General features: G+C 44.6%; 4 protein-coding genes across 17 annotated transcripts in view; 2 read left to right on the plus strand and 2 right to left on the minus strand.

The window, feature by feature from the left end:
- Positions 1-1904: 1904 nt before the first annotated feature.
- On the minus strand, positions 1905-11207 carry LOC116626819 (zinc finger protein 300-like). Of its 4 annotated transcripts, none has more exons than XM_032396348.1 (5): positions 10936-11207; positions 8652-8858; positions 5384-5510; positions 5019-5111; positions 1905-3735 (listed from the first exon to the last, which is right to left on the minus strand). In XM_032396348.1, the coding sequence occupies exons 2-5, from the start codon at positions 8664-8666 to the stop codon at positions 2672-2674; spliced, it is 1299 nt and encodes a 432-aa protein (XP_032252239.1). In that variant the 5' UTR covers positions 8667-8858; positions 10936-11207; the 3' UTR covers positions 1905-2671. The 4 variants fall into 4 exon arrangements, with proteins under 4 accessions (XP_032252239.1, XP_032252238.1, XP_032252241.1 ...); XM_032396347.1 differs by lacking the exon at positions 10936-11207 and adding an exon at positions 10744-10795; XM_032396350.1 differs by lacking the exon at positions 10936-11207 and adding an exon at positions 10744-10795 and having other exon boundaries at positions 5384-5535.
- A 2622-nt stretch (positions 11208-13829) lies between these two features.
- On the minus strand, positions 13830-35318 carry LOC116626817 (zinc finger protein 605). 10 transcript variants are annotated; one of them, XM_032396345.1, is made up of 6 exons: positions 35263-35318; positions 32359-32481; positions 30066-30242; positions 23808-23928; positions 23480-23572; positions 13830-18953 (listed from the first exon to the last, which is right to left on the minus strand). In XM_032396345.1, the coding sequence occupies exons 3-6, from the start codon at positions 30078-30080 to the stop codon at positions 17161-17163; spliced, it is 2022 nt and encodes a 673-aa protein (XP_032252236.1). In that variant the 5' UTR covers positions 30081-30242; positions 32359-32481; positions 35263-35318; the 3' UTR covers positions 13830-17160. The 10 variants fall into 10 exon arrangements, with proteins under 10 accessions (XP_032252236.1, XP_032252229.1, XP_032252232.1 ...); XM_032396338.1 differs by having other exon boundaries at positions 32359-32728; XM_032396341.1 differs by having other exon boundaries at positions 32359-32704; positions 35263-35317.
- A 9525-nt stretch (positions 35319-44843) lies between these two features.
- On the plus strand, positions 44844-63557 carry LOC116626808 (zinc finger protein 26). 2 transcript variants are annotated; one of them, XM_032396317.1, is made up of 6 exons: positions 44855-45014; positions 45243-45295; positions 49798-49958; positions 55561-55687; positions 55951-56046; positions 60608-63557. In XM_032396317.1, exons 3-6 carry the CDS (start codon positions 49923-49925, stop codon positions 61957-61959), a joined length of 1611 nt encoding a protein of 536 aa, XP_032252208.1. In that variant the 5' UTR covers positions 44855-45014; positions 45243-45295; positions 49798-49922; the 3' UTR covers positions 61960-63557. The 2 variants fall into 2 exon arrangements, with proteins under 2 accessions (XP_032252207.1, XP_032252208.1); XM_032396316.1 differs by lacking the exon at positions 49798-49958 and having other exon boundaries at positions 44844-45014.
- Positions 44998-70255, plus strand: part of LOC116626807 (zinc finger protein 84) — a 56704-nt gene continuing 31446 nt past the window's right edge. The window contains exons 1-2 of the mRNA XM_032396314.1: positions 44998-45014; positions 45243-45295. The gene's annotated coding sequence lies outside the window, so the exon portion shown is untranslated. The remainder of the gene's footprint in view (positions 45015-45242; positions 45296-70255) is intronic.

Here is a 70255-nt window from a genome sequence, read left to right on the forward strand (position 1 = left end):
TTCCAATTCAAAACAAAAAATAGGGAAGGAGGGGCGCCCGGGTGGCTCAGTCGTTAAGCGTCCGCCTTCGGCTCAGGTCATGATTCCAGGGTCCTGGGATCGAGCCCCGCATCGGGCTCCCTGCTCAGCGGGGAGCCTGCTTCTCCCTCTCCTACTCCCCCTGCTTGTGTTCCCTCTCTCACTGTCTGTCAAATAAATAAATAAATAAAATCTTTAAAAAAAAATAGGGAAGGAAAATTTGTTGAAACACAACAAAAATATACATGGCAGGTATATTCACCTCTGTACTCACCACAAAACTTTGATTTTTTAAAATAACTTTTTTTCTGCCACGTGTTTCGTATTATGCCTGCCATTAGCAAGGTATTGGTGGGTCAAGGTTCTTTACTTGTGGGGAAACCCAATCTTCATTACTGAAGACTGAATTTCTAGTAGTCCTATCCTTATTCGGGTGCTTTAGTCTCCCACCGGAACTCACAATCATAATGGAAATACTAAGAGGCTCCATACAGCGTCCACCTGGCCCCAAATGTGTGCCAGCAATTCCTTAGTTCTGTGGATTTAAAACCCCAGTAGTAATAGTAACCTCCTTCTCTGATGGTTGATTCACTGGCACAACATGCTCAAAACAGCATCAAGGAACTGTTCTAACGCTTGATAGGAGCCTTCTTCCCTTGAGGATGAAGCCCTCGGACCCAGAGGCAGTCAAGGGTGCAAGGATGGGGAGCAGAAACTGCATGTGAATACTTACAGCTCCACCTCACCACCCCCTCTGGCTTCTCAGCTCTCCTACTGCCTCTTTAATCAACTGTAATTCGCTCAGCTTCACTTAGAGTAGCTGTTGTGCTCAAGCTTGGACCCTGATTGGTAAGTCAGACAAGCTCTCACAGGACACTTCAGAATAATGAAGACCTCCCCATATGGGTTGCATAAGAAATCTGGGGTCAAGGTCATCCCCCCAAAGCAATACTTTGCTAACCTAGGTCCTAACTTTAATTTTGATACAACCCCGTACACAAATAACATTTGCCATTGGATATGCAATATAAAGACTACTGTCCACAAATCTCCCTTTCTCTGATGAAAACAGTCATTCTTCTGTAAGTCTGAATGTTATAACCATTCAGGAAAGAATTCTGAGATTGTCAGACATTATCAAGGAGAGGAAGTACTAAAAAATTCTAAACGGAGGCACGGGTAACATGCATAATAGATGGTTTCAACAAAGACAAGTTTCTTGTGTTGGCAACACAAGAAAATCACACATTTGGGTGTGATGCAAACCTCTGAATTTCACCAACATTCAAGAAAGGGTTTTGGCATTTTCAAGACACATTATTTAAAAATTAAACAAAGTTGGCATATTTAAAAGCAAAATAATACCTTGTGCATTGCAAGGTTTCTTGTACATTAAAGATTTCTTTTACAAACAATAAAGTAACTTGATTTCTAAAGCCTCATCTGTACAAGATGTCTGAATCAAATTATCAAAACTCTTATTCTCCTAGCAAGAAGTCTCTGCATGTAACCTTACAGAACTATATGTTTTGTTTTTTTAAATAGAGTTTCTTCTAATTATTTGCAAAGTACTTTAGGAAAACATTAAAAGATTGACACAGAGAACAGTATTACATGATGTCTTAACATATTAACCTAAAATACAGTTTCTTGGCTCTATTATATTCAACCTATGTACAACTAATCTATACAGAAATCCCACTGAAAAAATAATAGGAGGATATACTTTGTGGGTCTTTTATTTTTATGAACCCCATTTCTCATATATTTAGATGATGAGCGATGCAATTCAGGGCTTTTCTGTTGCTCACTCAGTTATATGTTAATGTGTATTCTTGCCTTTGCATGTCTAATATGAACAGTTCTGTATATAAACTAGTGACGCAGAGGAGGCAGAAGACTTTATTGAAAAAGTCCAGCTTCTATTACTGAAGACAGAGCAGGTAAGAGCTCTCAAACTCATTTACATGTGCCAAAAATATCTGGCAATGTATCTTAGAGTGTTTGTTAAATAATAAATACATCATTTGGTCCAGCTTATCTTCTACCGTTATGGTACGAACAAACGTATCCATCGTGTAGCACTCTTGACAGACGCCGTGTCATAAACATGACATACACCATGTTCACAGATTAATTTCACATGTGCTATGAAAATATATAAATTTATAACATGTAGGCATACTCAGGAATATAAGTCCTATATTCCTCTGAAGCAACAGGCTTTTTACTTGGCTGTCATCAGTACTAACATATATATACATACAGATACGTATCTTTAAGGTTTCATATGCTTATCATTTAAAACTGAATAATCTTTTCTTTAAAAGATGGAATACCAGAGTTGGAAATTGATTTTTTTTAACGTTTCTATTGACAAAGTTTTTCTATATTCTTTTAAATCATTATTTTTGTCCTCAATATGAATAATTTGATTTACAACGAGACTAGACTATTTGCTGAGTGCTTTTCTCTAGTCTTTGCCGCGTTCACTGCACACATAGGCCCACTCTCCCGTTTGGCATTCTGATGTTTAAGGAAGTAGAACTTCCTGCCAATGACTTTCCTATACTCACGGCCTTCAGAGAATTTCTATAAATGCGTTTTAGGATGTAGAGAGAAGTGCGATTATTTTCTTCAAAGTTTCTCACATTCACTCTGTTTCTAGGGTTTCTGTTCTATGAGTTCTCTGATGTATGATGAGGTGTGACTTCTGGGAGAAGGCTTTCCCACATTCGCCACACCCATAGGGCTTCTCTCCTGTATGAGTCCGCTGGTGTATGATGAGCTGTGACTTCCAAATAAAGGCTTTTGTACACTCATTGCATCCATAGGGCTTTTCTCCTGAATGAGTTTTCTGATGTCTAATGAGCAGTGACTTCCCACTGAAGGCTTTCCCACACTCACTGCATCCATAGGGTTTCTCTCCTGAATGAATTCTCTGATGCTTATTGAGACTTGACTTCTCTCTGAAGGCTTTGCCACATTCGCTGCATTTGTTGGGCTTTTCATCTATATGGGTTCTCTTATGAGTAATAAGTTGTGATTTCCCACTGAAGGCTTTCCCACATTCACCACACGCATAGGGTTTCTCTCCCGTGTGACTTCGCTGATGAATGATGAGCTGTGATGTCTGAGAGAACACTTTCCCACAGTCACTGCATTCATACGGTTTCTCTCCCGTGTGAGTTCTCTGATGTGTGATGAGGTGTGACTTTCTAGAGAAAGCCTTCCCACACTCACATCCATAAAGTTTTTCTCCCGTGTGAACTGTCTGATGTGTAACAAGGTGTGACTTCTGGGAAAAGGCTTTGCCACATCCACTGCATTTGAATGGTTTCTCTCCTGTGTGTGTTCTCTGATGGACAATGAGTCGTGACTTCTTGCTGATGACTTTTCCACATTCATTACATTCATAGTATTTTAATCCAACATGAGTTTTTTCATGTTCAGTACGGAGACAGGATTTCTCATATCCATTGACCTTACCAGCTTGCTTTCTTCCACAGTTTCCAGTCTGAGTAAATAAATCTAACGAGTATTTCAAATGTTTTCCATTTGAGACACGCTTACTGGGCTTTTGCTTTAAAGGTGCAAGGTTCATGCCAGACTGAAATATTTTTCCACTTGCATTCATTTCACGGACTTGTTCCAATTTTTTAAGCCTGTCTTGAATTTCTTGGTGCCATGCTTTGTAATCATCAACTTTCCGGTATTCTAGAAAAGAGAACAATAAAACACATTTTGTGAATTCTTCAATAACTGTGAACCAGATGAACTAGAACTGTAGAAATAATCACGCACACCAGTACATGTTTGGGAATTAAAATTAAATAAAGTGCGTTCATGAAAACTGAGGTAGAAAACCAATAATAGATAAGGAGAAGAAAAAAAAACCACATTGACTAAATAGGTTGTTAGAAGCAATGATATAATAATCTGTCCCAGGCAAAAGGTTTCATTTGTACACACACTCAACTCTAAGACAAGGCAATAAAAAATTGCACTAGAAGGCAGGGAATGACGACACCAAAGTTATTCCTTTGGTTATGGGAATAGAAAGAGTAAACTATCATAAAAGAAATCAAAGAGAGAATAGAGGAAATGACTGTGGGTATACAATAGTAATCTGAGGCATTTACCAGTCAAAAGGGAAAGAAAGTATGTGGGAATTAGAACAGTGAGAGGGAAAAAATGACAATGACTCCTGTGTCCAAGAGAAAAGAAAAGGGACCTATCAGCAGGATAAGGTTTGTGGTGTGGAGAGGAAAATGAATGTACAAGGTCTGACATGAGAAAGAGGGGTTGAGCTCCTTAGTACAGACCAGAGAAGCATAGTTCACTCTAAAATCAAAGCAAAGGGCGCCTGGGTGGCTCAGTTGGTTAAGCGACTGCCTTCGGCTCAGGTCATGATCCTGGAGTCCCTGGATCGAGTCCCGCATCGGGCTCCCTGCTCAACAAGGAGCCTGCTTCTCCCTCTGACCCTCTCCCCTCTCATGTGCTCTCTCTCATTCTCTCTGTCTCAAATAAATAAATAAAATCTTTAAAAAAAATAAATAAATAAAATAAAATCAAAGCAAAGAAGGGCAGATTATCCTCACATGGATTAGTGATAGATATCTGTGTATCTGAGAAGCTTATCTCAATGGTTCTTTTTTTTTTAAAGATTTATTTTTTATTTATTTGACAGAGAGAGAGAGAGACAGCGAGAGAGGCAACACAAGCCGGGGGAGTGGGAGAGGGAGAAGCAGGCTTCCCGCGGAGCAGGGAGCCCAATGCGGGGCTCGATCCCAGGACCCCGGGATCGTGACCTGAGCCGAAGGCAGATACTTAACGACTGAGCCACCCAGGTGTCCCCATCTCAATGGTTCTGAGTCACTTCCAAAGGTTTAGTGACTTTGAGAATTCTCTCAACAACATTGTGAAGGTGCCCACCCTTCACTGTCTTCACTGTTCGCTGCAAAGGGCATTCCAATCCCCCCGCCTCCCAGGTGACTCACCTGAAAAGCTCTGACTGGGGATGTCTTCACTGATTACCCGTGGCTTCTCCTGCTCCAGTCTGAAGATCACATCTGGTCTGATAAGTTGAAACCCTGTGTATGGAAAATCACACAGGACTTGAGCCCAATTTCTTGGGCTTTAGGCTTCTAAAGAATAAACAAATGCTTAGCTTCAGAGGCTGTGAATGAGGCCTTTCATTTGGGATGCACATGGACAAACACTCTGAAGACAAAGAAGGGCTAAGAATTTTTTAATTCTTAAACTAAAGCCCTAAGTCATTACACACTTCACAGGTCCCATTTTTCAGTAAACGAACAGGAAAAGACAGCTGACTGGGCCGAGTCCACACAGGATGTGTCCTTACCTAGTGACACAAGGCTGCTCAAGTTCTCCAACATCACATTTCTGTACAGAGTCTTCTGAGCAGAGTCCAGCAGCTGCCACTCCTCCCGCGTGAAGTCCACAGCCACATCCTCAAACGACAATGATCCCTGAAAGAGCACGCTCCTGGTAACTCTGAACCAACGGGTTTTGGATAATGAAAGAAAGATGTAAGGGCCCCGGGGTACGAGCCACTAGCAGTCTTCAGAATAGCTCTTCTCCTTCTGTCTGCTAACCTCAGTTGTACGAGGGGTGCAAATACGCCCCGTTCCCAGTAACAAATCACAACCGTTCCCTTTGTCCTTCTGTCTCTCTTACATCTAGAGTTAGTCCTGTGATTGTGGGCTGGCAGCGGGATCTAGGAAGTGTGCAAGGGCCATCTGGGGGAAGCTGCTGCTTCTTTGATAAAAGAGAGAGATACTGAGAGTACCCTCTGCTCTCTCTACTGTTCTCCCTGCTTTTATTTATTATTATTATTTTTTTAAAGATTTATCTATTTATTTGACAGAGAGAGACACAGCGAGAGAGGGAACACAAGCAGGGGGAGTGGGAGAGGGAGAAGCAGGCTTCCCGCGGAGCAGGGAGCCCGATGCGGGGCTCGATCCCAGGACCCTGGGATCATGACCTGAGCCGAAGGCAGACGCTTAACGACTGAGCCACCCAGGCGCCCCTATTTTTTATTATTTTTAAAAAGATTTATTTATTTGTTTTTGAGAGAGCGAGCAGGGGGAGGAGTAGAGGGAGAGCAAGAGAGACTGTTAAGCAGATTCTGCACTGAGCGCGAATCCTGATGTGGGGCCTGACCCATGACCCTGAGATCATGACCTGAGCGAAACTAAAAGTTGGATACTTCACCAACTGGGCCAGCCAGGCGTCCCTCTCCCTGCTTTGAAAGCAGACGTGTACTTGAAGCTGCAGTAACCACCCTGAGCCATGAGGCAACACGTGCGAGACAGAAAACCAACTTGTGAAGTATGGCAGAATAGAACCCTGGAAAGACCCGGAGCCTTTCATGGCAGCCCTCAAGAGCTGTGCTAGCCCCGGACTGTCTACTCCAGGTGTCCTGCAGGAGAAACTTCACGGGCCTTATTATTAGAGCTACTATTTGTAAGTGAAGTCATCCCCAAGTGATACATTTATTTAACATTCTTTTTTTTTTTAAGATTTTATTTATTTATTTGAGAGAGAGAAAGAAAGAGAAGGAGAGAGCATGGGGGTGCACAGGGAGAAGCAGATTCCCCGCTGAGCAGGGAGCCCAACATGGGGCTCAAACCCAGGACCCTGAGATCATGACCTGAGCTGAAGGCGGATGCTTCACTGACTGAGCCACCCAGGTGCCCCCAAAAGAATGATTTCAAGCCAAACACAAGATCTGGATTTTACATTCTATATAAGGTTATCATCCTTAGAAAAATTGTATTTTTGATTTTGAAACAGATATCTTAATGTAAACAACACTTGAGTCTCAGCCCCTTATCTTCAACCATCACATTGAAACATTAGATGGAATCATTAAATGAGCTGTTATTAAAACTTTAATGGAGGGGTGCCTGGGTGGCTTAGTCGTTAAGCGTCTGCCTTCGGCTCGGGTCATGATCCCAGGGTCCTGGGATCGAGCCCTGCATCGGGCTCCCTGCTCAGTGGGGACCCTGCTTCTCCCTCCCCTACTCCCCCTGCTTGTGTTCCCTCTCTCGCTGTGTTTCTCTCTGTCAAATAAATAAATAAATCTTTAAAAAAAAAAAAAAACCTGAACGGAAAAAAAGCTCGATATACTTGCCAGACACCAGAATGTATCTCCTGAAAGAAGACGTTTGCAGTGTGAATTACCACACTGATGAACTCCGCAAGAATAAAGATGAAAAGAAAAGAAGTCAAACATATTAAAGAAAAGTTTTTAAACTCAGAGGATAGATCCAAAAACCCATCAAGTATTCCAGAGCTAGAGAGAATGGATAATAAAGGGGAGGAAATAATCAGTGAAATAAAACAAGAAAGTTCCCCAAAGCTGGAGGCACACAAGAGCCTTCCAACTGAAAGCAATAAAGAATGTGAATAAAAATTTTATACCCAGACACATCAATGTGGGTACAGAGGGAAATGCAAATGAAAATCACAAGGGTACCATTTCACACCCCCTGGAACGGCCACAATCAGATGATAACAGTGTTGGTGAGGAGTGGAGAAGTCGAGGCCCTTACACATGGCTGGTGGGACAGTAAAATGAAGCAGCCACTTTAAAACAAGTTTATCAGAGGGGCGTCCAGGTGGCTCAGTCGGTAAGTGCCCAACTCTTGATTTCAGCTCAGGTTATGATCTCACAGTTGTGGGATCGAGCCCCATGTCAGGCTCTGTCCTCAAGGGAGAGTCTGCTTCAGATTCTCTCCCTCCCTCTGCCTCTGCTTGCTCGCACACTCTCTCTCTCTCTCTAAAATAAATAAGTAAATCTTAAAAAAAAAAAAAGCTTATCAGTTCTTCAAAATGTTAAATATAGTTACCACAGGAACCAGCAATTCCATTCCTAGGTATGTACCAAGAGAATAAAGAACATAAACACAAATGTTTGTAGTAGCATCATCCTAATAGCCAAAATGTGGAAATGTCTAGCAAATGAGGAACTGATAAACGAAATGTGCTAATAGTCACACGATAGAATATTACTCCACAACAAAAGACAATACAGCATTACATGATGCCACATCTTGAAAGCAGGCTGCATGAAAGAAGCCAGTGACAAAAGACCCTGTAGTGTGTGATCCTGTTGATACGAAATGGGTAGAATGGGCAAATGCAGAGAAACAGCAAGCATATTGTGGTGGCCTGGAGCTGGGGCGGGGAGAAACGGAATACCTGCTAAGGAGACAGGGTTTCCTTTTGGGAGGATGAAAATATTCTTTTTATTTTTATTTTTTAAGATTTTATTTAGTTATTTGACAGCGAGAGAGGGAACACAAGCAGGGGGAGCAGAGAGGGAGAAGCAGGCTCCCCGCTGAGCAGGGAGCCCGACGCAGGACTCGATCCCAGGACCCCGGGATCATGACCTGAGCCAAAGGCAGACGCTTAACCGACTGAGCCACCCAGGTGCTCTCTGGAGGATGAAAATATTCTAAATTTAGATTGTGGCTGAATAATTAGACAGTTGCAAAAGCCTCTAAACTTACTAAAAAAAAACAAAACCAAAAAACAGTAAATTGTTCACTTTAAAGGGGTGAATTGTATGGAACTACAATTGAGGAAATAAAAGAATTACTCACCTGGGACTTGGTCATTTTCTGCTATTCTTGGGAAATGCCCAGTAACTGTAGGCTCTGCTCTGTGCTTGTGGACTCTGCGTATCTTCTGGACTCTATCTTAATGCTCAAATCAAAGGTCTCTGGTCAGGATTCTCTTCACCAAGGATCCTTGGTCCTGAGACTTCTTCTTTATCTCAAATAAGCCAATTAATTCATGGAAACTGGAATCTGTTGAATCAGTTAACAAATTCTCTTTAGTTGATGCAAATATCCCTTTCTTGCTGGAAACTCACCTGCATTTAAAGCTCAGTGGGGGGCGCCTGGGTGGCTCAGTTGTTAAGCATCTGCCTTGGGCTCAGGTCTTGATCTCCAGGTCCTGGAATTGAGCCCCACATCGGGCTCCCTGCTCAGCGGGGAGTCTGCTTCTCCCTCTCTCTCTCCCTCTCCCCCTGCTCATGCTCTCTCTCTCACTCTGTATCTCTGTCTCAGATGAATAAATAAAAAAAATTTTTCTTTAAAAAAAAAAAAAGCTCAGTGGGTTTTCTATAGACTCTAAACAGACCTAACAAGGACTCAAAATAATGGGGTATGCAGAAGGAACCCCACAGCATTCATAGCAGCATTTCATCAAGCACTCATTCTCTCTCAAAGTGGGGAAGGGAAAGAGAGACCGTGTGTGTGTGTGCAAAATATACAGCCAACAGACAATAAGAACAACAATTGCATTTTTAAATAAAAGCATAAATAAAAGAGGAAAATGAATCCAGCAGTTGATGAAATGAATAATTCAGCAGAGCTTCCCCTCAAAATACAGTAAGTAGTTCATTTTAAGCTCATAATGTTTTTGAGAGTTCTAAATTAGTTAATACATGTAAATACCTTAGAACTATGACAGGCACATAAACATTTAGCAAACGCTAGTTAGTGCTCTTCTTACTACATGACGTGATTATAGAAAATACATATCAGTAACAATTATTATCAATAATCCCACTACTTCAAAGGTACGTCTCTCATAGGGTGGGAGAAACCATGCTGATATTATAAAAATGTGATCTAAAGTCTTCTTAAATTTTTACGCTGTACAGTTTATGCTATATGGTAAACCCACTTTCAGACCCACAAATACAACCACAGACCTGTGATTATATCATATAGGTCACCCATTCAGCTCTCAACCAATACCCAATATCCTGGCATCCCTAGTCTTCGGTCACTGACCCCCAAGGCCACGCAGTCATTAGCCTCAAAGACCTCCCCTCAACCCCACAGCCCCTCACAAGCTACCCCACCAGTCACACTCCCAGCAAGCTGGGAGCCCAGTCACTCACACAGCCGGCCCATCGCTAACTCCCACAGCCCTGCCACACCAACAACTCCCTCACTCACCCTCACACCTATTAGCCCACAGGCTTCCTGACGACTAGTCGGATTCTCCCCACAAACTGTCTCCCCAGTTGTCTAAACCTACTCTGTCCCCAGTCAGCCCCACGGACCCCCAGTTTCAGCCAAATGTCAACCAATCTCTGACCTCCACCCCCCAAGCTCCCAAATCATTCACCCCGTAGTTCCCCAGTCACTATTCTCTCTTTTAAAAGCAAGCTCTATGCCAAACGTGGGGCTCGAACGCAGGACCCTGAGATCAAGAGTCCCAGCTCTACCGACTGAGCCAGCCAGGCGCCCAGGGACTCTCTAACGATCGACACTCGGGCCTCCCCAATCCCTCTATCATCCCCAGTGGTCCCCAGTTCCTCGCCCACCAGGCACCCTAATCCTGATCTCTGATTCCCCAGTCACTGATGTAAACGGTCGTCCTACACTCACTCCCTCAGGAGCTACGGTTCGTGACAACACGCAGCACCTCCCAGACCCCGCTGGCCTCCAAGCCACTCATCCCCAAGGCTCGGTAACAAGTTAATGAGAAAAATCCCCCTCCAGGAATGTCCCCCCACTCGCAGAGCTCTCGCAGGCCCCAAGTCGGTCACCCCACAGACACTCAACTCCGTGGTCCCTCCAGCCAGCACATTCCACTTGCCCTCCACTAACCCCACCAGGCACCCGATCTCCGCCCTCCACGGCTGCCCCGACCACTGCAGGCACCCCAAGTCCAGACCTCCGACGTCCCCATTCCTGGCACCTTCAGACCAACTCCGCCTGCGGGCCCCCGCCACTCACCCCGACGCAGACGCCCAGACGCCGCCCTCACAGGCGCACGACCACTCACCGCAGCGGCGCTCACGGAAGACCCACCCCGCTGTCCCCGGCTCTGCGCCAGCCCTCAGCCCGACAGGCCCCGGCTCCTCACCTGACCCCAGCCACCGATCCCCGCAGGCCCCTCAGCAGTCCTCCGCTGGCCGGCTCCGGCGGCCACGCTCCAAACAGCAAGAGCCGCTGCGCGCTGCGTCCGGCGGCCCCTCCCGGGAGGCCCAGTCACCGATCCCCGGAGTCCTCCGCCCCTCGGCCGCCCCCAAGACCTCCGCATTTCCGATTACAACGGACCGCCCAGACCGCACTGGCCCCGAACGCTGCCCCCACCCGCGGAACGCGCGCCGGGGTCACCACGGGCCCGCGGGGACAGCGAGGCCGCCCCAGCCCCGCCCCCACCCCCTCCCCCTCCCGCTGGGGCCCCGGCGCCGAGAGGCTCCCGGCGACCGCGGAAGTGGGCGCGCACAACTACATTTCCCAGAGTGCCGCTCGCCCCAGAACTACATCTCCCAGAGGGCTCTGCGGCGGGTCTCGCCGTAAGCTCCGTTGGCTTTTCGAGAGTCCGGGGGTGCGGGGAAGGAGCCCTGGGGTGCGCGCAGCGTAACGAATGCTGGAGTTCCTACCATCGGAAGACCTCCCAACAAGGCAAAAGCATGCAGTTTAACACCATACTCACGTGTTAATCAAAGCAGGGGTCTGTGCTGGGCCAGAGGGCATTAAGACAGGAATGTGGGGCACCTGCCCAGCTCAGTGGGTGAGCCTGCCCCCCTTGTCTCTGGGTTGTGGATTCAGGCCCCATGCTGGGTGTAGAGATACTTAAAATCATAAAAAGAAAACAAAAGGACAGGAAAGGCATCCAAGGACAACTGCGTCTCCTGCGGGCGGAGCACCGGACAAGGGTGGGGGGGTCCAGGCCCCCCAATCTGCAGGGCCAGACACTGCCCATCTGTTTAGTGGGGATTCCCAGGGGGTTATCGGATACAGAAGGTGCGGGGTGCATGTGAGTACACCTCACACAGCGTGCCCCACCTCCACTTTTCTTACAAGTTGTGCTCGCGGTATAGGTACACTGTCCGTATCCTACTCATTGAAGCTTCAAGGGATTAGGGGAGTCTCCAGTTTAGTTTGTAAGAAAGCAGGCCGTTTCTCTTCTGCACAGACCCAGACCCCAGCTGGGTGAACCAAGGGCCAGGCAGAGCATTGACTATTAACACCGCCAACAACTGAATCTACCAGTGCTTTTCTCTTTACGTTTCAGGCGTATGTGGATGATAAACGTGTTGGAAACTGGCCAGAGTTTAGATCTGGTTTGGGATACCCAGCTGAATGGAAGCTAGAGTTCACCGTTACCAATGATCACACTCGCACATACTAATTTGTTGAACAGTTTACTCAGTAAACATAGAGGTACAGAGGCTTTCCTTTCAAATACAGCAGAGAGAAGCGTGGGCAATAGGTGTGAGCACCGCTCCCCTAGGCGCCCTTGCTCTCCAGGTGCACCAGTCAGTGGAAACAGGCCAGCAGTGCACAGACACAAAAGGGCCCGCAGCCCGACCCTTTTCATTAGCTGTCTGCCCCGACCTTGTACGTGTAGCACTGCTGGCCCAGAGCTCAGGGGTCATCACGTGACACATTCTGCTCTGTGCAAACATACACCATAGAGTAAGTATATATAACTCGCTCATGTGCCTCGGGCTGCCCTGTGATCATCACAGTTTGGAGATAAACACACACTACCATTCTGATGGCTACAGGGGTAGCAAGTCCATGGTTTAAATGCTCCTTTAACATGCCCACTCTCTTTACATACACTAGATCTGCTTCCCCATCTTCTTGTGAATCTGAGCTTGATATGTTAATAAATTTTAATGATAGGAATGAGAGTAATGCTTTAAATGAGAACCTCAAATTACAAATGTCACTTCGCTTGCATTCTCCCTTCATCCTACCAGTGACTGCTTCTATAGCTACACTCTCTTTGTTGGGAATTTCTAATGATGTAGGTGTTGTAAAATACCTAAGTATAATGATTTAAGTATTCAATAAAGTTGGTGTTCCCTGCTTTATTTAATCTTAGAATTCTGAAAGTAACAGCCTCTATGACAAGATGTCAAGACTACCTGGATACAATGAGTAATGACTGATCTAAATTGCGAAGACCCCACAAAGGAAATAAACAATGATAAGCATCACCTGATCCACAGATGGGGAACCCTGTAACACAGTTACTTGTCATCCTTGTGAGCTGGTCATGAGATGTCACATTGCCTGCTTCTAAGCTGCAGACAGACATCGTGAGATAAAGTTTTCTAAGCTGAGAGTGAGCACGGCCTTTCCCTTCACTTTGTGACAAATACAGGGGGCCAGGGGAGAGTTGTGCTGGTGCAAACCATTTTGCTATCACACAGCACACAGTCCTATTACAGAGAAACCATTACAGGTAACAGTGCTGTATTCCAATTACGTCCATGCCTCGAAACACTGATTTCATTGGCTAGCTAATTCGGTAAAGACAGGACCAGAGAAAAACACGAGTTTACTGGCACAGACTATATTGTGAATGGTATCTTTCGGGGTTATACAAAATGGAAGACCTGCATGAAAAAGCTTCTTCAAAATGCATACTGAAATGCAAAAGCACCTGGAGAGAAAATGCAGCTGTGTGGCCTGATGGCAATTATTTCCCTTCAAAAGCCGTCCGGGTACCAAGAGAAAAGGACCAGGTGAGAGAGGGTAAAGAAAGGTAAACTTCCGGGGCGCCTGGGTGGCTCAGTCGTTAAGCATCTGCCTTCGGCTCAGGTCATGATCCCAGGATCCTGGGATCGAGCCCCACATCGGGCTCCCTGCTCCGCGGGCAGCCTGCTTCTCCCTCTCCCACTCCCCCTGCTTGTGTTCCCTTTCTTGCTGTGTCTCTCTCTGTCAAATAAATAAATAAAATCTTTAAAAAAAAAAAAAGAAAGAAAAGAAAGGTAAACTTCCTAAGAGGTATCTGACAAATGACAGCAGATGGGGCTGCTGTGTTGGGGCTCATTGGTAGTCTACTTCAACCTGACCGCCTCTAACTTCACCAGACGGTATGCTGTTGGTGATGGGCACTGGTGTGGAGCCTTTAGAGAGACTCTGGCAATTCCGACTACAGATATGGAAATCTTGTCCATGGGTTACAGAGTACATGGATCATATAGAAAAGCAGCAGAATATGGAATGAGGGTATGCACAGCAGTGTTTCTAAAGGACATACTGGGACCTATGAGGCATCATTCCTTTCTGCCTCACTCAGGACCTGGTTATCTTTTTTCTTGTCCATACATATTGAACATAAATGCCAATGTGTTTTTGTAAACTGCTTGGCTAATCTAGAGTAGCATTAGACTTCATAAATGTTCTGGTTCCTATTACTGAAGAAGTGTTCGTAATAACTGCAAGACCACTGGATTCGCAGCAGAGGATAATCTGTGGAGCATTTACATTTGCAGCAAAACAAAACAAAAAACACAAAGAACTTTGTTACTTGTTATAATTGCTACTGAATTGTTTAAAAAAAAAGAGAAAATACTGACATTTAGTGTGGGAAATCTTGACAGATGTCAGTCTGTGCCCCATGAGGCGCATGCACCAGTAACTGACACACTCAAAATGTTGTTAAATGCTCATCCTTCAACACGGCACAGAAAACAAAGGGTACACTCAAAATATTAACTCAAGAACATTTAATAGAGGGACTATTTACAGATATGTGTTCAGAATTAAGGACACCAACTAGGGATGGTGAAGCATCCGAAGAGCAAGGAGAGGGAGGCGTGAACTGAGAACGGAGTCGACAGCCCCAGAGGAGGACTGCCCGGCGGGAGCTGTGGCCATGCAGGCACAGACTCTGCCCAAACCAAGGCCCAGTAGGGAGGGCGGGGAGGAATGCCCTAGCCTCTCTCCTCCCACGGCTCATCTAGCGCTCAGCAGAAACCCTAGAGGGCAGCCCCTGGGGTGCAGAGAGAGGAGCGGGAGCAGGAACAAGCAGCATGTATGCAGGTCCATCACACGTCAACTCTACTGAGTAGATGCTACGGACACAAGTCACCCTGAGCCCTGGGGAAGCAGATTTCTGACTCAGATGATGCAGTCTATTTAACTATTTTAGAAAATTCATCCATAAGTGTTGTTATTGTTATATAATTTACTTCTAAATAGATCATAACCCACAATACATGGTCACTATTTGGCTTTAAGCAATCGATTACCTTTTTAAAAGATTTTAAAATGAGAAAAAAATCTTTTATATTTACCCAGATATTTACCATTCCCAGAACTCTTCATTTCTTCCTGTAGATACACATTTCCACCTAGGATTATTTTCCTGCTGCCCCCAAACTTACTTAAATTTTCCTGAAGGAAGGCCTACGGCTAATACATTCTCTTTGATTTTGTTTTCCTGAAAAAGTCTCTTTTTTCCCTTTAATTTTTGAAAGATATTTCTGATGGATAATAGACAAACGCCAGGTTGCAGGGGTTTTATTTTTTCCCTCAGTAATCCGAAGTGGTCACTCACTCTACTGTCCTGTGGCTCGAGCAGTCTCTGCCCGGGAACAAGCTGTCCTACTCTGTTCTGTGAGCGTGTCCTTTCTTTCCCGAGGCGCTTTACAACTGTTCTTCATCCATTTGACTATGATGTCCATTAGCAGGATTTTTTTTATGTATCTTGTTTGGGGTTCTTTGAACTCCTTGAGTATGTGGAGTGACACTTTTCATCCCATTGGTAACAATTTCAGCCCTTATTTATTCAGATACTTTGTTACTTCTCTTCCCTGTCCTCTCCTTCTAGGACTCCTCCTCTCTTTTCTTCCAGGCTTTTTTTCTCTGTTCATCAGTTGGACAGTTTATATTCTTACTTAAATTCATCAATTTTTCTTCTTCTATGTCTCATCTGTTCTTAATTTCACCCAGAGTTGGTTTTTTTGGTCATTGTTTTTTTAATTTTCAGATACTGCTGTTTTCATCCTGAGACGTTCCACTTGGGCTTTTTGAAATACACCTTCCATTCTGGTCTTGTCATGTTCATATTTTCCTCTATATTCGAAAGAGCTGCTTGAACACCCTTGTCCAATGCCAAGTGCTCCAGTCTCTTCTATGTCTCTTTCTACTGATTCATTTTTGTCCTGGTTACAAGTCATATTCTCATAATTTCTTTGCATGTCAGGAAAGTGTTTAGATGCCAGACATTGTGGGTCCAGAGCAGCTTTTAATCTAGGGTCAGTTACTTCACAAGATCATACTCTGCGGGGAATCCTAACGATGCCCCATGTGTTCAAAGCTGTTCCAATCCAGCTGGTGGGAACTTTATTCCCAGCCCGGCACTGACTTCTGGGAATTGTTCTGCCGCCCGCTTTCCAGCACGCCTTTTCCTTTCACACACATGCAAATCAGCACTAAGCCAAAAGACTCAAGGGGACTCCTCATAGATTTCTGCAGCCCTCTCTCTGGAAAGCTCCCTCTTCTCCTTTCCCTGCAAATTCTAGCTACTGTGGCCTCCCCAAAGGCCATGTCAGCAGCTCTCTTCAACAAGACCACGTGTTCCTTTCCCCTGAACAGCAGCCTGGGAGCTGCCACCAGGCGCTAGGCTGGGCTGTTGTGGGGCTCACCTCACTCTGTCCACCTTCTGCCGGGGATCACAAACTTTTGCTTGCCATAGGTCTCAAAACTATTCTTTCACATACATTTTACAGTTTCTAGATGTCGAAGGCAGGGGAGTAATCTGGTCCTTGCCGTACCACCACAGCAGAAAGCAGAAGTCTTCACACTTAAAACACAACTACCTTTTAAAAATAACTTTTTTTTATAACTTACATACAACAAACACAATGTTATAGAATTCCTTCAACAGGATCATGCTTATCAAAATTCTTCACATGAGGACTTCTCCATATTGAAATCTCTAATTCATACTCTTCAGTATTTTGTGTATGCATTCTCTAGTGTACTGTGAGTTATCCTTTCTTGATGAAACCTCTCACTTGCTTTTTACAACAGTCCAGTTTCTCCTCAAGCGTAGGTCCTCTAACAATGAGCTGTCACTTCTCACTACAAGGGTCTGTACTACCACAATACTGGCAAGACTTCCACGTTAAGTCATTAATGTGTAACAAGCTGTGTGTTCTGGGAGAAGGCTCTCTTACACTGTTTACTTAAACAAATTCCCTCTCTCCAAATTGTTGGGTAAGACCTGCCTTCCCAGTGCACTGACAGGGTTCCTGCCGTGTGTGTGTCCTCGGATGTGTCAGAAGGCATGACGTCTGACAGTAAATGTTCCACGTTCACAGCATTCACATGGTTACTAGAGGACGTGAGTCCTCTGATGAATCATGAGCTGCGACTTCCTGCCGAAAGCAGTCCCACACTCACTGCACCCATAGTATTTATCTCCTGTATGAATTCTCTGATGCCTCATAAGGTGAGACTTTCTAGTGAAAGACTTCCCACATTCACCACATTTATAGGGTCTCTCTCCCGTGTGAATTCTCTGATGGATAACGAGCTGTGCCTTCTCAAAGAAGGCTTTTGCACAATCACTGCATCCATAGGTTTTCTCTCCTGTGTGATTTCTCTGATGCTTAATGAGCTGCACTTTCTGAACAAAGGCCTTCCCACACTCACTGCATTCATAGGGTTTCTCCCCTGTATGAATTCTTTGATGCCTAAGAAGCTGTGGCTTCCAGGCAAAAGCTTTCCTACATTCACTACATTCGAAGGGTTTCTCTCCAGTATGGGTTCTCTGGTGATGAATGAGGCTTGACTTCTCACTGAAGGTCTTCCCACACTCCGTGCACTCATAGGGCTTCTCCCCTGTGTGTGTCCTCTGGTGTGAAATCAGGCTTGACTTCTGGGTGAAGGCCTTTCCACACTCACTGCATTCATACGGTTTCTCTCCAGTGTGAGTTCTCTGATGCGTTAGGAGCTGTGACTTCCCAAAGAAGGTTTTTCCACATTCAACACATCCGTAGGGTTTCTCCCCTAAGTGAGTCTTCTGATGTCTGATTAGCTCTGACTTCTTAAAGAATGCTTCTTCACAATCAGCGCACTGGTAGTTCTTCTCTCCCGTGTGAGTTAGTTGATGCTTGATAAGCTGTGGCTTTCTGATGAAGGCTTCCCCACACTCGCTGCACTCATAGGGTTTCTCCCCTGTGTGGATCCTCTGATGTCTGATGAGCAGCGAGTTCCTGCTGAAGGCTTTTGTGCACTCGTTACATGCGTATGGTTTCTTCCCCGTGTGAGTCCTCTGATGAGTAATCAGCTGTGACTTCCAGAAGAAGGCTTTCCCACAATCACTACACTTATAGGGCTTCTCTCCTGTGTGGGTTCTCTGATGGGTAATGAGCTTTAACTTCTGGGAGAAGGCTTTCCCACAGTCACTGCAGCCGTAGGGCTTCTCGACTGTGTGGGTTCTCTGATGTCTCTTGAGCTGCGACTTCCTGCTGAAGGCTTTCCCACACTCACTGCATCCATAGGGCTTCTCTCCCGTGTGCGTCCTCTGGTGTAAAATGAGCAGGGACTTCCTACTGAAAGCTTTCTGACATTCACCACATCCATATGGTTTTTCTCCTGAATGAGTCCTTTGATGAATAGTGAGCAGTGACTTCTGGGAGAAGGCTTTCCCGCATTCGCTGCATCCATAGGGCTTCTCTCCCGTGTGCGTCCGCTGGTGTATGATGAGCTGTGACTTCTTACTGAAAACGCTGCCGCACTCCATGCATAAATGGACTCCTGTGTGCGTTCTACGGTTTGCAATGGGCCACGACCCTGTCCTGCTAGCCTTCCTACATTTACTGCAATCACAGTATGGCATTTCACCATGGGTTCTATCAGCTTTGACATACAATAAATATTTCTTATTGAGCTCATCAAGTTTCTTTCTTCCATGGTTATTTTTTGGAATAAGAAACTCAAAAGGATGTTTCAGACTTTTTTCACCTGTGCCACATTTATGGGGTCTCATTCCTAAATGAACAAAGTTAATGCTTGAATGAAATATTTTCCTAAAAACATCATATTCATGGCCTCTCTCCATACTTCTAAGCTTGTCTTGATTATCCTGGTGCCACATTTTGAGACTGTTATCTAGCCAGACTTCTAAAAAGGAAAAAAATGAATCATACTGTGTAAATCCCCCAATGATTAGACTCATTGAATAAAACTGAAATGGAGCCTAGGATCCCAATTAAAACAAAACAAAACAAAACAAAACAAAACAAAACAAACCCTCCCAAATATAATGTCTACTTACTGGACATTAGAAATTTTGACAGATACTGTATGTTAACTAACTGGAATTTAAATAAAAACTTAAAAAATTTTTTTAACAGAAATGAAAACATTTAAAAGTTACAAATGTTTAGAAACATGAACTTTTAAATTAGAAAAGATGAAATACACTCAAGGAGCAGTGATCATGAGCAATTTATGCTCAAATACTGGAGTGATTAATTTCCTCATTCAACAACAATCCGATTATCTGCCGTATGTCCAGAGGGAAGACAAGGGAAGACCACAGGTAACACCCCCGAGTCAGAGGCCTCATGATTCAGCGAACACTAGCAACAACCAGCACACAAAGAGCAAGACTGGTATACACTGATGAATCCTACGAAGGAAGAAACACTGAATACAGAGCTAATACAGGATATCAAGCTTTCATCCGAAAGATGAGAAACATTAGGTTCCTGTACGATCGTTACATTTAAAGTACATTCTCATTCAAGATTGTCACCTGAATCACTGACTTCACCATCAAGGCTATTTCTTGATAGCCAGCATCGACAGTTTTATTTAGGTTTTTTTGACATTTTAAGAGTCTATAATCTATATAATGAATCTACATGTAATCCTACCCATGAAAATCATTCCAAACCACAAGAACTCTCTGTATAACACATTAGGACAGACTCTCTGTTACCCAGTAAGTACAACTGTTTGTGATTTCCACAACATGATCATTTATTGGATATTTTAAAGTGAAGGTTTGTTTACTTTACAATATTCTTTACTAGTAATTGTGAGGTAATATTCCCAGGGGGTACCCTGCAAGTCAAAAGATTTGGCGAGACCTCAAATATAAGGCAACTACTTCTTTTCTGCAGGATTTTTTTTTTTTTTGGTGTGTGGGAGACTTATCTAATGCTCAGACATATCAGAATTTCAGAAAAAGGACCAACTAGAGTTGCTGATATAAAGAATAAAAGGACTCAATATTTTGAGCTTAAGTGAGTAGAGGTATTAATACTATTCATTGAGATGAAAAAGACTGAGAAAAAGTTTAGAGATTAAAAGCAAGAGTCATGGGGCGCCTGGGTGGCTCAGTCGGTCAAGCGCCTGCCTTTGGCCCAGGTCATGATCCCAGGGTCCTGGGATCGAGCCCCGCATCGGGCTCCCCAGAGGAGTCTGCTTGTCCCTCTCTCCCTGCCCCCACTCGTGTTGTCTCTTTCAAATAAATAAATAAAATATTTTTTTAAAAAAGCATTAAAAAATAAAAAAAATAAAAAAAAGCAAGAGTCATATGTAGACATGTAAGCATGACCAGCTGAACAGTTCATAAAAAATGGTTTCATGAAATCTGAGTAAAGAAATGAAAATTTTAAATTAAAATCAAAACAAGAAATAAAATTAATATATATACAAGTTAACAAATAATATAAAATAATATTCAAGTAGTTCAACTATCAAAAAATATTTAAGAAATAAAAAAATCTTGAGGCGCCTGTGAGGCTCAGTCAGTTGAACGTCCGACTCTTGGTTTCAGCTCAGGGTGCAATCTCAGGATCTTGGGATCTGACCCCGTGTCAGGCTCTGTGCTCAACAGCGAGTCTGCTTGGGATTCCGTTTCTCCCTCTCTCTCTCTCTCTCTGCACCCCACCCCCTCTCTCTCTCCAAAAAAAAAAAAAGAAAAGAAAAAAAAATCTTGTCATTTTGGAAAACGAGTAGGTTGTCTCCGACTGGTATTATGCAGGGCCAGGCACAGGTGAACCCACTTCTCTCTGTCACACTCCGGTCCATACTGCCTGCATTTCACTTTAGTTTTCAAACTAATATTCCTACTTCCAGCCTTGCTCCCTCCCAATTCTAGTCTCCAGAGAGCCAGTGAGCTTTAAAAAATGTGATCAGGCTTTTTACCCCCTTGCTTAAAAAAAAAACCCTTTGATAAATGCAAGCTTTTGCCATGGCTCACATGCCCTAGCATGCCCCGGTCTTTCCAACCTCTCTGACTTCCTCTCACACACTCTTGCTCACTGCTGCTCCACCACATGAATTCCTTCTCATCCCTTTGATCTCAAAGCCCTTTTCTGCCTCAGGACCTTGGCAATGGCTGTTCCTTTTATTTGGCATGCTCTTCCCAGCTTTCGGCATGGCTCATTCAAGTGTAAAAATCATTTCAAGGGCATCCTAACAACATCTCGTTTATTTCCTTCATAGCACTTATCAAATAGGTAATCACCTTACTTCTGCGTCCCCCACTAGAATGTAGACCGTGAGGGCAGGGAAGAGGTTTGTATTTCTCACTGATGTAACCCCAATGCATGCAGGGAGCAAGTCCTCAATACATGTAGGATAAACACTGTGCACTCACAACTGGATTTCTAAAGAAGTTCCTTTCTGTATCATTAATCTTGATAAAAAAAACTTTGCATTTTAAGGGGCACCTGGGTGGCTCAGTCGTTAAGCGTCTGCCTTCGGCTCGGGTCATGATTCCGGGATCCTGGGATCGAGCCCCTCATTGGGCTCCCTGCTCCGCGGGAAGCTTGCTTCTCCCTCTCCCACTCCCCCTGCTTGTGTTCCTGCTCTCACTATCTCTGTCAAATGAATAAATAAATAAAATCTTTAAAAAAAAAACCTTTGCATTTTAATACAAATGCTTTGTGTTCAAATACCGAATTACTGAATAAATATAGTTCTCCATTTTCTTCTACGTTAAAATTGTCTGCTCCTGCAATGCTATTTCACGACTCTTTCACTCAATTCCTCTCATTCCACAGGATAGCAGTCATTCTAAATTAATGGGTGAAGAGAAAAATCTAACTTCACAGACAGTGTTTTCTAAGGTACACATACCCAGACCTAATCATCCATGTGAATGGTACCTAGACATCTATCATTTGAAATATTTCCTAAGGTGAGCTGAGATAGTTGCTTAGATGTAGACCTTTGCACTAAAGAATATAAACAAGAAAGGTCCTGCCTTACCTGGCTGCACAACACTCAATTAATGAAACATTTAATAATTACACACCATAAATTCTACAGGGAAAAGAGAAAAATAAGTTACTTGCCATCTTAATATGTGAGTAAAAAATCGTTAAGACCTAATTGGTTAAAAATTGGTGAAAAATTCCAGATAACGCCTGACCGGGGCCAGGGTTCCTATAATACAACACTAAGTGGGCAGAGATTTCAGAAAGGCTGGGAGTCAACATTCACTGGAGGTGAAAAAGGGCAAAACCGAAGAGGCATAGTGTCTCCGTGGAGAAAGGATACGATAATCAAAGGCCTACGTGCAGAGAAAAATGTACGACACGTGGAAGAAACTAGTTCTAATGGAGTTAACCCTGACTTCTGGACACAGAAATTAAAAACAAAAAACAAAAAAAATGGATAAGATGTTGCCATACCATGAGGTTCTTCAACATAAATGTCGTTAAAATATCACACGGCACATGGGGGTTAATGAGGAGCCTGGAGAAGATGAACATCAAGGCACCAAAACGAACCCAGGAGCTGACCGCAAAGGGCTCAGTCTGCACAGAGGAGGGAGAGAGGCAGAGCCTCCTCACCAGGCTTACAGTGTTCTGTTTTTATTCTATATGCATGGATTCACCTTCTACTCTCTATGGGCTTAAAACAGAAATCCGACAAATTAGAGGGAGAAAAGAAAATAAAGGACTCAGTCGGCATCCCTGCGACAGGAGAAAGTTTTGAACTCTTCAGGAGGAAGAAGGAAGCCTACCCCTGCAGAGTGGAAGTGCAGGAGAGAAGGAAGGGAGCTGAGGAGGCTGGGAAGAGGAGCCTTGTCCCAGAAAGCAAGGTCCGCTGTGCAGGGAAGGGGGTACGTACCATCACGAGCTCGTGCAAAGAGCACATCCTGATGCACAGACCAGGACAGAGAGCACGTTAAAATGCAGAAGAACTCAGGTCACCAGTCCTGAGCCAACTCTACAGACGCAGGAACTTCACACAGTTTTACAAATAACATTTCAAAGTAACTTTTCAAAACATTATAAACAACCTATCATCAGAAACCTGTGATTCAGGGCGCCTGGGTGGCTCAGTCGTTAGACGTCTGCCTCTGGCTCAGGTCATGATCCAGGGTCCCGGGATCGAGCCCCGCATCGGGCTCCCTGCTCGGCGGGAAGCCTGCTTCTCCCTCTCCCACTCCCCCTGCTTGTGTTCCCTCTCTCGCTGTGTCTCTCGAAAGAAAGAAAAGAAAGAAAGAAAGAAAGGAAAGAAAGAAAGAAAGAGAAAGAAAAGAAAGAAAGAAAGAAAGAAAGAAAGAAGAAAGAAAGAAAAGAAAGAAAGAAAGAAAGAAAGAAAGAAGAAAGAAAGAAAGAAAGAAAGAAAGAAAGAAAGAAAGAAACCTGTGATTCAGCTTGCACCCGATGACCTCTCACCTGAAAAGTTCTGATTTAGAACTTCTTTGTCTGTTATCCACGGCTCTTCGTGCTCCAGCTTGAAAATCGCATCAGGTTTGATAATTTGATAACCTGTTAATTGGAAACATAAGACAACCTGGACCCAATTCCTTGGGCTGACGGACTCTTAAATATGAAGAATATTTACTACGAACGCTATAAAACAAAGCAAGTGAACCAAAATCTTTCAATTGGGTCTAGACATCAAAGAATCTTTTGATATCTGAAACTTAAATCCAAAATCAGTAAACATCTGAGAGGCCCCACAGGTACTGGATACACACTATCTACATACGAATATTCTTACCCAAGAAAACTAGATTGCTGTAGTTCTCCAACATCACGTCTCTGTACAAGCTCTTCTGAGAAGGGTTGAGTAGCTGCCACTCCTCCAACGTGAAGCCCACAGCCACATCCTCAAAGGAGATCTGGAAAAGCGTCATCACTGTTCAAGCTGCAGTGGCACTCACGGCGGGACACAGGCTTTCTTCTCTAGCGTGGGAGGCAGCCTCGCCCATCTCTAACTCCCCTCCTGAACGTGGGCGGGCCTTACTGACTCACTTCCACCTCCATCTTGGGAGCCCTGTCATGCTCTCTCGGGGAGAATCCAGCTGCCACGTGGTGAGGCAGTTCTGTGGAGAAGCCTACGTGGAGAGGCACCGAGGTCCGCTAACTCCCACGTGACTGAGCCTGGGAGGGGATCATCTCCCTGCTGCACCCCGAGAGGACCACAGCCCGGCCCAACGTCTTCGTTACAGGGCTGTGTGAGACCCTGAACGGGAACCAGATGTGAGCACGGCTGGCAAACTTCTAACCCAGAGAAAATGTGAGAGAAATGTTTATGTTGTCAGCCACTGAAGTTTGGGTAATTTGTTACATAGCAATTGATAACTCATATAATATCCTAACCTTCATTATACTTTGAGAGAAACAAAAAGTTATTAAGCTATTTATCATTTTGAATTCACTCATCCATCCATCCACCTATCCATTAAGAAACTGGAATACATTGTGTTTAAATAAGCACAGTCCTTCTCAAAGAAGGTGCCACTGGTATGTGGGGACAATTCTTAGCCGAACCCCACGCAGTGTCAGACCTCCAGCATGCCTGGCACCTACCTGCTGAATGACAGTCCTGTTTTCCTGTTACTGTCAAAACCAAAACCACGACTACACATCTACAACACTCTCCTCCCTCCGCGTCTGCTTCCACGTAGTAACAACTAGCTAGCTCCTCCACGTATCCTCTGGGACACACATACGGAGCAACCAGAGCTCCCCAAACTGTGAATGGTGCCAAAAATATAAAGATGAGTAGAATAAAAATCATGTTCTTAAAACTTTTCAGTCTTTTCAGGCCAGGAAAGAAGGCGTTACAGAGGCCAGGAAAAAGTACATAGAGGGTTTTGGGACAAAAGGCAAAGGAGCTACAAAGTGAAAACAAGGTGGAAAAAGAACAATGTTGCGGGATTCACCCTACCTGACTTCACAACTTCCTATAAAGCCACAGTAATTAAGACAACCTAGTGTTAGTCAAAGGATAAATACATAGAGGAATGGAACAGAACAGACAGCTTACAATTACACCCCCCTTAGTATACTCAGTTGAATTTTGACAAAAGGATTCCATGAAGAAAGGAGTTTTTCAACAAATGGTGCTAGAACAATTGTATACCCATAAGCAAAAGAATAAACCTCAACACATACCTCATACCTTATATAAAAATTAATTCAAAGTGGATCACAGACCTAAATGGAAAACATAAAACTATAAAGCTCTAGGAAAAAAACCTGCATGATCCTGGGTTTGGCAGTAAGTTTTTAGATATAACACTGAACATATGATCAACTTAAGAAAAAAAATCAATGAAATGGGCTTTTTCAAAATTAAAATTTTTTTCTATGTGAAAGACACTGTTAAGAGAAAGAAAAGACGGGGTGCCTGGGTGGCTCAGTCATTAAGCGTCTGCCTTCAGCTCAGGTCATGATCCCAGCGTCCTGGGATCGAGCCCCGCATCGGGCTCCCTGCTCAGCGGGAAGCCTGCTTCTCCCTCTCCCACTCCCCCTGCTTGTGTTCCCTCTCTTGCTGTCTCTCTCTGTCAAAAAATAAATAAAATCTTAAAAAAAAAAGTTTTAAAAAAAAGAGAAAGAAAAGACAAGGCACAGACTATGAGAAAATATTTGAAAATCACTAATCTGACAGACCACTTACATCCAGAATAAAGAATTCTTTTTTTTTTTTAAGATTTTATTGATTTATTTGATAGAGAAAGAGAGAGAGCATGAGCAAGAGGAGGGGCAGAGAGAGAAACAGACTCTCTGCTAAGCAGGGAGCCTGACGTGGGGCTCGATCCCAGAACCCTGAGACCATGACCTGAGCCAAAGGCAGCCGCTTAACTGACTGAGCCACCCAGGCGCCCCCAGAATAAAGAATTCTTGACACTCAACAATAAGAAAACAATTCAATTAAAAAATGGGCATCTCTTGAAGGAAGGGAAATATAAGCAAAAATAAACTATTGGAACTTCATAAAAATAAAAAGCTTCTGCAAAGCGAAGGAAAAAATCACCAAAACTGAAAGCTAACCTACAGAATGGGAGAAGATATTTGCAAGTGACATATCCGATAAAGGGTTAGTACCTAAAATATATAAAGAACTGATACAACTCAATACCCCAAAAAACAAATAATCTAATTTAAAAATGAGCAGAAGACATAAACAGACATTTCTCCAAAGACAACATCCAGATGGCCAACAGACATGAAAAGATGCTCCACATCACTTGCCATCAGGGAAATGCAAATCAAAACCAAATGAGGTATCACCTCACACCGGTCAGAATGGCTGAAATTAACAAGTCTGGAAACAACAGGTGTTGGGGAGGGCGCAGAGAAAGGGGAACCCTCCTACACTGTTGGTGGGAATGCAAGCTGGTGTAGCCACTCTGGAGAACAGTATGGAGGTTCCTCAAAAAGTTAAAAATAGAGCTGCCCTACAACCCAGCAATTGGGCTACTGGGTATTTACCCAAAGATACAAAATCAATACTTCAAAGGATACATGCACCCCTGTTACAGGAGCATTATCTACAACAGCCAAGATCTGGAAGCAGCCAGAATGCCCACGGACTTACGCATGGATAAAGATGTGGTGTGTACACACAATGGAATATTACCAACCAAAAAAAGAATGAGACGCCTGGGCGGCTCAGTTGGTTAAGCGACTGCCTTCGGCTCAGGTCATGATCCTGGAGTCCCGGGATCGAGTCCCGCATCGGGCTCCCTGCTCAGCGGGGAGTCTGCTTCTCCCTCTGACCCTCTTCCCTCTCATGCTCTCTGTCTCTCATTCTCTCTCTCAAATAAATAAATAAAATCTTTAAAAAAAAAAAACTTAAAAAAAAAAATGAAATCTTGCCATTTGCAATGACGTGGATGGACCTAGAGAGTATAATGCTAAGTGAATTAAGTCGGTCAGAGAAAGACAGATACCATCTGATTTCACTCTTATGTGGAATTGAAGAAACTAAACAAATGAGCAAAGGAAAAAAAAGGAGAAACAATCCAAGAAACAGACTTAACTACAGAGCACTGGTGTTTAGCAGAGGGGAGGAGGGTGGGGAGGAGTGAACCAGGTCCAGGGGACTAGGCGTACACTTACCGTGAGGAGCACGGAGTGATGTGTGGGAGTGTTGAATCCCTATACTGCACGCCCGAAACTAATACAACACTGCATGTTAATGACACTGGAATTAAAATGAACAAAACCCCTCTTATTTAAAAAACAAACAAACAAGAAAGATGAGCAAAAGATCTTAACACACACTTCACCAAAGGAGATATACAGATAAAAAATAAACATACAAAAAGATGTTCAGCATCATTTGTCAATAGGTAAATGTGAATTAAAACTATAATGAGACGGTACTACATACCTATTAGAAGTGCTGAAATTAATTTAAAAAACCCACATAAAAAGTGACAAATGCACAGCAATTCCAACTCTCATGCACTGAAGGTGGGAACGCAGCGACCTTGGAAGAGGTTTTGGCAGCTTCCCATAAAGCTGAATACAGAATTACCACACAACCCAGCAATCCTACTCCCACATACCTGCCCAAGTACACGGAGAACTTCTGCTCACCTCAAGGTTTATGTTCAAACCTGTATGCAGATGAACACAACTGCTAAAAGCCTGAGCAACCAAGATGTCCTTCAAAAGTGAAAGGACGAGCAAACTGGTGTGTTCATGTGATGGGTTACTGTTCCGTGACTCAGCAATAAAAGGAACAGACTACTGATTCAAACATGGATGAATCTCAAAGATTTAAGTGAAAAAGGCCAGTATCAAAAGGGTATATATGTGTGATTCCATTCTCCAACATTCCGGAAAAGGCAGAACTGCAGCGACAGAGAGCAGAGCTGTTGTTGCCAGGACTGCAGGACGCATGAAGGCGAGACTCAGGGAATGTCTCTGGAGACCTGGACCCGTTCCAAGTCCTGACTGTGATGTTGCTTACATGTCTGAAAACTCATGAGGAGTCAAGCTCCTGGTTAAGGCCCAAGCACAGGTAAACCGAAGGCTTTATGTGACTGGCCTCCCAGGGCAAGCTGCCCTTCCCCACACCGATGTGGCACGAGAGGACTAGTATTCTGGTCCTCACTGCTGAATGTGCTATCGGTGTGGACTTACTGCCTATGTACACTCTGGCCAGCCTTCGTCCCTAAGCCCAGACAGCAGCGGCCACAGCCAGGGCCGTGACAGCAGGTATATGGAAGACTGAACCTGCCTCGTGGGCTCTAGCTCGTGCCCCAGGTGAGCCCCAGACTGGCAGGTAAAACGAACCCTCCTGCAGGATGACACATTTGAATACAAGTAAGATCTGTTCCTAATAAGCTTGATTTTTTTTAAAGATTTTATTTATTTAATTGAGAGAGAGAGTGAGCGCGCATGAGTGGGGAGGGAGGGGCAGAGGGAGAGGGAGAAGCAGATTCCCTGTTGAGCAGGGAGCCCGATGCGGGGCTCGATCCCAGGACCCTGGGATCATGACCTGAGCCGAAGGTGGACGCTTAATCGATTGAGCCACCCAAGTGCCCCTAGCAGCCAAATCCTAAACATGATGCATCTTTCTGGTTAAGCTACATAGTATTTGTCCTTCTTGCATACAATCTTTCCAGACAAAGGGTCTGGATGAAAACAGGAGATGAACTTTTAAAAAGTTCTGATTACTAAATGGGACACACTGATACTAACAACAGAAAAACAAAAACAAAAACAAAATAAAGCTAGCACCTGGGGAAGCATGGGGTTGGAGGACACGAATGATCTTTGTTTTTTGGACTTACTCCTGAAAGCTTTCCCCTCCTACTGGAAAAAAGAAAAACCAAAAGAAACAACTTTCTAGTGCTGCCTTTGCAAGCTCATGGGGATGCTCTGGGTTTAGACTGACTGTTGGGGCAACAAAGATGCCTTCCTGACGGGCCGATGGGGAGACAGCAGAGGACAGACTCTGCTCCTGCACTTTCCAGGCCAAACATGCCCAGATGGTGCCCACATCTAACAAAGTGTGGACTAATAATCTGAGGTCCTGGACAAAGTGATTTGGAAGGAAATGCCCCAAGCAGTCCCTCTAAAACCGCATTATCCAGACTGGACTAAAAACCTCAGGGCAGAAGGGCCCACACTGGGGGCCGTGTTAACCTAGCTGTGGACTAGAGCAGGTCCTGATGGGGGTCCCCTCTGTAATTCCTTTTCTTCTAGGAGAACCACGTGTCCTCTGGGATTGCGCTGCTGATGTTGTTCCCCAACCATCGTGACACTCTCCATTAAGTCAAAAAAGTAAAAAGACTAAAGGCAGATACTCCCATGCCCAGCTTTTGCCAACAGAAGCAAAAACATGTCTACCTAAAACGTATCCAAAATTCCAACTGAGGGAATATTTATGGGGGCCATTTGAAGGTTTTTAATGATCAATTCTGCCAGATGACTTAGGTTTCTTTCCTAATACTAGAATATAGATAAGACGGGTGGTCCAGGCCCACTGGTTTGGTCCTGTAGCAAACTATGTGTTCTGAATTTTACCTTAGATTCATGCCCTTAGTTCAAACTGAGGAACTCTGTAAGAAATAGCACTGGGAAATAAGTTCATTTATTGCAGGGTTTATGTATCATAGGGCCGCTATTTAGGACTTTGTCCACTGTATCATCCACATAAACAGCTATCCAAATGTCTTCACTGTAAGCAATCATTAGCAAATGTCTGCTTCTACTGAGTAGCTGGTCTGCTTTTTGTCAGAAGAAACCACGTAATACTACCGTTTCCCTTCCCATGTCCGCTTCCGGGAATATCTGAGGACAGCCTGCACCTCTCCTCTGGCAACGAAGTACCTTATTTCCTATATATCTGTGCTTCGACTGTAAGACTTTTGTGTGATTCCATAATCCACCTTGTTCTCTGACACCTTCTTTCCCAAGTTTGTTTCTGAGTATGATTTAAATGTATTTAAGAGCTTTCCCATAAGTCTTGTCATGCCTACAGAAAAATACTGTTGGAGAACAAAGAACTCACCTGTGACTTGATCATTTTCTGCGGCTTGGAAAATCGGCTCCGTTCTGTGACTCCTCTCTGTCCTGATGCTCTGGAGAGAGGCTTCTGGTCAAATGTCTGAAAACTAAGAGAGCATCCCTAGTCCTGAGGCCTCTTCTTTCTTATCTCGCTCAAGTTTTCTCGTTCCTCAGTCATGGCCTAGAGATACAGTGGGAATTTTATTTTAGATGATGTCACTAATCTGGGTTCTCTCTTACTGGGAAATCGAACAACTCGAATCAGGGCTGGGAGGTAAGCAGCAGATGCAAGAGGAGCTCCTGGCAAGTCTGTGTCAGGCCAGGCCGGCACCACGCGACACTCTGCAGTCCCTGGGTCCCACCTATCAATGCCAGATTCAAGCCACTCGCCTCACCAGTTCAGCCACACATCTCCGGAGGAGCATCACCACACCAAGACGCTCTCCAGAAATAGAACCTTGGCTCACTCATTCTGCAGCAGTATTTTCAGAGAGCATTTAAATGAACTTACTGGTACAGGTTCTATAGAGTAAGATGCAACTCGTTTCTTTTTTTTTATAAAGCTATTTTTTTAAAGATTTTATTTATTTATTTGAGAGAGAGAGAGACAGAGAGCGCAAGCAAGAGAGAGCACAAGCCAGGGAAAAGGCAGAGGGAGAAGCAGATTCCCTGCTGAGCAGGGAGCCCGATGCAGGACTCAATCCCAGGACCCTGGGATCATGACTTGAGCCGAAGGCAGACCCAGGCGCCCCAAGAGGCAACCCATTTCTGAGCAGGATGGTAAACAGATGATGGCTCTTAGATCAAGATGATGATAGACTGGGGTGTTGGCGCTCAACTCCAAAATCAGCCGGAGAGCAAAAAGAAAGCCTCAATAAGAGGAGCCAACAGAAACAGTGAAAAGAAGAGAGGTACTGGGGGAGACTCGTGTGTGGGTTTGTGCCTTTCCCTCAGAAGCCAGCAGGAACAGCCAGGCCTCATTTCCAAGGAGTAATGGAAGCGGATCAAAATCCCTGATGAGGGGCGCCTGGGTGGCTCAGTCGTTAAGCGTCTGCCTTCGGCTCAGGTCCTGGGATCGAGCCCCGCATCAGGCTCCCTGCTCAGTGGGAAGCCTGCTTCTCCCTCTCCCACTCCCCCTGCTTGTGTTCCCTCTCTCGCTGTGTCTCTCTCTGTCAAATAAATAAATAAAATCTTAAAAAAAAAAAAATTCCTGATGAGTGAAGGGCTGCACTTCCTCATCTCCCAGCCCCCTCCATATCCCAAAGACACTGCTCCAATCTGCTTCTTTCTGAGGGTCTCTGATCCTTGACTGGAGGAGATGCTTGAAGGGGTGGTGGGACACAGGGCTGTCCAGTGGTTCCACAGGGTCCACATTGTTGGCCCTGGTGCCCCTTCCTGCCCTTCCCAGAGCATGCAGGAGAGCAGCTAACACCTCTAGGGGACTATAAGCTCAGAGGCCATCAGCGGCACACATAAAATAAAAGTAAGAAAAAAAATTAATTTTCCCTCATGCAAAAAAGGGAGACTCCCCCGACTCCTATTCAAAAAGCACTTACTTCAGAAAACCCGTAATTGTACATTCTTTCTCTGCCCCTTTGAAATGTGTGTAAATCTTTTCTAATGCTAATAAGCCTTATCTAGTTTACCACCCAAAATGTCTTTCTTAAGGACCCAGGAGCTATCTCTTTGATGGCATCCAGGAGGATAGGCGCCCTACTTCCGAGTCTCAGGAAGGGCAGGACCCTAACCAAGTGCCTGACTTTGGCACCTGGCTCCCAGGTATAAAACCACCCTCAATCACAAAGATATGAGAAGGCTATTTTTCCTTTGGACAAAGGCGAAAGCTAACACAATGGCCACCCCAAGTACCAGGAAAGTGTAGTAAGAACTGTGTGTAACAGATTATCCTTTATCTTGAGAATGGGTGTGTAATGGGTGTACCCGCCTGACTGCAGGGAACAGTGAGATTTCTGTCTCTGCAGTCTCTTCAGCATGTTGCCTGCAAAGCTCAGTGCATTCTTGTTTCAAGTTTAATTTTTATGCAACAATAAAACTGTTTTTCTTTTTCTTCTGCTTTGGCGAAGAGATTTTTGGGTTGGCTGATTTGGATTTAATTATTTCCCCAAGAGGCCAAATAACCAGATAACTGAGTACAACTGCTATTTTAAAAACTTTTTAAGAGATTGTAAACTACATAACAGATACCTTAGGCAGAATTATTGGAAAAAACAAAACTAAGATTTCAGGTAAGTATAATAAACAAAAAATACTAAATCTTGATGCATACACATACTTACACCTTGAATTCCTTCACTGCTCATGGACCAGGTCACTTACATTCAACCAGAGAGGAGACAAGAGCCAGGGACTTCAGAGGCATGAAATCGCACAGAGATGTTATTTCCTTCCTAAGAACATACCTGAAAAGAAATGTCCAAAAAATCACAGTACCCAGTCAACTTGGGAACAAGAGGGACAAATTCCACCTCTCATAGCAGTCCTGCCAACGGAGATTTGTCCAGCACTGGTGGTCTGTACCTGGGGTCCAGGAATGGCTGCTGAGCTTTGTCTCCGCAGCTGACAGGCTAGCGAGGAAGCCCGAGCGTGGTGGACGGGCCAGCAGGCAGCTTTCCAGAAAATAAGCTGAATAGAGAGAGGGTACAGCACCTGTACCAGAGGGACAGCAAGAGCGCTTGGTCTAAAGGCACTGTTTCACTCAAGCGCAGGGGAGGGGGGTCTCCAATGTCCCAATGGATATAGTGAAAAGTCAGCCACAGATGAAGAGAGAAAATTACGCCCAGACGTTAGCCAGCTGCCGGGTTCTGCCCCAGGGCAGCTGACAAGAGCAGAGCCAGAACACCAGCCCCTCGAGGCAGTTACAACCCACCCCAAGTTGGGCTGAGGGCTGGAAAGAGATGAGACAAGGCTGTGCTCACAGCCTACACAGCTCAGTCAGCCGAGCCCATGCCCTGTGCAGACAGTGAGCAGGAAGCGGACGGCTGCGGGAAGACCAGGCCCATCACAGAGCACTACATTCAAGAGGGCTGGAGCTAGACAGAGCTGAAGGTGCTTCAGGGATGGAGGAGGACACAGGGGCTCAGCCAGCAAGGGGGAGGCCTTATGGCCAATGGGGTCACTGAGAACATAAGGAAATATTCCAGTAAAAGGAGCCATCACAAACCAACAACGTGATGTGCTGGCTGAGAAGAACCAAAGAACAAAAAAGAGTATGTCATTCAACAGAAGTCACTATGTGAGAGTCTCGCCTGGGCCAATGCGTGACCAACACTCATTGGGACCCACCCAAACCCACAAACACAACTCACAGAGGTCCTATCACCAAAGATGGCCTCAATCACACATAAGTCCCCACAGAATGACTGAACCCCCCTGCCACCCCAGCCCATGGACAGAACTTCAGCACTCAGAGGCTCCCACTTACCCACACTGACCACCTGAGAATTCTCCAGCCCCTCATTCACTGACCACAACAGAGCCCTCACAAGTCTCCAGACCACACAGTCACCGAGCGCCAAGCCTATCACTTCCCCCACTTGCCCCTCATCCCACCAGGACCCTGACTGCTGACTTTACAGGCGTCCCTCCTGGACCTTCAGTTGCACATACACATCCCCAGGGACTCCTCTAGCAAAGCCCCCAATCATCAACCCCCAGGTGACACAGGAGTGCATCCATCAATGAAATCCAAAGTCTCTCCACAGCCCCACCCCCAATCAGGTATCTACAGGACCCTTGATTCCTGATCATTCCAGGCTCTTCCTCACTCAGCCCCAAACACCAGCCATGGTCAGCCTCTCATCACTGATTCCCACTAGCTTCTCGACACTGACGCCACGAAACCCATCACTGGATCCCCCACACTCCCACCCAATAATCTTGACAGAGTTTATTCTATTTGTTGACTAGAAGTGGAGTCAGTGAAATCCTAAACACAGAGTCCCAACTCCTTCCTACAGTTACCCATCCACTCACCCTAAAAGTGCCCCAGTCACTGTTCTCACAGAGCCCCCTCAGGCTTGCTAGCCCCCATCACTACACCCAAGGGATGGCCAATCCCTAATCATACAGGGGCCCTAACCATTCATTTCCATGAGACCCCATTTTCTAATCTACCCCATGCTCACCCACCATTCACTAACACCCCTACAGTCCTCCTAATCATCACCCAAAAGGGCCACCAGCTCTGCATTAACACCAATAGGCTGGTACCTCCAATTCCTACCCCCACTGTCCGCTCATTCACAACTCCCAATAGGTCACCAATCAGCTTGCATCCAGACCCCTTGTCAAACCCATTGATCAGCAGGGACTACAGTCCAGCTAGCCGCTGATGAGGCACAGGATGAGAGTTTGGAGGACTGGCACCTGGCCTTGTCATAGGCCAACAAGGGGGCATGTGTTACGGGGTCATCCGGGCAAGGCGGTTCTCTGCAGCGAGGTCTTTCCTGGAACACAGGGGGAGTGGGGGAGATTTCTCAACCTTCCTGCGTCCGTGAAATCCAACACTGTCACGAACCAACAGGCCTTCCAGTCAATGAAACCCTCGGTCCACCAATCCTGAGCCCTCTAAACACCCCCAAAACGGACTCCCCACAAAGGCCTCACCACTTGCCAACCCAAAGGCACCTCAATCACCGGTCACCAGAGTCCGTTTTTCCGGCAAAGCCGCCCTCAAGCTGCATCCCCGACGGCACCCTCACCCTCTCCCACACTCGGAGGGCAGCCTCCAGCGGCTCCCGCACCCCCATCCCGGCCCCCGCCTCCAGTCTAGGCCTCCGCCCACAGCCCCTTCCAACAGAATCACTCCAGAGCCCCCCAACTCGCTAACGACCACTCGTCCCGTTCCCAGCCCCAGATCACACTGATGGATCACAGACACGCCAGTGTCTTGCCCCCTGCTCCACGACCTCCCTCGGGTCCTCATCACGGCCACTACAGGCGGCCCCCCACACTCGCCCCGTCTCTACTCACCCCGTCCCCTAAACGCAGCCCCAAGACCGCCCCGCCCGGCCGGAACCGGCGCCTGTGCCGCGGGGCCGTCCCCGGACCCACCCCGCACCCTCGTCGCACCCGGCTCCCGAGCCAGTTCGCGCGTGCGCCGGGGTCACCACGGGGCCGCACGGACACCGAGGCCACCCCAGCCCCGCAGCCTCGCCGCCCCGCCCCCCCGCCGCACACACCCTCCTGCTCCGGCCCGCGGCGCCGGGACTCACGCGGCTGACCGCGGAAGTGCGCGCGCGGAACTACATTTCCCAGACTCCCGCTCGCCCCGGAACTACATCTCCCCCAGGGCTCTGCGGCGCGCCTCTTCCGATTGGCAGTTCTGTGGCTTCCGGTTGACAGCCCCTCGGCGCTGCCTGGGGTTCCTGCGTCAGAGACCCGGGATAGAGTCTGCGCTGCCCAAGATGTATGTGTGAGTGAGCGTACATGTGTCACCAGGAAGAAACTTATGTGTCCTTTCCATTTTTCATGCTAGATCAAAGTCACTTACAAATGATTTAGGTAAGTTTTGGTACATCCAACCAACAGCACTGACAAAAGGAATGAAAATAAACGACATGAGGAATTTAGGGAGAAAAAGTGTAATTATGGAAAGAGGTGGAAAGGAATTAATATAAAAGCAGAAGTTAAGGGATTAAAATAGCAAAAAACAACTTGATGAACTAGTTTTTAAAAATTAAATATAAAATCTTACTAGAAATTTTTATCAAAAAATGGGGAGGAACCACCACTCCTGGGGAAATCATTATAACGAACGTACCATGTAGGCTTCCATTCAACGTAGTTATAGTTTTTACTTGCAGACTATACTTATCATGTATGTCACGTACATTTCATATGTTTTAGCTTCCCATGAATGCTGTTACCGACAGAAAACATTAAATCTTCAAGTTGCTGATCTTGGTCTCAAGGCATCATTATTAAATAACTGGAAAACTGCACTGGCTGGAAGCCTCCCTGAACATTGTTAGGAAATGTTCAGGAGCACAGAACTACATGAAGTGGACAGCGTCTTCCCAAGACCAACAGAACAGGATCACCTCTGCAGCAGGTCGTCAGACTTGCTGTTTACTTCATCCTCTATCAGTTACGGTTTAGACTGCTTATAGACACTAGTTACGTGGTACATACGATACTGGATAGACTCCTTATCCTTAATATTGTTTTTTGTGGCTCAGTCTTTGGGACGAGTCCACACCTTGTCACAATTTGCTGATGATTTGACTAAAACTGATAGTTTCCAGGTGCCTGGGTGGCTCAGTCGGTTAAGTGTCTGCCTTCAGCTCAGGTCATGATCCCAGAGTCCCCAGATTGAGCCCCACATGGGGCTCCCTGCTCAGTGGGGAGTCGGCTTCTCCTTCTGCCCCTCACTCCGCTCTTGTGCTCTCTCTCTCTCTCTCAAATAAATAAATAAAATCTTAAAAAATAATAAAAGAAATTAGTACCAAAGTAAGTTGGGTGGAAAGTAACTACAAACTTGTCAGGTTTTTTTTTTTTTTTTTTTAAGGTTTTCTTTATTTATTTGACAGAGAGAGAGAGCTAGAGAGGGAACACAAGCAGGGGGAGTGGAAGAGGGAGAAGCAGGCTTCCCGCTGAGCAGGGAGCCTGATGCGGGGCTCGATCGCAGGACCCTGAGATCACGACCTGAGCCGAAGGCTGACGCTTTACCGACTGAGCCATCCAGGTGCCCCTGGTACTAATTTCTTGATAAATTAGTTGATTTCCTAAGTGAATTGGATCAAACCGCTAAGTGCGTTTTAAAAGAGAAGGCTTTTTTTTTTAAGTAGGCAGTTTATTTTTTTTTCAAGTTTTTATTCAAATTCCAGTTAGTTTACATACAGCATAACATTAGTTTCAGGTGTAGAATCTGGTGATTCATCACTTACATACAACACCCAGTGCTCATCACAAGTGCCCTTCTCATTTAAGTAGGCAATTTAGTTTATCCCCCCATATCTAGTTCTTTCAGACTTCACAATGGGGATGGGACCTGTTTTCTTCCTTTATTTTGGGTAAAATTGGATCTTGGCCTAGAAGTCTCTGATGTGTAATGAAGTCTTAATGGTATCTAAAGACTTTATTATGCTCATTAGGTTCATAGAGTCTTTCTTCAGTATGAATTCTCTGGTGTTTAATATGGCTTGAGCAATAACTAAAAATCTTCCCACATTATATATAGTTAGAAACTTTATATTTAGCATAAATATCCTGGCATTCAATAAGGGGTGAATGACAATTAAAGGACTGTCAATATATATTGCATTTAGGGGAGGGTATGTGCTCTGGTAAGCGCTGTGAATTGTGCAAGACTGTTGAATCTCAGATCTGTACCTCTGAAACAAATAATGCAATATATGTTAAGAAAGAAAAAAAGAAGAAGAAGAATGTAGCAGGAGGGGAAGAATGAAGGGGGGGAAATCGGAGGGGGAGAAGAACCATGAGAGACGATGGACTCTGAAAAACAAACTGAGGGTTCTAGAGGGGAGAGGGGTGGGAGGATGGGTTAGCCTGGTGATGGGTATTGAGGAGGGCACGTTCTGCATGGAGCACTGGGTGTTATGCACAAACAATGAATCATGGAACACTACATCTAAAACTAATGATGTAATTTTTGGGGATTAACATAACAATAAAAAAATTAAAAAAAATATATATATATATTGCATTTAGAGGGGTTTTCTACCTTATGAGTTATTTCATGTTGAGTAATGTCTGTTCTGTACATGCGGAAATTATCTTCATAGAGTTTGATTCCAGCTTGAATTTTCTGATGTTGGGTTAGAAATCACTAAAATTTTTTTCAGATTTAAAATGTTCATAAGCCGGGTGCCTGGGTGGCTCAGTCGTTGGGCGTCTGCCTTCGGCTCAGGTCATGATCCCAGGGTCCTGGGATCAATCCCCGCATCAGGCTCCCTGCTCGGCGGGAAGCCTGCTTCTGTGTGTTCCCCTCTCTCGTTCTCTCTCTCTGTCAAATAAATAAAATAAAATCGTTAAAAAAGATAAAATGTTAATAAGCTTTCTCTCAAGTAAGAATTCTCAGATAAAGACTAAGGTTTGTGTATTGGCCAGCAGAAGACATTTTTTGCTTGGTGCTGAAATGTCTTTTGATTTTCCTTTTGCTCTGTATACAGCTTTTACATTCCTAATTTTCTCTGAATCAGGAACACTTAAGCTCGTGGCTTAAAAGTTGTTCCATTATTTTGTGTTGGGATGAGTAATGTTCATAAATACCCTAGACTCCAAGTGTGAAACATGAAAGAAAAAAAACTACTTTGATTTACTACTTTGGAAGAAAGGAAAATTTTTTTTTTTTTAAGATTTATTTATGTTTAGAGCAAGCAAGAGAGAGAGCACAGGGGGAAGGGCAGAGGGAGAGGGAGTCCCACACCGATTCTGCACTCAGCATGGAGCCCAATATGGGGCTCGATCCCACGACCCTGAGATCACGAACTTGAGATCACGACCTGAGCGAAACCAAGAGTTGGATGCTCGACCGACTGCACCACCCAGGCACTCCTGGAAGGAAGGAAATTTCTATGTTAAAAGTACGATCATTAAACTTTCAATGATATCAATGAGACGTGACTGACAGACAGCTTTCAATTACGGATTTGTAATCTAAAAATTGGACAATAACACTGAAAATTAGAAGATTTTTGTGTAGGAAAGTGAGAAAGGATATTAGAGAAAGGGCTAAATCAGTGATTCTCACACTTTGGCAAGCATCATATTTACCTAGCAAATTTATTAAAAATACAAATGTCTAAATCTCATCCTCTGGATAAAGAACACATCTCAAAAACCTGGTTAAGTGATTTCATTGAATCCTAAACTTCGAAAACTACTGGATAAGATAAAGGGAAATAATATAGGAAAACATGGCAAAGTTAAGGAATTGGAGAAGGCAATTTGGAATCATAGTCTTCACTGTATATCTGGAATCATGTAAGAAGTGGTGAACTCTTCCACCAGGCTGTAGTCCTTCTGTCCTCCAAAACATTCCGTATCTGTTTTGACACTTTAATGAATTTATTTATTTTAGAGAGAGAGAGAGCACAGTGGGGAGGGGCAGAGAGAGAGGGAGAGAGAGGCTCAAGCAGATTCCCCGCTGAGTGTGGAGCCTGATGCAGGGCTCTGAGATCATGACCTGAGCCAAAACCAAGAGTTGGCTGCTTAACGACTGAGCCACCCAGGCACCCCAACATTTATCCTTTTTAAATATTGATTTATATCACTGCTGCTAACCGAAAACCGCCAGGGGCTTCTCTGCAACCATACACACTTCATAATGACAGAATAACAACAAATGTAATAATAGATAACATTTACTGAGTACTTTTATTTAAACCAGTGCCACAAAGCTATTTAATAGTAGGTCAAAAATTCAAACCTAGATGGTCTAAGTTGTGACTTGTAAAAGAAAAATATAACACAGGCCTATTTATAAAATCCATGTGAAATTTCAAGCTCCACTTTTCAGAATGAAATATAAAGAGAAATTTTTTCTGGCTAAAAAATGATTTAGGTCACTCTATGTACCTGGTTGAACTCTGGAAATCATTATTGGTATAAATACTACTTTTCATCACGTTGTCTTAGTATATACAATTGGTATATATTAAGTATAGGCAATGATGCTACCCAGGGTATGTCTTTTTTTTTTTTTTTTTTAAGGATTTTATTTATTTATTTGAGAGAGAGAGCACGTGTGCGAGAGAGAGGAAGTAGGGTGAAGAGCAGAGGGAGAAGCAGACACCCCGCCGAGCAGGGAGCCCGACACGGGACTCAATCCCTGGACTCTGGGATCATGACCTAAGCTGAAGGCAGATGCGCAACTGACTGAGTCACCCAGGTGCTCCTGGGTATGTCTTACCATGGTTTTGCCTGGTTCTGCTTAAAAGCTGGCTTTATAATAATACTCTGATTTTCCTGCAAAATCTGTAACCCATTTCAGCAGTCTTACCTAGATGGTTTTACTGCCTTTGGTGTTGTAGCGGGTGCTCTGGCATACACTCTCCTTCAGGACGGAGGCCCTCATTTCTCCAGACGCCATAAATGGGGCCATAAATGAGTCCCTCTCAAGAAATTGCCCTCAGCTGAAGGGAGTTGCTTCACCAAAATTAGCCTCCTTGGGTTCAGCCCATACCCTAAAACTGGTCAATATAATGGTACAAAGTCCCCACTCCTTTACCTCAATTTTGTTCATCTCTGAACGGCCAATTTCAGAGATTTTGTGAGATTAGCTGAGGCCTCTGTTGTAAAAGCATCACTATTCAACTTTTTCTTCTGTCCAGTCCTGCTTCCCTCATTCCCTAACGGTGGTCGATCCTGAGAGCAGTCCCTAATACACCAGCTGCTTATAAGGTCTGTTTCCTGCAAAACTCAACCTCCTGCATGTGTATATTTACTGTTCCAGCTAGCTTATAAATCTGTTAGAAAAATAAATTTGTCTCATCCTTTGCCATGTCCCTTAGTATTAAAGTCCTAGACTTATATAGTAGATATTCTACAAGAACACAGAAATAGGAAAGACGATCAGGGAAGCTAAGACAGAAAAGAAACTATTATGAAAAAGACAATTAAAAATTAAGAAATAATTTTTAAGGCATTTTCCATATAAATTAACCAACAAATCCTATATCTAATGAGAGCCTGTTTCCAAATACGGGAACAAAAATAAATACAAGCACTTTTTAAAAAATTTCTTTGAAGTTTCATGCTTGATTTTTTAAAAAAGATTTTATTTATTTGTCAGAGAGGGAGAGAGAGAGCACAAGCTGGGGGAGCAGTAGACAGAGGGAGAGGGAGAAGCAGGCTCACCACTGAGCAGGGAGCCGGACATGGGGCTTGATCCCAGGACCTGGGATCACGTCCTGACCTGAAGGCAGACGCTCAGCCAACTGAGCCCCTCAGGCGCCCCAATACGAGCACTTTTAAGTAAAAAAAAAGGTGAGCAGGAAACAAAGAATGATGTATGACATAAAGGCCGTAGGGATAATTAACATGGTTCAAATTACAAATCATACCACAGTTCATAAATATGAGATCAAAATTCGTTAGAATAGACAAAAATTAATTTTGTAGGGTTTGAGACATCACCTGAGCACTGAAAATGTTACAGTGCTTCCTCATGCTGTGACTTTCCCAATTAACAGGATTAATCCATTACCAGGGGAGTCAGTAATTCTAGAACTAGACCTGAAAAATTTCATTTTTGCCTTCTCTACATCCACTCCCTTTCTTTGGATAATTTATCTCTATTTTTTAAGGAAACAACCCTTCTCCTGTGTTTAGTCTGTGTGGTTTCAGTGAAGCTTAGGACAATGAACTACTGGTTTTATACAGTGGATCAAGGGCTGGACAATCAGTCATTGTGACTCTGGTTCAGGGATGAGTGTCTGAACTTAAGAGAGTCAATATTTACATATTTGCCAGAACCATTAAAAAGTATGTGTATTTTCCTGTGCTACTTAATGAGGAAAGCTTGACTGAAAATGAAGCCAACTGGGAAGAAGAGAAAGGGAGACAGTAGTCTATAGGTGATTGAAGCCCTGGATCCAGCCATTCCTGAAGCTTGACCTCTTCTGTTACAAAAGGCATTTCCTCTGTTAGTTTAAGCTACTTTGAGCAATATTTCTGGCATTTGCATTCAGGAGTTTTAATACAAACTTAATGAATTAATTACATATGGTGTTTCCAGCATCAATTCCCATGCCAATACTGAAAAAAAATCTTAAGCTAGATCACTGAAAACAAGAAACAAGGCAATCACATGTATGTATTTATCAATTGTTGCAACTCTACTTTCTTTAATGCATATGGATCTCCCAAAACTGTCCCAAATCTTTTATGAACAGATTGGTATCTCCTTTTTTTTTTTAAGTAAACTCTACACCCAGCTCAAACTCATGACCCTAAGATCAAGAGTCGAATGCCCTACCAACTGAGGCTGCCAGGCACCTTTAGAATGCTATCTTTGTGTTGAGTTCTATCATTATCTTACATACCGAAATGTCCTCACTGGTCTCCACTTGTCTGAATACTGTCATCAGTCATTCTTATAGGTGTCTATTTCTCTCATGGACTTTTCCAGAATGTCCTTCCATTCTTTTATTATTTTTTAAAGATTTTATTTATTTATTTGACAGAGAGATACACAGTGAGAGAGGGAACACAAGCAGGGGGAGTGGGAGAGGGAGAAGCAGGCTTCCCACAGAGCAGGGAGCCCGATGTGGGGCTCGATCCCAGGACCCTGGGATCGTGACCTGAGCCGAAGGCAGACGCTTATGACTGAGCCACCCAGGCGCCCCATCCTTCCATTCTTTTATACCCAATTCCAACCCTAGACCCTAAAATAGGTATTACCTATCCATAAAAATAGTTCTGGATCATTTTAGGCCAGTAGAAGCTTTTCACCATAATACATTCATTCATAATTATGAATAAAGAGACTTGGGTTAGCAGGAGACTAAAGTCCCTAATATGGAAAGTTCTGGGAAGACTATAGGATTAGGGACGATGCATTTAAATTTATTTAAATGACATAAGATGGCAGTCCAGATGGGAGGATAGCCTAAGAAAGGTCTAAAGAGGTAAATTTGCTTCAATCAGAGTAGTAGACATAGAATATATTTTTGCAATTTGCTAAAAATATTATCTGCTTGGGAGTTTATGAGACTATAACTGAGTGATTAGCTTTGGATTCAGCTAGAAAGGGAAGACTAAATTAGAGGTAAGTGGAATAAAGGAAAGAGCTCAGGATTTAGATTTCTATCTATCTAGACTTTTTTTTGATGTGTTGCATTTTCATTTTAATTCAAAGTATTTTCTAATTTTCTTTGTGATTTTTTTGAGTTAGGGGTTACTTAACTTAATCTGGGGACTTCCTACATTTTTCCTGGGGTTGATTTCTTTCCTTTTTTTTTTCTTTCTAATTTAATTCCACTGTTGTCAGAAAACATACTTTGTATGATTTCAATCCTTATGAATCTATTGAGACTAATTTTGTGGTCCAATATAGGACCTATCCTGGAGAATGTGCCATGCACACATAAAAATTATACATACTTAACAGTCTTTTTTTTTTTTTTTTAAGATTTTATTTATTTATTTGAGAGAGAGAGAATGAGAGAGAGAGAACACCTGAGAGGGGATAGGGTCAGAGGACGAAGCAGACTCCCTGCTGAGCAGGAAGCCCGATGCGGGACTCGATCCAGCGACTCCAGGATCATGACCTGAGCTGAAGGCAGTCGCTTAACCAACTGAGCCACCCAGGCGCCCTACATACTTAACAGTCTTTAGATAGCATTGCTAAATAAAAATTAAGCCAAGTAAATTTTAAAGATATAATTGACTTTATTATTCGATTCATGAAACTGGCAGCATCCCATCTAGCAGGTAGAGGGGAGCTCCAAAGGGCTACAGAAAGGGAAAGGTTTTAAAAAGCAGGGCAAAGAAGTCATAAATAGAAAAAAGTATTATCTTAGGTGAGGTCACCCTCATTTGGGGACAAAGGAATTTTAGTAGGTAGATTACCTCCTCTTCTTTGGGGGATGAAAAGGGCCCTGTGACAGATGACCTTCTTGGTGCTTACCCTTTAAGATTACATTTTTGGGAGGTTGAGACTGCTAATGTTAGGTTACATACTACTTCTGGGTTTACAGACTTGGGGCCTTCACCTAAGTGCGCCCATTTTGGGCCTGTGGTTTTCTCTTTAACAGTGTTCTCTACATGTCAGTTACTTTGTGTCTTTTCAGTTCTGGCTAATTTTGTCTGTTTGCTTTTATCTTTAATATATCCTTTGCTTCCTTTTGGCTTACTTTGTTGGTTTTTCACTAGGTTTTTGAGACTTTAATTTGCTCCTTTTTTAGTGTTCATTGTTATAATTACTCCAGATTGTGAGATTTTCTGTTATTGCTGCTTTATTTCTCCCATAAATGCTTATAGAGTGTTGTCTACACTTTTGTCTTTATTTCCCTATTTCATTAAAATATTTGTTGAATAGAAAGCTTTTTGAAAAAAAAAAAGGATTTTCAGGCAGAAAAGCCTTTTAAAATTATGGTATTTAGAGTTTTATTGCATTGTAATGAGAGAATTGCTTATTTTGGACTGGCAGTTTGTTCTGTCTTCTTTCTTTCCATCCACTGCAGTGTCTCCTGTATGCAGTGCTGACTGTGTGGGTTAGTGCACAGGTGTTCCAGACTGTTGTGTAACCCTGTGACCTGCAGCTTTTGGCCTTACAAAGTGTCCTTCTCTTCTATGTCTGTGGATCAGAACCCTGTCTTTTTTTTTTTTTAATATTTTATTTATTTATTTATTTGACAGAGGGAGACACAGCGAGAGAGGGAACACAAGCAGGGGGAGTGGGAGAGGGAGAAGCCGGCTTCCCCCCGAGCAGGGAGCCTGATGCGGGGCTTGATCCCAGGATCCTGGTATCATGACCTAAGCTGAAGGCAGACACCTAAGGACTGAGCCAGCCAGGCGCCCCCGGAACCCTGTCTTGTTTGACCTCAGGCCTCAGCATGTTGGCCCTTGCACTGAGGCTGGAGCACGGCGAGGCCCGAGAGAGGGGACCAGGGGTCGCCTGCGGCTCCCAGCCCTGCAGTGGGTCCGCTGAGGCTTGGCCCCTCTGCAGATCAGCTTTCTGCTGGAAGCCCTGCCAGCAAGCAGGAACCCTTCGCAGAGGATTCTGGGAGATGTAGTTTTCTTCCGGCGCCGTCGCGTCCGGTGCATGACGTACTTCCGCTGCGCCGCACCCGCGCTTGTAGTGGGGTAGGCGCCTCCAGGGTTGTTTCTGCCTTGGTGTTTGTGGACCGGAGCGGGCCCGGGGATTTCTGAGTTCCTGTGGCCCCGGACCCGGGCGGAGGCACAGATTTAGCCCCCTTCGGCGCATCTCGTGCAGACCAGCAGCTTGGCCGGCTGAGCCCCCACGGTAGGTCTGGGGCGTGGTCGGAGCCAGCCTGGACTCGGGGTCTCCCGTTTCAGGGCCGCGTCACGGTGCAAACTCATCGCTCCGACTGCTTGTGCCCAGGCCCGGAGGCCGTGTGCCTGTGAGGGACTCAGCCCCGGACACACCCTCTGTGGGGCGGGAGATCCCTCCTGGGTGGGCGCGGGTGAGGCCAGCAGGGAGATCCTCACGGTTCGCTTCTTTGCTCCGCAGCCTGCACGAAACAGCGCGGGATGGCCGGCAGGTTTCGGACAGCTTCGTGTTGGGTAAGTAGGGACTCTCTCGTCTTTAAAGGCTGCCTGGGCACCGAGGACGGACCCATTCATCTCTTTACCGTCACAGCCAGGGCCCGAACTCGCGCGTTCCCTCCCCCCGCTTTCTCCCCCCGATCTCCGGAAACGTCCCTTGTTTTCTGGCATTTTGTGTCCCGTGCCCTCTCCCTCGGAAGTTACACTTTATTGCCAGCTGCAACCCTGAACTCCGAGGGTAATGAGGGTCCTTGTCAAGGAAGCGGGAAGGAGCAGTTTTGGAGCGGGGGAGGGCCGGTGGACCGCCGGGACTGTGCGAGCGGTTGATGGGGTCAGCGAGTGATCGCGGTACGGCTGACTTCTCGCGGGGTGGCGATGCTTCCCCTCGGGAGCTCTGTTAGAAGAGGCGTCCAGGAGAGAGTGTGGCCGTGTAGATGCTGGCTGTGGGGTGCCTACGGTTGGATCTGCAGCTCAAGTGGGAACTCCCGGGAAATACCCAGATTAAAGATCCCTCTGTTAGTGGAAGCTTAGGGTGTGAGGGGAGAGAGCCCTGAAAAGTGGAGACGTGGCGAAGACAAGGAAGGACTGCGGTGCACAAGGGCTGGGTGCAAGAGAGGTGTAAGTTTGGAGAGTGGCTGTTTCCTGCAAATTTGAGGAAAGAACTTCATAAAAGCCGTGATATGAAACACCTCAGAGAATTTATTTTTTTTTAAGATTTTATTTATTTATTCGACAGAGAGAGACAGCGAGAGAGGGAACACGAGCAGGGGGAGTGGGAGAGGGAGAAGCAGGCTTCCCGCCGAGCAGGGAGCCCGATGCGGGGCTCGATCCGAGGACCCTGGGACCATGACCTGAGCCGAAGGCAGACGGTTAACGACTGAGCCACCCAGGCGCCCCACACCTCAGAGAATTATTTTACGAGACAAACAGTTGCCCTTGGATTTGGGAAGTTACAAGTCTTTTTTTTTTTTTTTTTTTTTTAAGATTTTATTTATTTGAGAGCGAGTGAGAGAGCGCGCACTAGCAGGGGCAGAGGGAAAGAAAGAGGGAGAAGCCGACTCCCCTCTGAGCAGGGAGTCCCACTCTGGGCTCGATCCCAGGACCCTGAGATCATGACCTGAGCCCAAGGCAGACGCTTAAGCGACTGAGCCACCCCGGCGCCTTGCGTATTTGTAAGTCTTAAGCAGTTTTTCCATACCTGAGAGAATGTTGGAATAGTCACTTCCTGAGAGGTAATGCGCGGTGTTGCCAACTGGATTGCGTAAGGTTGTGGACAGTGGAATGTAAAGAAATGATTAGTGACAGTAGCGACCTTTTTTAGGTGGTATGATGCCTCGGGTGTGACAAGAAGAGTATGGGTGCCAGGAACAAGGGAGGTCAGAGTGGCATGAATCATACAATTAACCTTAAAATTAAGGATCTTTTTATTATTTTTAAAAATAATCTCTATGCCCAATGTGGGGCTTGAACTTAAAACCCTGAGATCAAGAGTGGCGTGCTGTACCAACTGAGCCAGCCAGATGCCCCAGGATATTTTTATTCTTAAACAAAACCATATGGAAAATACAGTGAGAGAAAACATTGTATTTACAATAGCAATAAAGAAAGATAAAATAAGCAAACAGAATCATACCTTATGAAGAGTAAGTAAGTAAACAAAGAAGACTAAATGAAGACTTTAGAACTATTGAATAGTATTAGTAGGTACCATTCTTAGCTAGGCACTTCGTGTGTATGAAGTTGTTAAAGTCTCATGACCCTGTAAGGCAGGTATGTCCCCACTTTACAGGTGAGGAAACAGGGAAGCCTGTCCATGGTCCCAAACTAGTATCCAAGGAGACTAGGGTTGCAGAGCTAGGATTCAAACAAAGCAGTATCTTCAGAGTTTGTGCTCATAATGCCTCTTACCTTTTTTTTTTTTTTTTAAGATTTTATTTGACAGAGAGAGAGAGGGAACGAGCAGGGGGAGCAGCAGGCAGAGGGAGAGGGAGAAGCAGGCTCCTCACTGAACAGAGAGCCTACCCCTGGGCTTTGTCCTAGGACTCTGGGATCGAGCCCCGCATCGGGCTCCCTGCTCGGCAGGAAGCCTGCTTCTCCCTCTCCCACTCCCCCTGCTTGTGTTCCCTCTCTCACTGTCTCTCTCTCTGTCAAATAAATAAATAAAATCTTTAAAAAAAAAAAAAAAAGATTGACAGGGTCCATGACCCCATGCAGGGTATGGGAGATACCATACCTGGTATGTCTGGTCAAACATACCGGAGGAGCATCATAAACAAAGATGTGAGTGTTATGCACGTGAAAGAGAGCGGCTGAGTGGCTACTTTAGATTGGCACCCCTTCTTGAGGCAACATTCACGTATGGTCTGAGTGACAACTTGACGATCATGGGATGGCGGGGGTAGTGGGGGAGGAAGCATCCCAGACTTTTATTTCTAGGGTTGTATTCCAAGCAAGTGGCAGCTGCCTCAAGTGGAAAGCAAGGCCATGGCTGGAGTGGAGAGGGTTGGCGCATCAGCCGGGGCCAGATTGGTAGGGCCCTATAAGTGAGGGGGACGATCATGCTGGAAACCCCTAGGAGTTTTTAATTTTATTTCATCTTGGAAGAATTTTGGAACTGTAGAGAAATCACAAGAACAGTATAAAAAATTCCTGTACAGTGTTGTATAAAAAACCTCTTCACCCAGAATTGTTAACATTTTGCTATATTCACTCTATTATTTTCTCTTTGTGTGTGTATGTGTTTGTGTGTACACGTGCATATACACACTCTAATTTTCCTCCCTTCTTCTTTATTTTCTAGCCCGCACCACTTCACCTCTGTAGACCAGCTCTTGCCTACACACCTCATCTTTTTTCCTCAGTCCTCCCTCCCTCCCTCCTACCTTTTCCTTCTCTTCTTTCTCCTCTTTTCCTTCCCTTCCCTCTTATTTTTGTTGACACAGATATTCCAGTGTAAAAGAGTGCTCCCCAGAAAAGATTGCCATCCACAGTGTGTTATGTAACCTTCCCATTGTTTTTCTCTGCATTTTACGTGTCTGATCATGTACACTGCTGTCTGTTCCACGTTTTAGTATGGAAATGGCTTTATTGCTTTTTCTCTTTAATATAAAACCATTTTTAATTGCATCGTTTTAGAAAATGGGATTGTAAGTAACACAGCCAAAGCTCTTTGGTTATCATTTTCTTCCTCTAATGTCAAGAGGTAGTCAGTAGCAGGTGCCTGTTCTCGGGGTCGTGAGTCAGGCCCCACATTGGCGTGGAGCCTACTTAAAGTAAAAAACCCAGAAGTTTAGAAAAGAGGTAGTCAGTAGCTTGGGGGGTTTCCATCCAGACCCTTCCTACAGGAAACAAGGTTTTATGTTCTCTTCTATAAATTGTGCAGTATGCCATTTGCTTTACATTTATTTTAGAATTCTTCATAGCAATACATATAGATCAGCGTTTCCTTTTATAATAGCTCCATTTTATTATCCTGCAGTATGATTGGGCCGCATTTTATTAAGCTGTTTCTCCACTGATGGGGATTTAAGTCTGTGGACTCACCTCCTCATGCCCACAGCTGGTAACCACTAGGGCTTCTTACTTCCTGCTCTCAGGCCTCTCAGCTTTTGATCTGCTGAAATTTTGTATTCCTGGAGACACAAAGATATTTAAATTTTTTAAAAGAACTGATTAAAAATACTTATGAATTTTATAGGTGATTGGGTGGAATTTTAGGTGTGCTTAATTCAACATTTGAAAAGTTTATTTATTTATTTATTTATTTGTCAGAGAGAGAGGGAGTGAGCACAAGCAGGGGGAATGGCAGGGAGAGGGAGAAGCAGGCTCCCAGCCGATTGAGGAGCCCGATGCGGGACTCGATCCCAGGACCCTGGGATCATGACCTGAGCTGAAGGCAGACCCTTCACTGACTGAGTCACCCAGGCGTCCCGAAAAGTTTTGTTTTTGTATGAGTTGCATCATACTGTGTATAATTATTCTACAATTTGAAAAATGTCTCTATAGGATGAATGTACCATATTTTTTTAGCTGTTCTCTTATGGGTGGAAATTTAGGTTGTTGAGCTTGTCACTGTTACAAACTTTGAAACCATGAACAACTCTGCACATGTATGGATATTCCTGTCTCGTTAATTTTTGGTTACATATTTGGTACTTTTCTACATTCTCTTAGAACGCAGTTCAGTCTTAAAATTACCCTCCTGTCCTAATCCCTTTTCTCTCTTCAGAGATAATCAATTTGGTGTATATTCTTCTAGATCTTTCTACATATGTTTGTCTACAATCGTTTATATCCTTAAAATGTTTGGTTTGTTTGGGTTATTACATAAGTGGGTTTCACACTATGTAACATTATTTCTGTTTTTACCCCCATGCAAAAAATATATTTGTAGTTGTATCTGTGATGTTTTTATACATATATATCCATTTGTGGCTTCTTTTGCCTTTTTAAAAATTTAATTGAGTTCTAAATTATAGTAAAATACATAAACCTTAAGTGGAATATTTATATTCTTTTAGGTTCCTGGACCAATTCCAGCAAGAGGGGTGGGGGTGCTGTTCCCCTACACACAGCATCACACAGTTCTTGGACACCAGCAGGTTGTCTGAGAATTCAGCTTCAGTCTGTCACTGTCGACCCAGAGATGGGGGACAGTCTCCTGGAAACCAGCTGCCCTTTGGTAGGTTACCTAGGGGCTTTCCAGAAGTTGCCTCATTAACATAACAAAAGATACCTTGATCGTACTTACCAGAGGAAATTCCAAGGGTTTTAGGAGCTCTGAGCCAGGAACCCATGGATGAAGACCAAACACATATCAGAAATATGTTTTGGACATCTGAATGACCAAATATTCTTATAAATCACAATATTAAAGTATACACTGAAGACAAATGAAAATCAAGAATTCCAGCACCCTGGCAGTTTCCGTTCTTCTCTCTATCGCCACTGGCCCCCACCCCCAAGGGGTCACTGCTTTATTTATATTTTTTTACTCCTGTTATAACACCATTAATTTTGCCTTTTTTTTTCTTTTTTTAACTTAATATAATTGGAATTGTACAGTAAAGTATCTGGCTTCTCTCAGTCAGCATAGTTTGTGAGTGACATCCAAGTTGTATGATTCTCTGTTGTATGACTGTTTTATAATCTGTCTGCTGTATTCATGTGTTATCATAGACATGGTCATCAGCAACACTTGGGCTGCGTCCAGTTATTGGCTATTTTGAATAACACCGTTATAAACATTTTTGTACACATCTTTTGAGGGACATCAATTCTCATTTCTGTTAGGCTTATGCCAGGATTTCTCAGCCTCAGCACTATTGACATTTTGGACTGAATTACTCTTCATTGTGAAGGACTATTCTGTACATTGTAGGATGTTGAGCAGCATCCTTGACCTCTACCCGTTTAGATACCAGCAGCTCTACGTGACCAGCGCAGAAGTCTCAGTGCCAGACATCCCCGGGGGCGCAGAATCTCCCTCTCAGTGGACAACCACCTGGCATATATCTAGAAGTGATGGGTGTGTGTGTATTTAAGTTTAGTGAACATGACCAAACATTTTCCAGAAGTGCTGAAACCGCTTTGTGTCCCATCAGCAGTGAGTTCCAGGTGTCCTGCATGGAGGCCCGTCCAAAGTTTGTCAACTTTGCTTGGAGTATTTTCCCATAGGATGGATGTCCTGTACTCAACTATTCTATTGATGCTTAGTTAATGTGATATCCATTCTTTATTTCTAAATGTCTCCTGGTTTTTTAAAAACAAATTTCCAGTTTCCTTTTAATCTATTGTATACTTTTCTTCTATAATTTTAAGTATTTGTAATAATATATACTATGACAGTTATTTCTAACGTTGTCTGCTAACTTCTGGATCATCTGTTGCGTCTGTGTTGTGCGTTTTTCCTTTGATTTATCGGTCTTGTTTTCTTGCCTCTTCACATGTCTCAAAATTTTCTATTTTATGTCTATGTTGGTATAAAGGAACAACCATAGAGACCGAAGTTCAGTGTTACCTTCTACCAGAGTGTTTCCCCTTTCCTCTGCCATGCAGATAGGGAGATGACTGATGACATCATCAAACAGGCTTGGAGGTGGTTTGGGGCTGGGGTGCCGCTTTAGTTATTGTACATTCACCTGTGGTCTCGGTGGTAGTTGGGGGGGTTATTGCATGCTCCCCTCTAGGGTTCTTTGTGTCCTCAGTGCCTTGAGACTGTGGGAGAATCAGTCTGCCATTGCAGCCCAGTTCCTGTGCTCACCAGCACTCAGCAGATGTGCACAGGGGAAGCCTGCTGTCAGGGGGCATCAGAGGCTCCCCTGCCTACTCTCAGGCTGGACAGATGCCCCCAGTGAAGGAAACACCCAGCACGTAACTCACCTGGGGAGAGCTCTGATTTTTAAAAGTGTTGAATTTTACATGACTTTGTTTCACCTATTGAGATGATTGGTTGGCTGTTCTCTGCTAATGTACTGATGTGACTTATTTCACTGATGGGTTTTTTTGTTGTTGTTAATTTTGGACCGTCCTTTAATTTTTTGGATACGTTTCCTTGTCACAGTTTGCTCTGTATGTGTGTACAGGGCTTGTACCTGAGTAGTATTTTTATCTGGACACGCTGACCAGAGTTAATGACAAGTGAGCTGAGCCTACAGCTTGTGCTGTACTCGCCGGGCTTCGTCTGTGGGGCCGCGCGGGTCTGTGCTGTACAGGCGTCCCGTGGTGTCCGGGCCCAACGCCAGGTCGGACACGATGGGGATTTTATGTCCCTGCGATGTTGATAGAACTTACCTTTAAGTGTAGTGTGGGCGCATGGCCCTCTGAAACGGAGGGTGTGCCCTCGGTTGCTACTTCTGTGTGTTTTGTGATCATGGATTAGTCAGTCTTGCTTTTTTTACTGCCTTCTGGGCCAGCTTGGGTTCTTTTTACTTTCTTAGACAATTTTTATTTCTTCCAAGTTTTCAAATTTATTGGAACAAATTCGTTAATATAGTCAGATCTGCTACCATGTCTGCTTTAAAAACATGAATTCAACAAAATTGATTTCGTAGGGAACAGTGTGAGCCTTCTGTCTGACTTCACACAGCCCTCTTCCCCCACTTTATGATCAGCTTTAGCCCCTCTGGTGTCCAGACACCAGGTCTTTTCCAGGGTAAAGTGATGTATTGTCATTTTATGTATTTCTTAAACATTAAACATGTAAAACTGCTACTGTTTTTAATAGGTTCCTGGTGTTCTTTTTTATGTGTTGCTGACAAAGGTGTTGTGCCCCAACCCCATTCTCCCCATATTCCCTGTGGGTTTGCTGTGTGACTTTGCATAGGTTTGCAGCATACAGTAGAACTGCCTCTGTACAATAATCTCATAATTTAAAAATCTTTGCCTTAGAGCTATGGATTCTGTCTTGGTCATAATAGTTTTCTATTTTTAATTTCTTCATTTCTTGACCAATAAAAAATTTTTTTTAATAGTTTCTCTGTATTTTATTTTTATTCTTATCAAACTCAAAATACAGTAAAAAGCTTAAAATAAAATAAGCCTCACGGTTTACTCCCACTCTCTTCTTCCATCCTGTCTGCATACTCAGCCACTTTGGTCTGTGTTCACTCTCGTGGCGTCTGCCTTAAGCTTGTACACGATCACACTGGTATGCCTTGCTTGGGCTTCTCCTCTGCTACGAAGTCACAGATCTGACAAGTGGCCTGGGCTGGATCTGAATGTAAGAAGTCACAGCCTCAGGCGTCCCTGTCCGCTCTCCCTTTCCTTGGCCCCAGGGTTTGTCTCAGCGAGCGCTCATGATATTCCGGTCTCATCTTCTCTGGTCACTTTCAGGCATTGGGCAGTCCAGTCCATGCTCTTAATTCCACCTCCTCTGCTTGCCCCACTCAGGCTGCAGAGGAGAGATGGGGTGCTCATCTCTTTATTCCCTCCTTCTATGGGGGCTCCTCATGGGTTGGGAAGACCAGTGCTTAGACCAGAGAAGCTCCTGTTGTCAGGTGATTGGTGCTCAGCACCAGGCGGTTGCTTGGAGCCTGAGGCAGGGCCTTACCCTGGATTTCCACATTGTGAGCAATGCTCTCACTTACTTCTGCAGACTCCCCCAGAATCGCATTCACTGTCTCTCCCCTCCTGGGTCTCCCTTTCTGCGGGCAGTGCTGTTGGCTTAGGAGCCTGTCAGGGGTGATCAAGTCCAGGCATCTTTGGACATCACTTTTCAGCTGCCTTTACAGAGTGTTCCAGAAGCCTCTGTCTTCAGAAATTCCCAGAGGAGAAGAGATACCAGATTCCTGGTTTACTGAAATCCCTGAACACGGGGCCAGTTCCTCCTGATTGTGGGCTCAGTGGACACCCAGACGGTCTCCTCCTTCCCTCCCTTCCCCCAGTGTCCTGCTTCAGGGAATCCTGTCCAGCTGCTTCTACAGCCCCTTGTTCCCCTCATTTCTCATCCCTCAGGCACCCTCACCTTGTTAGGGCAGCGTCTTCAGTTTACTTGGCCAGGATCCTTGCTGTCCTCCTCAACACCCTTCTCTGTGTGCTGGTCATCTCCCGTCAAGATGTCGTCTACTCTGTCTTTACTTGATGCCCAGAATCCAACCACTGCGTATTACTTCCAGCTACCTTCATTGCCCCAGATCCAGGACCCTCCCTTCTCCACAGCAGTCAGATTAATCTTGGGCGGGAGTCAGAACATCCCACTCTTGCTTAAGGCCTTCGGATGGCCTCTCCTCACCTGGAATGAAATCTCAAGTCCTTACCATACCCTCTGAGCCCTGAAGTCCTGGCCCTTTGTTTTCATGCCTCTTGGAAGGCTCTTCTGCACAAATCTTGGTATCATTCTCACATCGCTTGGGTTTCTACCCAAATAGTCCCTTACCAGAGAGCTTCCTGACCACTCCATCTGCCTACACCTGCCTCCCTGGGCTCTATCCCCTTACCCTGCTTCTTGGTAGAGCACCATCACCATCTGCTTGTTGGGTAGTTACGGGTTTACTGTCACCTTCCCCTGCAAGGATGGAAACGCACTAAGTCCAGGGACCGTGTTCATGGCTGAGCCCCCAGCGCCAAGAACAGTCCTGGCACATTGTCAGTGTCTCAGAAATGTTTGTTGAATGATCCTGTGAGGACCTGTAGCTTGTTACTACTTTTTTTTGGTCCCATGAAAGAAACTTATTATAAGCATTCTGGGTAGTTCACAGAGATGTCAGGAACCACACTTCCTGTCTCACAACTGCCTGGTGGGGACTGCCGCCCCCTGCCCAGCCACAGCGGCTCTCCATCATCTGCAGCTCTGCAGCCCTAGCTCCAGGCTCGGAGTCTGTGCCCGAGTGAACCCTGGTTGACCTCAGCAATGGGCCCCTTATTCTCTGGAAAGAAGGCTAGGAATTTACCTATTTGGCCTTTTTTCCTTTTCTTTCCTTTTTTTTTTATGGTGCCAAGCTCTCACTCTGTCTAAGACTCAAGATGGGTTGAGCAGCTATCAAGATGTCACACCTTCCCATGTGTTTAGAATTGTTCTCTCCATCTCTGGGCAAAATATATCCTGGATAATTTTTTTTATCAAAGACTTGTAACACCTGTTTCTTCTCCATGTATAAATGTTTATTTCCCTCTACAAGACTGGAAGCTTTTATTTTTTTTAATTTAATTTAATTTTATTTTATTTCATATCTGAGAGAGAGAGAGAGCAGGGGGAGGGGCAGAGGGAGAGAGAGAAGCAGACTCCTCGCCGAACAGGGAGCCCGACATGGGGCTCGATCCCACGACCCCGAGATCACGACCCGAGCCAAAGGCAGATGCTCAACCAACTGAGCCACCCAGGCGTCCCAAGACTAGAAGCTTCTTGAGGGCAGAAGTTGGTTGTGTTCGTCCTGAAATTTTCAGGACCAAAAACAGTATCTGGCTCATGGAAGCTCAAAAGTTTTTGTTTTTTTTTTTTAAGATTTTTTTTATTTGTGCATTTGAAAGCAAGTGAGTGAGAGAACGAGCCGGGGGGGAGGGGCAGAGGGAGAGGGAGAAGCAGGCTCCCCGCTGAGCAGGGAGCCAGACATGGGGCTCGATCCCAGGACCCTGAGATCATGACCTGAGCCCAAGGCAGACGCTTCACCGACTGAGCCACCCAGGCGCCCCGGTTTTTTTTTTTTTGTTTTATTCTGAAAGTCAGTGTTGATCTGGGCACAGGAGGCAGTCTGTGGAGGAACATCTCTCCTTCCCGGTTCCTGTACATCTGTTCCACGTCACCTAATGTAATGGTATCCAATTGAATGGGATGTATATTATTCCAGGGATTATTGTCATTCAAGGATGTATCTGTGGAGTTCACCTGGGAAGAGTGGCAGTTACTGGACTCTGCGCAGAAGTACCTGTACAGGGATGTGATACTGGAGAACTATAGCCACCTGGTGTCTGTGGGTAAGTGCAGCTTCTCTGTTGATCTCAGACTATGATGTATAAATCGCCACCCTTTTTCTTTTGTTGATCTACCCTGAGGTCTCCAAAGTACTTCCTGGTTGTGGGCTTGAACTTCAGAGATCAAAGGCTCATAGTCCCTATTTGGGGCTCATCTCCTCATTGTAGTCTTCCCCCAAGTGCCAGTGAGCAGTTTCATTTTGTAGTTCTGGATCCCTTAGTCCCTAGCAGCTTGGCCCACATCCTTTATGATTTTCCACCAACAGGGTATCATGGTACCAAACCTGATTTAATCTTCAAGTTGGAGCAAGGAGAGGAGCCATGGATAATAAATGCCAAAGTTTCCCGTCAGAGCTGTCCAGGTGGGTGAGTGGGAACCAGGAAGATGGGGGTGTGGGCGTGAACCTCAGGCAGTGTTGTGTGGAAGCTCTGCTTTGAAGCCCCTGAACCATTGGGGCAACTCGGGAGGAGCCAAGTTAGCCAAGCTAGCTCCTCAGGAAAGGAAAGGACCATTGCTCTACCCATGTTTGGGCTTTCCTCTCTTGGGTCTGAGGGGCAGGCATGCCTTCTTGTCTGCACTCCGCTCAGATGTTTTTCTGGGTTAGTTTCCTTCCTTCCCATGGTCATGGACTGCATTAGCTGTCCTCGCTTCCAGAGAGTTTCTCTCCTCTCCCTTCGTGTGACTCACGCCCTCTACTTCCCTTACATTGACTTTCTCTCTTGCCTTCCACAGATAAATCCCTCAGTCTTCCTCATCCTTTGCTCAGCATCACCTTCTTCAGAGAATGCATTGTTTCCTTTTCTTTCACTGTGAAATTATAGCTGTTACTTTCTTGGGCACTTTTCTGAAGGATTCTGAAACCTAGCCCAGTCTCACCTGTGTCATGAAGTGATTTTATCACCTTACATTTCCTGGCTCCTCTTTATCCTTCCCTCTGGAGTCCTCCAGAAGGGCGTATTTCCCAAATCTGGCTGTTCTCTCACCAATATTGTAACAGCTGAAAGGCTCTTCTGCCCAAGCTTGCTTTCTCCCATGTCATAACGTCCCACGGGTATCCTCATCCTCTTCCCTTCTACACTCTTGTCCCGAGTGTTAAATGCTTGTAAAGAGCCCCGGGCTTCCTCACTTTTCATTCTCAGTAGCAGAGATGGGAAGGAGCTCTTCGTCTTTGGCCTCCCCACGTTTCTTACTGCTGCTCTTGCGCTCGTGTTACCATCTTAGTGCTTAGTACTTAGTACAGCTGCGAATCTTAGTACTGCTTCTGTTTTTGCTGCTATTTTATCTTCATAGCTCCTGTCCCCTCAGTTGTCACCCAGACTAGATCAGTGTTCTCTCAGGCATGGGAAGCTTAAATTCTTAGCCATATTTGAGAACTCTAGTCTTCTCGTTAGCTATTCCTGCTGGATTTGTTTTCATAAGCATCCTATCACTAGTCTGAGAAAATAAACAAGTATCTTACATCCCTTGTTCAACCAGAATAAAGAATAAGGAATTTATAGTCTCAAATGACAATTGTCTACCATAGGACAGCAGCCTCACAGTGGCTTAATTCAGAAGCTTAGTGATGTCAGGGGTTCCTGGTGGCTCAGTCTTGATTTTGGCTCAGGTCATGACCTCAGGGTTCTAGGATCGAGCCCTGCACTGGGCTTGTGCTCAGTGCAAAGACTGCTTGAGATTCTCTCTCTCCCCCTCATGATAGATTAGATAGATGCGTACGTACATGGATAACTAACTAACTATCTAACTTAAAAAAAAAACAAGGAGCTTGGTGATGTCAGCGATCCATCTGCCTCCCTTTTCTCACCCTGAGAGGTTATGCTTTTCTTTTCCTTTGTCCTGGTAGGTTCCTCCATGCCAGGCATCATATGCAGACACAGCAGGAGTCACTGGATAAGTCCTGTTTCTTTCCCCAAAATCCCCTTCACCAGTCCCCAGACTCTTTCTCAGAAGCCTGCCGGCATGTTTTCTTACAGCTGACATCCAGTGCCTGAACTAGCCGTGATGTGGGGGCGGGGAGGGCTCGGTGGGGGACCACACGGACCATGTCCTCACCAGTCAGGGCTGGTGCACAGAAGAGGGGAAGTGCGTGTGGCTCTGTGGTGAGCAGTGTGAGTCCTCCCTTTGGGTGTGCCGCACATGTGCCCTTCTGTCCACCTGTGCAGCTTCAAAAATGCTAATGTTAACACAAAACATCGTCATTCCTTCCCGAAGGGAGGCAGCCTGTGTTCTCATCCTGGACCCGAGTCCAGTTGCAAGGCCAGGATTTCTTGAGATGGGTGTGGTACCTTCACACAGGTGTGGCTGTGGCCTCACGATCTGAACGGACGTGGGCTTAAAAGATCAGCGGTCTATTCTAGACACATGCAGTGGTGGGGAAGGATCCGGAAACTAACGGAAGCTCCTCTGTGCAGAGGGGTGGATGGGGGATAGCAGTCCATCACACACTCTCCTCTTTGAGAAAAAAAATCAAAGACGACTTCTTGCTCTAGCATACTTTCCCTGTTCACTCCAGTCTTTTTGTCCTGTTGGCATAGATGAGACGATGCTTGGAGAGAACATGGGCCTGTCTGTTGGTGCGGATGTGGGCGTATTTGGGACTGAAGAATCATAGGCTGTTATCAGACCAGGCTTAGGTTTCCTTCGAAACCTAACAGGTGGGGCGCCTGGGTGGCTCAGTTGGTTGAGCGTCTGCCTTCGGCCCAGGGTCCTGGGACCGAGTCCTGCATTGGGCTCCCTGCTCAGCAGAGTCTGCTTCTCCCTCTACTGCTCCCCCTGCTCGTCTCTCTCTCTCTCTCTCTGTCAAATAAATAAATAAATAAATAAATAAATAAATAAATAAATAAAATCTTAAAAAAAGAAACAACCCACCCAACAGGCTTCCAGTCAGTCTTTTTTTTCTGACTAATTCTGTGAAGCCAATACCAACAACCAAAAGTGGTCTGAGCATTTATTCAAGCCTGAGAAGTCTTCTAGCCATTGGTCTTGGTATTCTCACCCCTGTCCTTGAGTTTAGTGGCCCTACTTTGAGGCACAAACCATAATGCGAACTGTTCCCGCATGAGTGGGGAGAGAGGGTTTATCAGGAGGTCCTGAGGAGGCAGGAGAGCCCCTGGTGGCCCCACAGGACAGCTGTAGCAACATGATGAGGCTGTGCCCCTAAGGAGTGTGCCTTCCTGGTGCCCTGTGGGCCTCACACTCAGCATCATGCTCCTGTTGGGCCTCATCATTGTCCGGCCACATGTGTCATCTGTGCACCTTCCCTGGAAGGTCTCGTCCTTCATGGTGTTTAACACCTTTTACATGTTGTTGACTCCTGCTTTTCTCTGAGCACTGAACTTCCATCTGTCTGCCTACTTGCTGTCTCCTCTCCATTTGGGTATTTAGCCGAGATCTCAGGTGTAGTCAGATCCAAAACAAAGTCCTTAATTTTTCCTGCAAACATTTTCCCTCTCAGAGAGCAGCACCTCCTGTTTCTCCAGCCTAAAATCTGGAGTTCTTAAAGCCTCCCCTTCTCTCACCTTCTCCTTCACCCAGTCCTTTGGTAGATTTTCTTGGTTCTCTCCAGATGCATTCCACATTTGCTCAGCTCCAGAGTTTAGTCCAAACCACTGTGACGTCTTCCTGCACTACTACAAGGGCTTCCTCGTTTGTCTCTCAGCCCTTCTCCTATTCATTTTCTACATAACAGGCAAACATCTTTTAAAAGCACAACATGAGGGATGCCTGGGTGGCTCAGTTTGTGAAGTGTCTACCTTCGGCTCAAGTCATGATCCCGGGGTCCTGGGATTGAGTCCCGCTTTGGGCTCCCTGCTCAGCGGGGAGCCTGCCCCTCCCTCTGCCTACCCCCCCCGCCCCCGCTTGTGCTCGCTCTGTCTCTCTCCGTCTCTCTCTCTCTGACAAATAAAATCTTTAAAAAAAATACTCTAGAAAGCACAACACGAATCAAGATGTCCTCTTACCTTTGGGTAAGATGAAAACTTTTTTGCCTGCCTATTTGGTTCTTGACGCACTCTGTTCACTCAGTGGGTTTTAGCTGTCCCAGCCTTTTTTCAAAATATTTTTCTTTTCTTTTCTTTTTTTTTTAAACTTGTAGGCTTCACACCCAACGTGGGGCTCAAACTCATGACCCTGACAACAGGAGTCACAGGCTCCCCCGACCAAGCCAACGAGGCATCCCATTTTATCTATTTCTTAACTGTGCCAAACAGGTGTTCCTTTCTCAAGAATTTTGTATGTGCTTTTCCGTCTGGTTGGAATGCTCTTGCCCCTGATTTTCCTATGGCTAACTGAGTCTTACTTTTAATGTCTCGTACCTATCTGAATGTTATACCCTGGTTACTCGGTATCCTCTGAATTCACTTTTTGAATAAGCCCCTGTAATAATAACATTCAGATATAAGATAAATGGTGTTGGCTCCTAAGTGCAGGCTAAGCCTCTTAAGCCTCGTGTTCTCTTTTTCTTTTTCTTTTTTTTTTTTGAGAGAGAGAAGGAGAGCATGTGTGACCAGGGGTGGGGTGGGGGGAGAGGGAATCTCAAGCAGGCTCCCCAGTAAGCACAAGCCCAACGTGGGGCTCGATCTCATCCTGAGATCATGACCTGAGCTGAAACCAAGAGTCAGTCACTCAACACACTGAGCCACCCAGGTGGCCCTAAGCTTCTATTTTAAAAACCATTTTTGATCACTGCTAATTTGCCATCCATTTCCATAATGGGATTTGGTTTAACACAGTTCCTCATGCTCCATAGCTCAGATAGATGGCACATGTGGGCTTGGCCAGTATTTCTTTTGAACCGGTGTCTGAGGCCTGTTATTAAGCAAAAAACACTCATCACATGCCAGTTTTATAGCTCTCTAATTCCAGATCAGCTACATTGATGATTAAAATATATATATATGTATATATATATTTATTTTTCCTAGAAGGTTGGAAAGAATGGTACCAGAAAAATCAAGATGAGTTTGAAAATATCGAGGGAAGTTATGCTTGTGGCGCATTTGGAAAACGTCATCTGAGCAGAACCCATGTTCCTTCAAGACAAAGAATCCATAAGTACAACACACATGGAAAAGGTCTGACACAAAACTCAGGTTCAACCAAAAGCTGTCTGAGAAAAAATCCTGATAAGTTCCATGGATATGAAGAATACTATTTTCTTAAGCATCAAAGAGCTCATAGTATAGAAAAAAACTGTGTGTGTAATGAATGTGGGAAAGCTTTTCGTTGTAAGTCACAACTGATTGTCCATCTCAGAATTCATACGGGAGAGAGGCCTTACGAATGCACCAAATGTGAAAGGGCATTCAGTGCCAAGTCAAACCTTAATGCTCATCAGAGGGTGCACACGGGAGAAAAGCCCTACTCCTGCAGTGAGTGTGGGAAGGTATTCTCCTTCAGGTCACAGCTCATCGTCCATCAGGAAATTCACACAGGGGGGAAACCTTATGGCTGCAGTGAATGTGGGAAAGCCTACAGCTGGAAATCACAGCTGCTTTTACACCAGAGAAGCCACACGGGCGTGAAACCTTATGAATGTGGGGAGTGTGGGAAAGCCTTCAGTTTGAAGTCACCGTTCGTCGTACACCAGAGGACTCACACAGGAGTGAAGCCCCATAAATGCAGTGAATGTGGGAAGGCTTTTAGGAGTAAGTCCTACCTCCTGGTTCACATCAGAATGCACACAGGGGAGAAACCCTACCAGTGCAGCGATTGTGGGAAAGCCTTCAATATGAAGACACAACTTGTTGTTCACCAGGGAATCCACACGGGAAATAATCCTTATCAGTGCAGTGAATGTGGGAAAGCCTTCGGTAGGAAGGAACAGCTCACCGCACATCTGAGAGCGCATGCAGGCGAGAAGCCCTACGGATGCAGTGAGTGTGGGAAGGCTTTCAGCAGCAAATCATATCTTGTTATACATAGGAGAACGCACACCGGAGAGAGACCCTACGAATGTAGTTTCTGTGAGAGAGCCTTTTGTGGGAAATCCCAGCTCATCATACACCAGAGGACTCACTCGACGGAGAAACCCTATGAATGCAGCGAATGTGAGAAAGCCTATCCCAGGAAGGCGTCACTTCAGATACACCAGAAAACTCACTCGGGAGAAAAACCTTTTAAGTGTGGTGAATGTGGGAAGGCCTTCACTCAGAAGTCGTCCCTCAGTGAACATCAGAGAGTTCACACAGGAGAGAAGCCGTGGAAATGCTCTGAATGTGGGAAATCCTTCTGTTGGAACTCAGGGCTTCGTATACATCGAAAAACTCACAAGTGAGAAATTAGAACAAAGTAGATGTTAGGGACTTTCTCACAGACGTTGATTCTCAGGAGACTTTAGATGATAATGGAGATGGGATGCAGAAGCAGGAAGTCCTAAAAATACACTCCTATCAATTAAGTCAGAGAGAGACCATCATATTTGGAATGAATTGGCAAAAGCTTTCAGAAATAAGTCCTACGAGTCTGTAGACAAGAACTCAAGGAATGAGGAGCAGTAACTATGAAGTGCACTAGCATCATGATAAAGATAAAATTCAGAGAATTCATATTTAAAACTTGACAAATTTAATAAATCAGGAAAGCATTTTCCCATACGAAATGTATGTGTGGAGAGTCACATTCCAGATTTGAAGCTGTTTTAGAGTGAAGAAAATCTCAATTTTAAATGGTGGATTTTTTCATGGTGGAGTATAAAGTTGTTTTTTATTTTAATATGTAAATAAAGCAATGGTCAGGAAAACATCAAGGAACATATTCTGAAGGTTAAGAAATATTTAGTGTGACTTTCTTGAGTAACACTGAAGAGCATTTTTTAAAACTTTGGTATTTTATTTTTTAATGTAACTTGTCATGCATATATTTGGTAGTTTGTGGAATAACATCCCCTAATATTCTCCATATTAAATGCTAAATATCAGTTTTGTCTCTTTATTTCTTAGCAACTAAAGTAATGTGGCTTTTAATAAATGGAAAGATTCTGTTCCCCAAATGAGTTTACTTACTCAGCAGTCTTTGTACGTGGGTCTGACAGTTATCACGGGGCTGCTGTGTAGGAGCAGAGAGAGAGATTATATTTTAGCAGTTCAGAGTGTGTTCTCCACTGATTGGCGAGAACACCCTAGTTTTCTCTGGCGGAGCACCTCTCTGGTGTGTGCATCTCCAGGTTGGTGTCTCTCAGGGCACCTGTTGCGCCAGCTACCGGTGAGCATTATGCCCATTACCGGCTCATGGTAGCCTCGTTCCTGGATCCTGAGTCTGACTCAGCCTAATGTGAACCAGAAGGGACGTGTGGGACTCACTCTTGCCCCAGAATGGAGGGCCATCAATTCCTTCCTGCTGTATTGGTTTCCCGGAATAAGTCTGGGTGCTGTCCCTCTTTGAACCTGGTTTTCTGGCCTTTGTGCTTCCGCCTCTCTTCAATAAAAATGTTTTCCTGCTCACGTTAAGGAGAGTGAATTTCTATCTCATATTACTGAAGGGCTTTAATCGATAAATTGTTGCTGGGCAGTAGTGTATAAGTCACAAAAGAGGGCTTTTTTCCTGAGGCAAGAAGAAAATCAGGTTCTTGTTTACATTCCAATGTGGAAACTTTAGCCCATAGTACAAAGTGCTGTTGCTTGTTTACACCAAGAACCTTGTGGCCCCTGATGATAAGATTCTGGGAACACTGAAGGCTATTGCCATAGAAGAGTTTTTAATTTATGAGGAAATCTGACACAGGAGATGGGATGGCCACTCTGGTCCTGTTAGCTCTTAATCACAACAGTGACAGATGTGAAGCCCTGAAAGCTCATCTCAAGGAAGAGCGTTAACTGTGACGTTGCTGAATTAAACCATCCACTTCACATGCTTGCTAATCCCTTATAGAAACATGTATCGGTATAGAAAAAGTAGTCTCTTTAATAATTTTTTTTAAGATGTATTTATTTGTGAGAGAGAGTGAGCAGGGGGAGTGGCAGAGGGAGAGGGAGAAGCAGACTCCCAGCTGAGCAGGGAGCCCAACGTGGGGCTCGATCCCAGGACCCTGAGATCATGACCTGAGCTGAAGGCAGACGCTTCATCGACTGAGCCACCCAGGTGCCCCTAGAAAAAGTAGTCTCTTGACAGTTCATGTAGGGATACCTGACCGAAGTGTGAGGACTCAGCCTGGCAGACTCCTGAGAAACTGCGCTGGATGCTCTTCCCTCAGAAATACGTAGCTTAGACGTTGGCAGGCCACAGCTCGCAGGTCAAATACAGCTTGCTGCCTATATTTGTATGGACGGAAGCCAAGAAGTCTTTAGGTTTTTAAATGGTTGCAAAAAGATCAAAACTACTTCACCAATTGAGAAAATTATTTGAAATTCAAGTCTCAGCATCCATCAGTCAGGTTTTATTGGAACATAACCATACGTTAATTGTATTGTCTGGTGGCTTTTGCACTAACTACAATGGCAGTTGTGGCAGATGCTGTTGCCTACAAAACCTGCCAAGTCCTGGTGTAGGGTCCCTTCCCCTCCCTGAAGAAGTGGACCTTGCCTTGCAGGAGGAAGCTTATTCTGCCAACACCCCAGGGCTCATTGCTACCAACTCTCTGACCCAGTCTTTCAGAAGGATCCCACTTATTGGCTTAGGTCTCACCCTAATTATCTCATTTCACTTGATTATCTCTGTAAAGATACTATTGCTAATTAACTTCACATCCTAAGGTACTGGGGACTAAGAATCCAATACATCTTTTTCGAACGGACGTAATTCAACATGTAAGTTTGCCCTCTTGCTCCTCGCCCCCCATCCATGTCCTTTTCATGTGCAAAATACATTCTCCCCAGCCCAACACCCCCAGAAGGCTTACTTCACCCAAGCATCAACTCCAGAATCTCTAAATACCATCTAAATCGGATGTGGGTGAGATGGGGTATGCTTCATCCTGGGGCAATATTCCTCTCATTATTTGGGCTCCTTCCCAATATTGGGAATGTGTGAAACCAGACAGGTTACCTGCTTCCAAAATACAATGATTAGACAGGCATAAAGTAGACTATCCTATCCTAAAAGGGAGAAATCAGGAAAAAGGGTTGTGAGTCCCAAGCAAGTTAAAAACGGGGCAAATTCCATTAGATTTTAAGGCCTGGGAATAATTCTCTGGCCAAATGCTCGGTCCTCTGAGACCACTGGGTGATGGCCCTGCCCCTCATCCCTGGGTGGTGGACAAGCCTCTGGAATTGAAAAGGTGGCTTCACTCTCTGAGTCCAAGGAGGTGGCTCTGCCCTCGGGGTCACTCTTCCTTTGTCTTTAAGGATGACCCATGTGCCCATCTAGAGAGCTCTATTGGCCTGTTTCCAGGACAGCCAACGACTTTCTTCAGTCACCTTTCTCTGTCCCCTTCAGTGCAAGTTGGTAGCATTTCTGCTGAGATGGCTGATGGATTCACAAGGCACACCCTTGTTCTCTCCAGAGCATGCTTCCTCATTTTTTGCGATATGGATAAGCTGAGAATCTTTCAAATTTTCAAAATCTAGTTCCTTTATGCTTAACAATTCATTTTTCAGTTTATCTCTGTCCTCCCAAATTGTACTATTAGCAGCAAGAGGTCAGGCCATGTCTTCAACACTCTGCTTAGAAATCTGTTCAGCTAAACGTTCCAGCTCATTATTTATAAGTTCTTTGTACGAAGCACTAGAACACAGTTTAGCCAAGTTCTCTGTCACTTTATTACAAAAATTATGTTTTCCTCCAATTTTCTTTTTTTTTTTTTTTTAAGATTTTATTTATCTATTTGAGAGAGACACAGTGAGAGAGGGAACACAAGCAGGGGGAGTGGGAGAGGGAGAAGTAGGCTTCCTGCCGAGCAGGGAGCCCAATGCGGGGCTCAATCCCAGGACCCTGGGACCATGACCTGAGCAGAAGGCAGACGCCTAACGACTGAGCCACCCAGGCGCCCCCAATTTTCTTTTTTTTAAGAACTACTTTTTGAAGATTTTATTTATATGTCAGAGAGAGAGAGCAAGCACAAGCAGCGGGGAGTGGGAGAGGGAGAAGCAGGCTTCCCACTGAGCAGGGAGCCCGATGCGGGGCTCGATCCCAGGACTCCGGAATCATGACCTGAGCCGAAGGCAGACGCCTAACGACTGAGCCACCCAGGCGCCCCTAGATAAATAAAATATTTTTTAAAAAATGATTATCTCTGTAGACTCTCTCTAAATAAGGTCACGTTCTGAGGTGTGTGGTCGGGATTCCAACATATCTCTTCTGCGGGGATACAATTCAACCCATAACAATCAACAAAGAAATAGACAGCTTGAACAACACTATAAACCTTGACCTAACACATACGTGGAGCACTCCACCCAACTACAGCAGAATATACATTATTCTCAAGTGCACAGGGAATATTATACAGTATAGATCAAGTGCCAGGTCATAGAACAAACCTCAAAGATTTAATGATGGAGTCTTGTCAAAAGAACACTGCAACCAGCTTAACACTGGCCAAATCTGGAACAGTTAGAGCATTCAAATAAATAATGATAGCAGGTTATAACCAAAAGAATAAAATAAGTCCATGGATCCATATTGATATAAATATGCAAATGTATAAACAAGTAGGAGAGAAGGGAAAACTTATTTCTTTAAAGTAAAATATCACTTAATACATTTAAGAAATGACATAATTAGAAAACTCACCCCTTGGTGGCCAGCACAGTAATATTTGTCTTAGGCAAGAATCATCCATGAATGCAAAAATTAGGTGGGTGAAAGTCTTAAAACCTCTGCCCACGAGATACTTATTAATTACAATTGGAAAAATAAGAATTTTACAAAAGAGAAATCTGGCATTTACCACCTTAATTGAGCAATCAAAATGAATATCGCTATTATTGGCACAAATAAATATGGAACTCGATATGGATCTCTGAGAAAGACACATCACTTGTGTAGTATTCCTGCCAAAAATGCGTAACCTGAATCTAAATCCTGAGGAGGGGCGCCTGGATGGCTCAGTCGTTAAGCGTCTGCCTTCGGCTCAGGTCATGATCCCAGGGTCCTGGGATTGAGCCCTGCATCGGGCTCCCTGCTCTGCAGGGAGCCTGCTTCTCCCTCTCCCACTCCCCCTGCTTGTGTTCCCTCTCTCGCTGTGTCTCTCTCCGTCAAATAAATAAAATCTTTTTAAAAAATATATAAATCTTGAGGAAACACCTAACAAACCCAGGTTAGAGTCATTCAGCATGAAAATGGCAACACTCTTAAAAATGTTGAGGTCAGGAAAGACTGAAAGACTGGTCCAGTTTAAAGGTAACTAAAGAGGGACACCTGGCTGGCTCAGTCAGGGGAACATGCGGCTCTTGATCTTGGAGTCGTGAGTCGAGCCCCATGTGTGGACTAGAGTTTACCTAAAATTAAAAAAAAAAAATTTTTTTTAATTTAGAGGTAACTAAAGATACATGAAATCGGATATTGAATCCAAGTTTTGCTTCTTGGACTTTATGAGAACTATTGATGGAATTTGAATCAGTTCTGTGTATTTGATAATAGTACTGCATTTAGGTTCATTTCCTCAATTTGATAACTTACTGTGGTTAGTTAATGGAATGACCCTCTTGGAGACACTGCAGTGTTCATAGTGTAGAGGAATTATGTCTGCAACTCATGTTCTACCTTTCAAGAGAAGTATTTTCTTTTATGGAGAAAGCAGACATGGTAAAATGTTAACATCTGGGGAATGTAGGTAAAGTGTATTTAGGAATCTTCCCTATCCTGTAAATTCTGTAATTCTGTGATTTTTTTTCAACTTTTCATCAGTATCAAATCATTTCTAAATAGATGGAAAAAAATGAATTTAGCAAAGTCATCAGATGTCAGGTCAATATATCCAAATCAATTCTATTTCTACATACAAGAAAAGCTTTGCGAAATGGAATTTAAGAAAATGAATCTATTTTCAAAAGTATCAAAACACTAAATGTAAAAAAAAATCTTGTGCTGTGGGAACTGTTCAGTATCATGTACTGATATTGAAGAGTTGTTCAGTTGTTGTTGATACATGAACCTACACAGGTGATAAAACTGAATAGAACTTCATACATGAACATGAGTGTAAGTGAAACTGGAGAAATCTGAGTATGTATTATGGGCTGTATTAAGGTCAATATTCTGGCTGTGATGTACTGTAGTTTTGCAAAATGTTAACATTGGGGTAAACTGGGCAAAGTATAAGGATCTCTTTCTATTATTTTTTACACTACAGGTGAATTTATAATTATCTCAATAGAAGTTTCAATTAAAACAAATCTAATAAAGATGTAAAAGGGGAGGGGCGCCTGGGTGGCTCAGTTGGTTGAGCGACTGCCTTCGGCTCAGGTCATGATCCTGGAGTCCCTGGATCGAGTCCCGCATCGGGCTCCCTGCTCGGCAGGGAGTCTGCTTCGTCCTCTGACCCTATCCCCTCTCATGTGTTCTCTCTCTCTCAAATAAATAAATAAAATCTTTAAAAAAAAAAAAAAAAGATGTAAAAGGGGAATGAATAAACTATTATATAGAGTCAATGGAATATTATGTTCTGTGACATAAATTGCAACTGAATAAACCATATGTTCAAGCCCTAGGTATATAATATCATTGTTAGAGGCCAAAATAAAGTGAAATGGAATTACATATTATTTAGACAGGCATGTATCTGTGACAAAATGATGAAACAGAAGCAAGAAAATGATAACCAAAATATTCAGGATGGCGTCTGCTTCTGTGGAGGGGCAGCAAATAGAAGCTGCAAATTATTTGTAATTTCCTGTTTCTCAGACTGGGTGACAGATTCATGAACATTCATGAGAAAGTACTTGTAACTAATGTGAGATGAAAGGAGGACATAAATACAGACAATTTAGGTTTTGAAAAATTATAGGAGAATACTAAGGATAACCATGTACCACTAAATATGAAAGGTTAGATTAAATTTCTCAATTTTCAGGGCGCCTGGGCGGCTCAGTCGTTAGGCATCTGCCTTCGACTCAGGTCATGATCCCGGGGTCCTGGGATCGAGCCCTGCATCGGGCTCCCTGCTCAGCGGGAAGCCTGCTTCTCCCTCTGCCTCTGCTGTTTCCCCTGCTTCTGCTCTCTCTGTTTCTGTCAAATAAATAAATAAAATCTTTAAAAAAAATTCTCAATTTTCTTGCAAATTATACATGACCAAAATGGACCAAGCAGAAAAAGCAAGACTAAATAAATCAGTAACAAATATGGAAATTGAATTGTAGTCAGAAATTTCCTTCAAGAAATGTAGCAAGCTTAGATTACTGAACAGTAAAATTTTACCAAACATTAAAGGACTTGATCATCATTATGTTATTCAAGCAGTATTGGAAAATTTTAAAAGGATAGATTACTCCCAAATTCATTTTACAATCCTAGTATAAACTTCATACCAAATCTGGATAGAGACTATAGAAAAACAATGATTATAGACCAAATAGATGAAAGTTTTCTGAGTAAAATGGAATCTAGGTTACTTTCCCCACACATTTGTATATGTCCGTTTAGGTTGAACTGTATGAAATTACCGATAATGGGCCATTTTTGACATATATGGTGGATTTTTCTTTCCAAAGATGGCTGTAGCCAAGAGCCAGCCCTTTTTACCTCCGTTCCACAATGTGGCTGTACCACTCCTCCCACTGGGTCCCGTTTGCTGATGGTCCCTGGTAGCAGCAGAATGTGGTGGTGGGCTGCTGCGCGCCCCTTAAACACACACACGCACGCACACGTGCCTGTGGACACATGCACACATGCACGGACACACACGTGCACGCGCGCACATATACATGCACGCGTGTGGACACACGTGCTACACGCGGGCACACGCACACAGAGGCGCATACACATGGACACACACGTGCACGCGCGCACATATACATGCACGTGTGCGGACACACGTGCACGCGCGCATATACATGCACACACGTGCGGACGCACGTGCTACACGCGGGCACACACAGAGGCGCATACACACGGACACACGTGCACACACGCGCGCGCACGCACGCACACACACGCGCGCGCACACACACACACACACACACACACACACACCGTAAGTTAAAAAAAAAAAAAGGCAATGCAGCTCCTGCTGTCCTGGCTGGAGTACTTGCTCGTGAAGCTCTCAGGCTGCCATGTGGCCAGTCCCTCAGGCTGTGGTGCTGGGGGGAGCCTCTGAGAGTCCACGCAGAGACACTACATAGGTTCTGAGGCTACATGAAGAGAAAGAGATGCCCATCCACCTCCCCGTATACTCCAGTGCCACCTTCCCAGCTGCAGCCACCAAACGGACAGCATTGCGTGAGACGTCCTGAACCACAAGTGCCCAGCCACACCTTTCCTGAAATCCTGACCAACAGAACCGTGAGAGCATCTTGTTGTTATGTATGCTAAGATTTTGGGGTGACATTGTAGGCAGCAGTTGTGATTGGAATAGAAATTTGGCCTGGAAGTAGGGTCCTACTGCCTTGGCACTGGGCGGTAAGTAGAATCTGGAAGACTCTTGAGGAAAATATTAGTGAAAACCTGAAGGGCCCTTGGGAAGGTTATTAGCAGAGCCT

Source organism: Phoca vitulina, unplaced genomic scaffold (assembly GCF_004348235.1).
Source record: "Phoca vitulina isolate PV1807 unplaced genomic scaffold, GSC_HSeal_1.0 scaffold91, whole genome shotgun sequence".
Lineage (NCBI taxonomy): Eukaryota > Metazoa > Chordata > Mammalia > Carnivora > Phocidae > Phoca > Phoca vitulina.

What these genes read in the sequence shown, in the direction of transcription:
- LOC116626819 (XM_032396348.1), bottom strand. An exon ending in GAGCAGCCTTGTGTCACTAG is followed by an intron (nt 5,112 to 5,383) that starts GTAAGGACACAT and finishes TTCCATACACAG; the next exon opens with GGTTTCAACTTATCAGACCA. An exon ending in CCCCAGTCAGAGCTTTTCAG is followed by an intron (nt 3,736 to 5,018) that starts GTGAGTCACCTG and finishes TCTCTTTTCTAG; the next exon opens with AATACCGGAAAGTTGATGAT.
- LOC116626817 (XM_032396345.1), bottom strand. An exon ending in CAGCAATCTAGTTTTCTTGG is followed by an intron (nt 23,573 to 23,807) that starts GTAAGAATATTC and finishes TCCAATTAACAG; the next exon opens with GTTATCAAATTATCAAACCT. An exon ending in TCTAAATCAGAACTTTTCAG is followed by an intron (nt 18,954 to 23,479) that starts GTGAGAGGTCAT and finishes TTTCCTTTTTAG; the next exon opens with AAGTCTGGCTAGATAACAGT.
- LOC116626808 (XM_032396317.1), top strand. Translation starts at nt 49,923, where the DNA reads ATGGGGGACAGTCTCCTGGAAACCAGCTGCCCTTTG. An exon ending in TAGCCACCTGGTGTCTGTGG is followed by an intron (nt 55,688 to 55,950) that starts GTAAGTGCAGCT and finishes TTCCACCAACAG; the next exon opens with GGTATCATGGTACCAAACCT. An exon ending in TTCCCGTCAGAGCTGTCCAG is followed by an intron (nt 56,047 to 60,607) that starts GTGGGTGAGTGG and finishes TATTTTTCCTAG; the next exon opens with AAGGTTGGAAAGAATGGTAC.